Below are 72,089 nucleotides of genomic sequence, written 5' to 3' on the forward strand. Positions count from 1 at the left end.
ACCCTTTTTACTCAGTGATACACCCCTAAAACAAGGACTGTACACTAGAGATATCTGATGAAGCCCCCCACAAAACGTAAGTCTTTTTTGGACCACTTAAAAAAAGATTTTTGTTGAATATGTAGCAAGAATAATAAAATGAGAACTCTTAAGTAAAACAAAAAGATTTTAAAAATATGTAATACATTTTTAGTCTAAAAGTTCTAAACACATATAGCGCATTCCTATTATAACTAAAGGGCCCCCGATGGCCGTGTATTTTATAACTTAGATGAAATGGACAGTTGTTTGTTTAGGGAAAATACATGTGGTTCTTCTTTGAACTTCAACAATGGGTTTGAAAACTGTAGTGGGTCTCTGCCCTTATAACACAGCATTTCCCCTTTTTTTTGCCTGGCTTTTTATTATTTTTTGAACCTCAAACCCATTATCAATGGACATTTTCGCAGTCCCAGGGGTACAGGTCTGTGAACCTTGCCCAGGGTTTACACACATTCACCATTGTCACCCTCATCATATTGGCACCCTACACGCATCTACAACAGACTTTGAGTATAGTAGCAGTGACCTATAAATTGTATTTTCTCGCTCTCTCATGACTTTTAATAATTAATCTTTCCTGTTCTCTAGCTTACACATTTATTGTAAGAATACGGTTATATAATATATATGCGCTTTTTTCGTACAATATCTCTTGTTGGCCTCTTTGCTTGGATCCTGTGAAGTTGATTTCTGGTCTAACCACGATCATGCGATCGAAGTTTTTGAGGAATGCTAGCAGAGGTTTTTCTTCATAGAGATAAGATTTGTCTCAACCCTGCTGCTAGGGTCCAATGCCCTCATACGCTGTCTGTAGTTGTTCAAGCGGGTCTCACTGTATACTAGTTAATTAAAATAATATTGAACGGAAAAAAAATGGCTTGAGTACGCTACTATAGTACTTAACTGTAATGCTAACATTATAGTTTATACTATAACCAATATTGAATCAATTTCATAAATGCTATCTTTTTTGCCATTTTCTTTTTTTTTAAAAGAGTGTGTATATTTATTTGACAGAGCAGAACATCCACATAGGAAGACAGAGAGGCATGGCAAGAGGATAGAGAGGGAAGCACATGCTCCCCGTTTCCTGGAGCAGAGACCGAGCCGACTGTGATGGACTCGATCCCAGGACCCTGAGAATCATGACCTGATCCACCAGGCATGGCTTAACGCAAACGAGCCACACCCAGGTGCCACGCCATAAATTGTACTTTTTTGAATGAAAAAAATTGATATAGTATTACAGGTAAACATTCCAAAATGTCAGTAATAACAATCATTATTCTTTTATTTACATTTCTTTGCTTTGTCAAGAATACAAAAGAGAGAGAGAAAGAGAGAGAGAGGAAATAACGGGCCAACTCTATTTATGAGGTCAGTAAAACTTCTCTAACAAAATTGAACCAGTGGAAGAAAAGAAAGATTTTCTAAATGATTGCATCCATTTGTGGAAATAGATAAAAAAAAGTTAAAACAAATGTTTAACAAATCTATGTGCAGAAATCAAATATATTATGAGATATTGGAGTTTAACCTGGGAATATTGGAGTAGCTTACAAAAAAAAGATATTTTATCATTTTCACAGATTGAAGCAGAAAAGCATAATAGAGCATGCTCAATAAGTGTAGGAAAAGCATTGAACAACATTTTCAGCATTTTTTTGAGATCAACTCAATAAAAGTTCTGAACCTGATACTTTGTATCTACTTAAATAAGGCACAGTAGTTATAATTCTCGATTGTGAAATTTTAAGAAAGATAATAAAGAAAAAACAAACCTGTTAAAAATATCATGGAAGATATTATTATCTGCACTGAGAATCCTAGTTATAGACATATGATTAAAACAACTGATAAATATAGCAAAATATCTGCTTTAAAATCAATATAAAATAATTTCTTCCAATAACAGAAAAACATGCAGAAAATATAATATTTAGTTATTGCATTAAATAGACCTCAATAAATAATAGTTAAATCATGTCACAGTAAATATAATTTTCTTCACTCATTTTTTCTCATTGATTTTTTAGACATACATGCAATTTAGATACAATATTTCGTTTAAAATCCCCGCAAGATTTTGGTTACATTTAACCCTGTGTCAGGCTCTGTGCTTAGCATGGAGTGTAGTTGAATGATCTACCCCTCTCCCCACATATCCTGTCTCTCTCTCCTTCAAATAAAAAATAAATAAATCGTACAAAAAAAAAAAAAAAGGACACCAGGGGGTTAGTAGGGGAGAAGATAAGAGGGAGGAAGAATCATTAAATCATTAGACCAGAGCTTTTAAAGGGGTTTCTGTGGGGAAAGACAAGGCAGGGGCAGAATATACAGTTTCAAACTGGCTATTTTAAATAATTTTGTTTGGATCTTGAGACATAGGGACTGTACCTAGTTGTCCTGGCCCTGGGATACTAAGGAAGTATGAGATATTGCCTGTTGGAGTGTACAGGCCCCATAGAGGAGGGAGGGCTCTCTGAATCCTTTCATTTCCATTTGCATATCAAATGTATGCTCCCATCCAAAGAAGTGGCCAGTTTTGGAGAGCAACAGTCTCCCAGATATTTTTTGTCAGAATGTCAAAACAGGATCATATACCAAAAATTTAAGATATAAATAATATAGTATGGTTAAGAAATCTTTATGATAGTAATAGGAATTATTACTAAATGTGGTTAATCAATAAAATATAACATCATTTGCATTGGGTTATTAAAATCACAACAATTTCATTTATCAAAAAACCTGTTTCAAGGTTAGGAAAATAAGTTGGAAAAAACAGTTTGCTACTGGCCTTGATCAATCCTTGCATATACTTGCTGAGTGTGGGCAGAATGAAAGCTCCAATGCTGAGTGGTTTCTGTAACTGATCACATAGGCATATATGTAGGTTCAAGGAAATCAGTGTGACTACTGTGGAACTCGCTTCCCCGGGTGTGGGACGGGGGCATGAAGCAAGATGAAGAGCACAGGCATGTTTCTGTTTGGTAGTATTTGCTCTTTGGTTAGCATGTGCTAGGCCCCCCGTAGCGCTGGGTACCTCAGATATGAATCCTGTTTACCTTCCAAGTAATAGTACTACTTCGTGAAAGGTGAAGCTGAATCTTAAATAAAGTGGTAAGTACAGATTTTAATCGTTATATATTATCGAAATACAGAAAAGAGCCCCAAGTGAACTAAAACTTAAATTTAATTTTGTAAAGAGGTGACTCAGAATGAAAATAAATAAATAAAGGGGACAGGAAGGCATAGAACAGTTGAGCTTTTGGGCACGGGGGAACTTGTAAATTTAGGCTGTAACTCATGCTGTTTGCTGTGCTTTGAGTATAGTCTCTTTTCACTTATTCAGGAGTTTTTTTTTTTTATCTTTTTATCAGCACCCATGGCACTGTGGCAAGCTGACATTTGAACTTGCAAGTAGGGTACAGTCTCACACGCTTCACTGTTTTTGACAACCATCATTTTAAAGAACTATTTGTTATACCTAAAAACTAACATTTAATTCCAATATGCATATAAAGAATTCCTGTGAATAAATAAGAAAAGGGAAACCAACAAGTTAAAAACAGGTATAAGATAGCAACTGGTCATTTGAAATAGGAGGAAAATAGTAAATAAACATGAAAATATCTTCTTAAACTTCATTTGTAATCTGCGAAATGGTAAAATGAGATCCCAATAACATAGAATTTTACACTCACTAGTTTTGGCAACAAATAAAGATATGTGACAATTTACCCCTTTTTGGGTAGATTTGGAATGATGATAAATCTTATGATTGTCATTGGGAATGTATATTGGTAAAAACCACTTTGGGATAGAATAGCATTCAGTACTCTATAATTCTTCGGTATTATTATCTTGCAAGTAAAGACGTTAGCAGAATATACCACCCCCAAAATATGGCCTTTTGGTATATTGACTATTTTGAGCTGTGAGACATTTGAAAAACAGATAGTGAGAAGAGAAGCTTTATATGAACTCTTCTCTGCCTTAAGAAAGTCCTCCAAAAGGAATTCAGATGCCACACATCTCCTCCCTGGGTGTTTCCTCAACAAAGAAGATTGATTCTTATCATAAGGAAAGGATGGTAGAACTCAACAGTATCACAGCCAGACAAACTTTGTAACAAACTGTCCTATCTCCTATCTCTTCTTCTAAAAGCCCATTCCTAAAAATAATTTTCTCCCCTAAAAATAATTTACTTTCCTAAAAATAATCTACTCTACTCTAAATTCCTGCATTTTAATCTCCCCATTTTTTCTATGATGATAGTATTTAACCCTGAATTCCAGGCTAACTCAGGGACTTCCTCATTTTTCCCTGAGTATTCCCCATGCATACAGGAGGTATACAGGTGAATAAACTTCTCTTTGATTTTCCCTTTTTAATCTGTCCTTTTTTATGGGGAGCTCACCTAGAACTCAGAGGAGTAGAGGGAAAACTAGATTTCCTCTCCTACAAGTAAGAGACATTTATGAGATTATTCATTGCAATGCTGTTCTTTAAACAGTAGAATGAATGCAATTCAAATATCCATTGGCAGGACAGAGTATGTATAATGAATTAAAGAAATATTCTAGGAATGTGACATTGAACAAACTAAAGTCACACTCAGCAACATGCATGAACCTACGGAATATTAATGTGACCCCCCCCCAAAAGCAAGTTTTAGTGTATTATATTTCTTCTATAAGATCCAAAACCAGCCAAAATCTTAGAATAAATATATATGATAAATAATTGAATGTATACCATTAAGCCAAAATTCAATATAGTTGTTCAGCAATGGTAGGAGGACAGAATTTGAAGTACACATATATATTTTATGTTATGGGTGACATTTAATTTAAATATGGAAATGTGGTCATGGTTGTTTATTTTTATTATGTTTATATATAATATATATTATATTTTATTTTTATAAATTAAATATTATATAATAATTTAAATAGCATATGATAAAACAAAAACTTTTACTATACATAGAAATAATAAATTCAGAATTTGAATGTAAAAAACAATTTCTGTAACATCTAAGCAGATAATGGTACAAATAATTTCAATCAGCTCTTGAATTTCATAACAATTTTTATTTTCCAAATTGTAGAGTACTTTTTTAAAAAGAAGATTTATTTATTTGTTTGTTTATTTATTTATTTGAGAGAGGAGCAGAAAAGAACACATGTGTGGGAGGAGGAGCAGAGGAAGAAAAAGAAACAGACCCCCTCCTAATAAGGAAGCTGGATGTGGGACTCCATGCCAGAGTTCTGTGTGATCATGACCTCAGCCCCTGATGGCTGAAGGCAGACACTTAATCAGCTGAGCTACCCAGGCACCCCTTTAGAATACCTTTTGTTCCATTTGCATAGTAATTTACACAGCTTTTGTTCTCTCTCTTAACCTGAAAGGCCATGGAAAAATTTTCCTGTTTCAAAAATTATTTAGGTACTATTGTGACCAGTGAGCTCTATTTAGTTTATTTTACTAAATATGCCCTGAAGTCCATGCTTTAAAACAACTTTTTTTGAAGTATCAGCTGATTATATACAAGAGTTACTTACAAGATTTTCAATCAATATAATATCTACTCTTTTGAGACCCCATGTTTCTTTTTAATGTGTTACAATAAATCAGCTATAAGTCAAACATAGCAAGTCATTAATCCTTATTATTTTTCTTTCAGGTGTAGGTAAAATAGAATTTCCCAACTTTAGGAATTTGGCTTAATGTTAAAAATGATAAACAAAAACATGAAAAAAAATCTTTCTCTTACTTACCAAGAAAAAATGCCTTTCTCATAAAATTTTATGAAATGAAAAATCTTCACAGAAAAGTTTTTGTAAGCATTTTTTTCTTTTTTACCAATATATTCTCTTTTGATTTTCTTTTTTCTTTTTTTTTTAATTTTTTTTATAAACATATATTTTTATTCCCCAGGGGTACAGGTCTGTGAATCACCAGGTTTTACACACTTCACAGCACTCACCAAAGCACATACCCTCCCCACTGTCCATAATCCCACCCCCTTCGCCCCAAACCCCCTCCCCCCCAGCAACCCTCAGTTTGTTTTGTGAGATTAAGAGTCACTTATGGTTTGTCTCCCTCCCAATCCCATCTTGTTTCATTGATTCTTCTCCTACCCACTTAAGCCCCCATGTTGCAATCACCACCACTTCCTCATATCAGGGAGATCATATGATAGTTGTCTTTCTCTGCTTGACTTATTTCGCTAAGCATGATAACGCTCTAGTTCCATCCATGTTGTCTGCAAATGGCAAGATTTCATTTCTTTTGATGGCTGCATAGTATTCCATTGTGTATATATACCACATCTTCTTGATCCATTCATCTGTTGATAGACATCTAGGTTCTTTCCATAGTTTTGGCTATTGTGGACATTGCTGCTATAAACATTCGGGTGCACGTGCCCCTTTGGATCACTACGTTTGTATCTTTAGGGTAAATGCCCAATAGTGCAATTGCTGGGTCATAGGGCAGTTCTATTTTCAACATTTTGAGGAACCTCCATGCTGTTTTCCAGAGAGGTTGCACCAGCTTGCATTCCCACCAACAGTGTAGGAGGGTTTCCCCTTTTCTCCGCATCCTCGCCAGCATCTGTCATTTCCTGACTTGTTGATTTTAAGCCATTCTGACTGGTGTGAGGTGATATCTCATTCTGGTTTTGATTTGTATTTCCCTGATGCCGAGTGATATGGAGCACTTTTTTCATGTGTCTCTTGGCCATCTGGATTTCTTCTTTGCAGAAATGTCTGTTCATTTCCTCTGCCCATTTCTTGATTGGATTATTTGTTCTTTGGGTGTTGAGTTTGCTAAGTTCTTTATAGATTCTGGACACTAGTCCTTTATCTGATATGTCGTTTGCAAATATCTTCTCCCATTCTGTCAGTTGTCTTTTGATGTTTGTTAACTGTTTTCCTTTGCTGTGCAAAAAGCTTTTGATCTTGATGAAATCCCAATAGTTCACTTTTGCCCTTGCTTCCCTTGCCTTTGGCGTTGTTTCCTAGGAAGATGTTGCTGCGGCTGAGGTCGAAGAGGTTGCTGCCTGTGTTTCTCCTCAAGGATTTTGATGGATTTTCTTTCGCACATTGAGGTCTTTCATCCATTTTGAGTCTATTTTTGTGTGTGGTGTAAGGAAATGGTCCAATTTTCATTTTTCTGCATGTGGCTGTAGTTTTTTCCCAGCATGATTTATTGAAGAGGCTGTCTTTTTTCCATTGGACAGTCTTTCCTGCTTTTGTCGAAGATTAGTTGACTGTAGAGTTGAGGGTCTATTTCTAGGCTCTCTATTCTGTTCCATTGGAAGAAATGGATGCATTCCTAGAAACATATAAACTACCACAACTGAACCAGGAAGAAATAGAAAGCCTGAACAGACCCATAACCAGTAAGGAGATTGAAACAGTCATTAAAAATCTCCAAACAAACAAAAGCCCAGGGCCAGACGGCTTCCCAGGGGAATTCTACCAAACATTTAAAGAAGAACTAATTCCTATTCTCCTGAACTGTTCCAAAAATAGAAATAAGGAAAACTTCCAAACTCATTTTATGGGGCCAGCATCACCTTGATCCCAAAACCAGACAAGGATCCCATCAAAAAAGAGAGCTATAGACCAATATCCTTGATAACACAGATGCGAAAATACTCAACAAAATACTAGCCAGTAGGATTCAACAGTACATTAAAAGGATTATTCACCACGACCAAGTGGGATTTATTCCAGGGCTGCAAGGTTGGTTCAACATCTGCAAATCAGTCAATGTGATACAACACATCAATAAAAGAAAGAACAAGAACCATATGATACTCTCAATAGATGCTGAAAAAGCATTTGACAAAGTACAGCATCCCTTCCTGATCAAAACTCTTCAAAGTGTAGGGATAGAGGGCACATACCTCAATATCATCAAAGCCATCTATAAAAAACCCACTGCAAATATCATTCTCAATGGAGAAAAAACTGAAAGCTTTTCCGCTAACGTCAGGACGAACACGGCAGAGATGTCCATTATCACCACTGCTCTTCAACATAGTACTAGAGTTCCTAGCCTCAGCAATCAGACAACAAAAGGAAATTAAAAGACATCCAAATCTGCAAAGAAGAAGTCAAATTATCACTCTCCGCAGATGATATGATACTATATGTGGAAAAACCCAAAAGACTCCACTCCAAAACTGCTAGAACCTGTACAGGAATTCAGTAAAGTGTCAGGATATAAAATCAATGCACAGAAATCAGTTGCATTTCTCTCTTTTGATTTTCTTATAATATGTTTATCATATTTATACTGTGTGGATGAGCACAGTAACCACTTCATGATATTAAAATAAAAATCTTAATTCAGCCTGCTATGGAAAATATATTTCAATTTTATGTTTCCTTGTCTCTTTACTTAGCTCCATATTTCTTTGTTTGCCAAGTGTAGTGGAAGTGTTGGTCCTTTAAGCACTGATTGATGGGGAAGATAAATGTTCTTTGAAAAACAATGAACTTAATAAGTTTCTTTTTACCTAGTTGCTAGCATAGGTCTATTCATTCGTGGAGAGACTAACAATACATAGCTAACAGAGATTGTATAATGCAGTTCTAAAAAAGGTGATTTTTATGATAATGAAAATACCTCATATGGGATGAAAAAAGGAGTATCCTTTCTATTCTCAATTTATTCCTCTTCCCTCTGAGAATCTACATCTGCCTAGAATTATCATCAACAGAGAGAATAAATAAGAATGTGCCTGTGGCAATTCAGGTTGTAGGACACCTTCTGTTGGGCTTCTCTTGATCATTTGTGCATTTTAATTTAATACTTAATGCTAGGTTATTGCTTATCTGTATAACTGCTTTCTGACACTACAAAATGGCACAAGTGTGCCTCTTAATCTTCATGGTGGTACAAAAATTTAGATTCACATCCTAACAATAGGTCCCTCCTCTTAATTGTTATATGGGATTTAAAAAACACTTATTGGAAGATATTGTTTATTTTTAGTACTATTTATAATAGAAAATCATAGTTTTGTTAGCAGTGAGTTCCTCCCAGGCCTGGGTTCTTGAGTTCAAACCCAAGAAAGATTCAGAGCCAAACTCTTAAGCAAGCAAGTGTCCAGTAGCTGATTAAGTAAAAGTACCCTTTGATGATTGTGAGAGAGAGGTAGGCCTAGCAGTGGCAGCTGCACCTGGAGAAGTCTTTTCTTTTTATGTTTACGTTATGGGTCATACCTAGGGTGGGCTCTGACTGAGGTTGCCTCCAGTTATCAAAAGGGACTCCTCCTACTGGCTGGGAGGGGGAGATTTTGGTCCTATATGGTTCTTGTCAGAACTATCATGGCAGCCTTACCCCACCCTGTTGAAAACCACAGTGTGAGTGTATTATAATGAAGCTATACCTCACTGAAGGGCAGTATCATGGGGAAGAGGACATGCATATCCCCTGGGATCTATCCCAGCTGTATGGAATCTGGTTTCTGATCTTTATCAGTCAGAAAATGCTTGTTCCCTGCTTCTATATCTAACTGCAGGCTCTATCAGGTTTTGTTGTTGTTATTGTTGTTGTTGTTTATTTTTTTGTTTTTCCCATGAGTTTGGCTCTTGAGCTTTTGTTTGTGTAAAAGAGGGAAATTAGAATAAACCTTTCATCTTCAGAGTTCACTATTTTACCACCGATTTTCCAACCTTTGTTATGAAAGTAATTATATATAAAACTGTTTTTTATCTACAAATAAATTGATGAAGGTACCTTTAAACTTCATTAAATAGTTCTGAATAAAAAATATGATTTACAAAGCATAGAGGGTTTTTTTTTTTTAACTAATGGCTAAACTCTCTTATGATTCATGAAGGAAAAATAAACATTAAAACTCCTTTTATTTTATTTTTATTTATTTTTTTTAAGATTTTATTTATTTATTTGACAGAGAGAGATCATAAGTAGGCAGAGAGGCAGGCAGAGAGAGAGAGAGGGAAGCAGGCTCCCTGCTGAGCAGAGAGCCCGATGCGGGACTCGATCCCAGGACCCTGAGATCATGACCTGAGCCGAAGGCAGCGGCTTAACCCACTGAGCGCCACCCAGGGCGCCCAGAAACTCCTTTTATAATAAAAATAATGCTAGATAAGATTATGACCCTAATAGCATCTATGTTAGATAAGCACCATAAAATACCCATCCAGAAAGTAAATAAAAAAAACAACTCAGAGTCACAGATTTGCTGTGAAAAATGTCATTATAAGACTCTTTTTCTTAGCATTTGGAAATAATCCCTTGAGATATAAGAATTATTTTTAATTAAGTTATATTGGGAACCCATTGCAAGCCAGAGATACTTCTCTCTCAACTATAAGGGTTGGGATGACTGAAGCAATCAGTTTGAATTCTGAGTTTCCGCCTAACACTAATTCAGTGGGTTATTTTGTGATGACACAGTAGTGAAAGCTACAGTGGAGTATAGAGAATGGAATGATGTGTGTGTGTGTGTGTGTGTGTGTGTGTGTGTGTGTGTGTATGTGTGTGTTTAACACCAAACAATTCCAAACAAAATACAAGAAATAACAAATTTCAAAACACTGGACATCAGTTACTAAAGAATAGTGATTCCTGAGAGACAGGGCAAAAACACGATGAGGCCTGTAATTTCTCTGCAAGTTGCATTTAGAGAATTCCCAGCCACTAGTGCAGGAAGAGGAAACTGAGAGGAAAACTAGTAGTTTCCTTACATCGAGAAGGTGGAGCTGAGAGTCCAGGGCAATCAAGGCAACCTGGTCTCATAAGACTGTATATCAAAGAAGAGAGAATTACACAGAAACAGAACCCCAGAGATCTGTAGAAACTCCTTGAATATTTAGCAGAGTGCTGATGAGCATACACATGTAATGAAACTACTGCAAGATAGGAAAGAACTAATCAAAAGGGTTAGAATAATTAGTGGTTGGCCCTCACACAGGGCCCAGAATAGTAAATTGTTCTCAGCCAGATTGAAAGAAATCATTAATTTACAGGATATTGAGTAGACTACTTTGGCAGGTTTATTCTCAGTAGTGAGAAATAATTAGTCCTACACTGAGCACTTTTTCAGACCCACCTAAGAAGTATAAAAACAATCCCTGAAAAGATTAAACTGTCTACAAACTGCATCTCAAAAAAGAGCTTAAGAAGATTTATAGGAATACAAAAGTATCTAGAACTGCCAAGTGAAATTGACAAGGTCTGGCATCCAATCAAAAAAATTACCACCATGGGGCGCCTGGGTGGCTCAGTGGGTTAAAGGCTCTGCCTTCAGCTTAGGTCATGATCCTAGGGTCCTGGGATCAAGCCCCACATCAGTCTCTCTGCTCCACAGGGAGCCTGCTTCCTCCTCCTCTCTCTCTCTCTGCCTGCCTCTCTCTATTTTTGATCTCTGTCAAATAAATAAATAAAATATATTTTTAAAAAAAATTACCAAACATGAAAGAGGGAAGTCTAAAACAATCCCATGATGAGAATAGTCAATCTATCAAAAACCAATGAATTGACAGATATTGGAATTAACAGCAAAGAAATTTAAGATAGTTATTTTAACTGAATTTTAAAAATTAGGAACTTAGAATAATAAAAGAGAACTGAAGTTACAGAGAAAAAAAAACTACAATGTCTGGGATGCAGTGTGTCCCAGATAGGATTAATAGCAGATTCGATTTTGCAAAAGAAAATATTAGAGAAAATGAAGGCAATGACAATAGAAACTATCAAAAATGTCACAGAAGGGAAAATAAAATTTTCAATAATGAAAAGATTACGAGGGACGATTTTGTGCAGCCTAATTTATAAGTTACTAGGTCTCTCTCAAAAAAAAGGCAAGAAGAGGAATAAAAGTAGAGGAAGTCATGGCTGAGATTTTTCAAACCTGATGAGATCCTGTAGGAACAAGAAGTTTATTGAAATCCACTTGCAGGAAAAAATGAGTAAACATCTTTAAAACAAAATTAAAAAACACAATTAACCTTATTTTATAATGGGCAGAAAATTCTCAAAAATGGTGAAGTAAAGAAAAATATTTTCAGACATGCAAAATTTGCAAGACTTTTTCACCAACATTCTCACACAACAAGAAATGTTGATGGAAGTCCCAAAGAAAGATAATGGTACCAGATAAATATCTGATCTACCCAAAGATATAAAGAATATTGGAAAGGGTTACAATATGGGTAAATGTAAAGGTTTTTTTTTCCTTATTATGCATATCTCTTTGAAAGGTAAGTGGCTGTTTTCCTGAAGTAATAGCCATGTATTGTAAGATTGATAAAATATATAAGGTAAAAGGCATGTGTACACTATAGTAAAATAACATGTTGTTGGCTTGAAGATAAACAAGAACATAGTAGAAAGTTCAGAAATAAACCACACTTATAAAGACAACTTTTTTTTTTTTAACACAGATGGTGCAAGAGAGAAATTATATAGGCTTTTCAATAAATTGTGCTAGGATAACTGGGAATCTATATGCAAAAAAAAAAAAGTGTTATACTTTGTACAGTGTACAAAAATCAACTCAGAATAGATAATAGACCTGAATATAAAAGCCTAAAACTATAAAACTTTTAGGAGAAAAATCCACATGTAACTGGCTTAGAAGAAGGTACTGGAGGGGGGGTGGGCAGGGGCAGATGGGTTAAACAGTTGATGGGTATCAAAGAGGACAGGGCCAGATGAGCACCATGTATTGTATTTAAGTGATGAAATCACCAAATTCTACACCTGAAACTAATATTACACTGTATGTTACGTATGTATGTTAACTAACTAGAATTGAATAAAAACTTGACAAAGAAAAAGGTGTCCTAGATACAACTCCAAAAGCACAGCCTTTAAAAAAACAAAACAAAACAAAAAAACTAATTGATCTCTAAGCTTTTAGGCATTTTAATACCCTACACAATACATAAAATGGGCAGCTAGTTGTTGGGTGGAGTAGTATTACAGATACCTCCAATGCTAACTCCTTCTTTCATCTCAGTCACACATTTTTCAATGAGACCTACCCTGAATATCTTATTTTAAATTGCACACAGTACTCCATCTTCTGGCACTTTAAATTAACTGTACCTATTTTCTTTTTTCCATAAGACCTTTATTCTTTACCCTGTTATCTAATATGCCTATTAACTATTCATATAATTTCTTCACTATTCATATTCTATTCATTATTCACTATTCATATAATTGATACCACTAAACTATATGGCCGACAAGGAGTGTTGAGTGGTAGATGCTTAACAAATATCTATTAAAATAGGGGAGAAAATCAATTACCAAGAAGGAAAATCCAACTGAAATATTATAATTGGTTGGCTTTGGGGAGCAGGAATTGGGGACAGAAAAGGTAAGGTAAGGTACTGTAATAACATGTATAAGTATTTGGAGAATCGCTTTAGTTTAAATTATGCACATTATTATTATGATTTTTTACAACCAAATGATTTAATTGTTTAAAATTAAAACAACATGCATTCCATATACACCATGTTTCCAGGCTTCCCTTGTTGATTTTTAGTCCTCTTGTATAAGTTTTGCCAAAGTAGAACAGTCCTTTCCAAGAAAGGCTTTAACTATGGTGATTACATAAGTTATCATCCAAGCCAGGATCTTTAGAGAGCGCTAAATGCTAAACAGGGACGCCTGGGTGGCTCAGTGGTTAAGCCGCTGCCTTCAGCTCAGGTCATGATCTCAGGGTCCTGGGATCGAGTTCCGCGTGGGGTGCTCTGCCGGCAGGGAGCCTGCTTCCCCCTCTCTCTCTCTCTGCCTGCCTCTCCGTCTACTTGTGATTTCTCTCTGTCAAATAAATAAATAAAATCTTAAAAATAAATAAATAAATAAATGCTAAACAGAATGATACTCACAGATGATAGTCAAACGGTCTCTGCTATGCAAAACCACATGCATGGCCATCCTTTTTGTGACCTCTAGGAAGTTTGGGGTTATTTTGTACTTAGGTTGAGTATGAAATTCAAACAGGTAGAATTTCTAATAAGAAAGATAGGGGGTGCCTGGGTAGGACAGTCGGTTGAGTGTCCAACTCTTGGTTTCAGTTCAGGTTGTGATCCCAAGATCGTGAGATCTAGCCACAAGGCTAGATGTAGAGGCTCCATGTAGAGTATGTTAGAGTTTATCTCTCCCTCTCTCTCTGCCCCTCCCCCTACACACTCCTTCACTCTCTCTCTAAAATAAACAAACAAACAAACAAACAAATAAATAAATAAATATTTTTTGTAAGAGGAAAGAAAAATGTTTATACGGGTCATATTCTTTTTCAACAATTCTGAAGTTAAAAAAAAAAGGAAACAAATTCTAAAAACTAGTATGACATTCAGCCTATATAGTGGCAAAATCTAAAGAAACTGAACTCGGATGTTGCCAAAACCTTTATTTATTTCACTTAGTGTGAATGTTCATAAATTTGCTGCAAAACTATTAATATCCATTAATATTATCCTACCCAGCAAGATATTATGCAGCATATAAGTAATGAATTATCTTTATAAAATCAAAAAAATTCAGAATTCTGATATTCATCTGATCCCAATGTCTCAGTTAAGGAATTACAAACCTATATATCCTTCCCTTAATTATCCTTTGATTTTATCATTTTATTTGCTAATTATACCCTTTTAATTATTGGCTTAAATGGAAGACATACCTTTTATTATTTTATTTTTATTTTATTTCTTTTCAGGGTTCCAGAATTCATTCTTTATGCACCACACCCAGAAGGCATACCTTTTTAGAAAAAGATGATCTCATTTAGAGTGGTTAGGGCACAGAGAGCAGAAACGTTATGATTTGGCACCTGTTCTAAAAGTGGAGGCCATCAGGTCTCCATGAAGATTATGGCAACACTCTATCTTCAAAACTGAAAGCAGAGTTTCTTCAGGAATTTATATTTTATAAATCTTTGTTTTTAATGATATGAATCCTTTTCTAATACAGACATTCCAAACAGTCCCTATGGCATGAACTGGCGTTATATATACAGCACAATAAACAACATATGGGTAACCTATGTGGAGGCATAAATATGTCTTTCTAAATTGGATGGGATGGTCCAGTGGATATATTTTTTTATGTTGGTATTCTCTGAATTTCTAACATTTTCACATTATTTCACTCCTTTCTGGAGCCTCTTACTGTTGGATTTTGGCAGTTGATGCTGTGATTTTACAACAGCAAGCCCTCCATGAGTTCTTAACACCCAAAGCCACCTCTGTAGATTGGCACACTGCCTACAGACACAAGCTGTCAAGTAGCTTCCACGTGAAAGAACATAGCGTGTTATTAAGCCAATTCATTTCTAGGAGGAGGAACACATTGTTAAATATATAATCTTTGATTTTGGGAAACCATATTTAAGAAGTAGAAATAAAACTAAATTCTTACAAAACTTATCCTGTGGTTATCATGCATTTTTTAGTAAGCACTTGTTTTGGAATTTTTTTTTTTTTTTCAGTTTACAGAGGAGTTGCAAAGATAGTGCAGCATGTTTTCTTACATCCTAGGTCCAGTTTCTCATTCCGGTAGTAACTTACTGCTAACTAAACCTTGTACTTTATTTGAATATCACCAGTTTTTACATCAGTGCCCCTTTTTTTGTTCTGGTATTCAATCTGAGTTAACCACATTGTTTTCTGTAATTATCTTTGCTATCTTGTATAATATATCTCTCTATATAAATTACCTAAACCTGAGTTCATACTTTTTACCTTTGACTAGTCTTTTCTAGCCTACCATTTTGCGTACTATAACTTTCCTCCCTGCAGTGAGAAACTGGGCTCTCGCTAGCCACTGCCCATGTACCTGTTCAATGCTACTACATGTAAAGCGGAATTGAAATTATTAAGTGTCCCCCATGAAAAAAAAATTATCAGCATGCAGTATTTATGTGTAGTTCCTTTTGTCTTTACCCTTACAATTTCCTGTCCAAACACTATTTTCCAAAGTGTTAGGCCAACTTTTTTATTCACCTAACTTTTCATTGCAGTCATACCATACATTCATAATACTGTCAGATTCATTTGTCACAGTCTGCATTCCATCTTTAGATCCCTGAAATGTGGTTGATTTTTTGGGTTTGTACATTAAAACACTTTTGAGGTATAGTTCTACTAGTTTTAACAAATGCATAGAGTCATGCATCCACCACCCCTGTTGCTATATAGAACAATTCCATCACTCCAAAATTTCCATAGTGTATCCTCTTTCCAAAAACCTTATGCAACAACTGATCTATTTTCTGTCACTAAAGTTTTGCTTCCCAAACTGTCATACGAATGGAAAGATACAGCATGTCTCCTTTTGGGTTTCCTTTCCTTTTTAAAGAATTTTTTAAGATTTTAAGATATAAACTCATATATGGAACTTAAGAGACAAAACACATGAACAAAGGAAAAACAAAAGAGAGACAAACCAAAAAAAAAAAGGCTCTTGACTAGAGAGAACACATAAATGGTTACCAGGAAGGTGTTGGAGTTGAGGATGGTGGGGAATGGTGAAATAGGCGAAGGAGATTTAGAGTACACTTATACCACGATGAGCACAGAGTAATATATGGAACTATTTAATCACTATATTGTGCACCTGAAACTAATATAGCACTGTTAAGTACACTGGAATTAAAATTAAAAAAAAAGATTTATTCATATTGTGGCATGAATCCATAACACAATTCTCATTTTAGTTCTGAATAGTATTCTTCTGTGTGGCAGTACTACATTTTTTCTTACAGAGAAAGACTCTGTGTGTGTGTGTGTGTGTGTGTGTGTGTGTGTGCGTGTGTAACTGAGGGCAGGGTGGGGGGCACAGAAGAAGAGAGAGAATCTCACAGAGCTTGGTCTCACAACCCTGAGAGCATGACCTGACCTGAAATCAAGAGTCGATCTTTAACTGACTTAGGCACCCAGGTGCCCCTGTACTACAGTCTGTTCATCCATTCTCCTACTGAAAGACATCCTGGTTGCAATTATTCATCATGCATTTTTAAATTTAACAAGGGAAAAAATTAAATAAAATAGATGTTTTTACCAATTTCAAATCAATGTTCCATAAAAGCAATAAGTTAAACATGCATTTAATTCTTAAATGCCTTTTCCATTCCTTTTCATTACTGGCACAAGTAGCAATGTCATTGACACACTGACAGGCCACCAGGCTCTTCCTAGACCATTCCATAGTTAGAAAAAAAAAAATTATACTATGGATGCATTCAAATAACTACTTATTTTACACATCCAGACTAAATAATTAAAAACCATAACTTTGTTTAAGGGAGCATATTGACTCCATAACAAATCACTCATGGCACATTTTCTTTCAAAACTAGTAGGGATATCAGATGGCAGCTACATTAGTGGTGAGGTACTATAAGGTACAGTGTTGTTGACTGACTATGTTGTACACCTGAAAGAAATGTAATACATCCATAAATAGTAGAGATATATCATTAAAGTAAATAGAACTATTTGGCCATTTTTAAAGATTAATATTTTAATATTTTGTTAAATTGTAATTAATAAATATAAATAAGATAGAGTTTTTGGTGATTTTTTTTCACTCCTCTTAAATGTTTCATCCCCAAATATATAACTTTCTATTAACAACAAATAGTTGTCTTGGGCACGCATCATTCATTATGCTTATTTGACTACCAACCACTTCATTTATAAATCTGTATAATTTTGTAATAGAAGGGACTTGAAAATTCAGAATCATTTATGTTTAAGGAAACAATCAGCAAAACTAAAAGACAACCTATGGAATGGGAAAAGATAATTATAAATGACATGTCTGATGAAGGGTTAGTATTCAAAAAATATAAAGAACTTACCAAACTCAACACCCCCCCCCAAAATCTAATTTAACAATGGACAGAAGACACGAACAGACATTTCTCCAAAGAAGACATCCAGTTGGCTAAGAAACACTTGAGTTATCATCAGGGAAATGAAAATCAACACTACAATGAGGTATCACCTCACAGCAGTTAGAATGGCTAAAATCAACAATGCAAGAATAAACAGGTGTTGATGAAGCTGTGGAGAGAGGGGAACCTCTTTCATTGTTAGTGGTAATGCAAACTGGAGCAGCCACTCTGGAAAAGGAAAAGAAGGACCCCTGAAGGTCCTTCAAAGTTAAAAATAGAACCACCTATGATCCAGCAATCACACTACTGGGTATTTGCCCAAAGAATATAAAAACACTAATTTAAAGGGATACATGCATCCCTATGTTTTTGATACATATAGCCAAGGTATGGAAACAACCCACATGTCTATTGTTTCATGAATGAATAAAGAAGAAGTGTTATATATATATATATATAAAATTGTGTGTATGTGCATATATATGTACATGTATGTATATACATGTACATATGTATATATCTACATACATGTGTATATACATGTACATATATATGTACATACACACACAATGGAATATTATTCAGCCACAGGAAGAATGAAATCTTGCCAATTGCAATGACATGGTTGGAGCAAGAGAGTACAATGTTAATCGAAACAAGTCAGTCAGGGAAAGATACCTGGGAAATACCATATGATTTCACTCATAGGTGGAATTTAAGAAATAAAACAAATGAGCATAGGGGAAAAAGGAAGGCAAACTAAGAAACAGACTCTTAACTATAGAGAACAAACTGATGGTTAACAGAGGAGAGGTTGGTTGGGGGGAATGAGTAAAATAAGTGATGTGATTAAGGACTGCACTTGTCCTGATAAGCACTCAATGATTAAAATAAAACTTAATTTTAAAAATCATATATGTTTATATGTAAGAGTTTTAATGATAACAAGGAAATTGTGTGTGTGTACTATGTATTATATACCATATTTACCAGTGCTATTCCTCCACTCCTATTTTTAGTCATAATCATTGAACTAAAACTTTAGGTATACATTTCTAACAGAAAAAAAATGTTTTAAAACATCTTTAATGTTTAAGGAAACAATGTTTAGATTAAAAATAAATGTTTAAATATATATTTGATATTTTAATTTAATATTTAATACATCCTTTTCAAAATTATGATTTTTCAAGTAAAATAAAACAAAGTATTTCTCATTGTTACTCACATCACATTTAGTGTGTTCATATAATGGCTTTAAGAACAAGAAAAAGATGAAAACAAGGTTTCTGAACATGTTTTCTGAAAGTGGCAACAAATATAGTGGTAGACTTTGAAGCCACCTGAAATGGCTTTATCATTTCTTGTATCTGTAACTTTATAATGCTTATGAACTTTATATAGCTCTGCAACCTTATAAACATACAACATATGTGTACATACCACACATAATATGGTGTTTCTCTTGCATACTCTCTCTCCTCTCCCAGCACACATAGACATACACACACAATTAAAAATAGTTAACATTTAATGAAGGTTTAGATTCCATGATGTAGCCTTCTACATGCTTTAAAAAGTGATCTTAATTGGACCTCATACTAATCCTTTTATTTGGGTCTACTATACCTGAGTTTTTTAATGAGAAACTGAGGTCAGACACGTTAAATACTGTGACTGACCAAAGTTACATAGCTAATAAATAAGAGAAGTTTCAGGACTTCAGAATGCAGCACTATATGCCACCATGTGTCTACAAATGCCACTGTAAATGCCAAATTCTAAAATCTGATTTTTAACTTTTAGCCAATTCTAATATTTGAACAAATATATATGTGTGCATATAAAATATTATAGTGTATATATGTATAAGTATATAATTTATTTAGAATATGTTTTCCTTTAAATACAAATATAATATCATTTCTTGTATTTATCTAAATTATGTATGTGAAACATAAGAAGTGCTCTCTGAAGATATCTGTATATCCACTATTTGAAACAAGCTTTTCAACAGTTTATCTGAGTTTATTGCTATGGAAGAAAAAAAAATAGAACTTTTCAAGTAGTATCTTACATTCCTTTAAATTGAACACAGTTCTCTTAAATTGCTTTATGTCAACCTGTAAGCTCTTTCTCAAATAGTTCAAGGTTATTATATAATTGAAGGCTTTTTGTCAAGATCTATACTAGTGAGAGATGTTGAGGAAGACTAAAACTCATGTCCATTGGGGCGCCTGGAGTGGCTCAGTCAATTAAGCATCTGATTTCCACTCAGGTCCTGATCCCAAGTCCTGGGATGGAGCTCAGTGCCTGGCTTCATGCTTACTGGGGAGTCTGCCTCTCCCTCTCCTACTGTCCCACCCCTGTTTATGCTCACTCTCTCTCTTAAATAAATTAAAAAAATATTTTAAAAAAATCACGTCCATGAAACTTACATATTTCTGCAACTTGGCACAGTTTCTTGAAGTAAAGAAAACTATGTCATACATCATGCCCTGAGAGTGTTAATTGTTTCTCATTATTCATCCTTCTTTGAGTGTCCATCAGAGTCTTGTTACATTTTTACATTTTTACATTTTTATTTATTTATTTGTTTATGTGAGACAGAGAGCATGTACCCATAGGTGTGGGGGAAGGGGAGAGGAAAAGAATCTTCAGACTCCCCTCAATTCAGAGCCTGACATGAGCTCGATTTCAACACCCATGAATTCATGACCTGACCCAAACTATGTCAGACTTTTAACCATCTGAGCCACTCAGGTGTCCCTGATTCTTGTTACTTTTAAAGTCATCTCAATGCTTTTCTTATCTCCCTTTAAAAAATCAAACTCCATGTATTCTGCTCTACAATGGGAGACAAAAACAAGAAAAACAAGAAATACACAAGAAAGTATATTTGGGTGTGTGTCTGTGTATATAAATTTGTGTATATGTACAGATACATACGGATGCATGCATGCATGTGTATTACTGTGTGTACACAAACATTCATACATACACACATGTATGCATATATATTTGGGTAAGTAACTAGGCTGATAGTGCACCTAAAAGTATGTGAAGCTTCAAAGGAGAATTCTGTAATCTCTACTAAGTAGGACTCTGTAACTACCTAGTAACATGCACTCTTTGAAGAGAATTAAAATCCTAAATGACATTTGTGAATGGGCAAAATGTCTTCCAAAGATAAAAGCATGGCTTTAGTGAAAGTCAAAAATCAAAAGTATCTAGATGCTGATGACACAGATCAATTCATGTAGCTTGTATCTGACCAGAAGACAGGATGTCCAAAAGCTAGACACTAAGATAACATCTTCAATTTAGATACTTCAGTGTGTGTCTTGCTATGTAACTGTAACTCTCCAGAGACATAAGGGCTGTGGCACTTGGTTGTCTAGGGCCACATCAGGGCCGTGCCATTCACTGGCTGTGGAACTTCAGGCACAGATTGTAGCTCATGTGCCTCACTTTCATCAGGAGGATAACTGTACAGTGGTTGCTGTGAAGTAGAAATTAGTTCATATATGAAACAGGCTTAGAATAGTGCCGGTAACCACTCCACCAAGGATTGCTACTATAAGTTTTTGCTATAATAATTGCTATTTGGTTGAAATAACAAGTATATTTTTGTTAATACATTGATAATCCTAGCTTAAATTAAAGCCTAGAATTAGTAAAACTTATCAAAAGAGGTAAGCACCACATATCATGTATTTATAAGGAATTATATGAAAAGTTTAATTTTCAACTTTAATGTGTATTTCTGCCGTTTGAAAAGAGTCATAAGAATCTCCTTTACTGGTTTTGCTGTGGTTCCTTTTGCCTATGGACTAGACTAAGGGAAATTTCAGTTGAGTTTGAGTTTACGTGATCCCAGTCACTTTGATATATAGTTAGTTTACTCTATCTCTCCCACTGTAAAATTAGTTTCCAGGGACAAATCCATGTTTCACTGCAGCAGCTCAATTGCATCATGACATGAAGCTGCAGGGCCCGAGGATGTTTCATTTTATGAATTTGATTTCTGACATTAAAGTTAACTGAGTAATGAAGGGGACACAAAGTTTGAAATGTATGGAGCCAGGAGCTAGTCTGTTGAAAAATTATCCCAGTTATCAGAATTGTAAAATTTCAGGCAGAGAATTATATTCCCATGGATATCTAATCAAAATGGAAGTACTTACCTCTCAGGAATATGCTGCTTAAGCCATCATGCACATTATAAAATTATCCACAAGCTAAATTTATTTTATATATTTCCATGTGACACTAAGAAAATGTATTATGAAACTGAGAAATAACTTATGACATAAAATTTTGATTATACCAATTTCGGATCATTTCTCATTAAATAAATGTTGATGAGAAGTAATAAGTTCTTGGACTGTTTGATAATACAATTGACACAAAGTATTAAGTCACATGACCACATGAGAAAAAGATGAGTATTTCTTAGTGATGAACCATGAATTACTGGTTGGGATAAAAAACACCCAACACTCATAACATGCCCCTCAAAATACATGTAGAGAACAAATTTGTTAACAAATTCATCAATTCAAAGAGTTTTAAAATTCACTTAAAGCACAAGAAAATTTAACATGCCTTGACATTTTACAGTTCACATGTAAAATAAACTTGATATTTTCCCCCCAAATTTGTCAACCATACTAAAAGTGGACATGACATTATCAATGATGCATGTGGAGCAGGATTTTTTTTTCCATAAACTAAAATTAAGACAAAAGAATTTCAATTAAACATGTTAGGGAAAATACTAAATTATAATTCCATTTCCTCTGGAAAAATACTTTGCAAACTTATTATTATAGATAATAATATATGTTAAAAATAACTAGTATTGTTATTTTCTGATGTTTTACAATTGTGTATTTGTCAGTTTGTAGCTATTTATAATTGGCCATGGTTTCTTGTCTTGTTCTAAATAATATTCACTTTCATAACAGCTTAGGAAATGTAATTTTGTATTCTTTTTCTTAAGGCGTATAAATCCTACCTCCAAATTAACAAGAAGTGGCAGGACCCATAAAACCTGAATGATCTTGGTTCAAATATTTGTATTTTTATAAAGCTCTACAGTTGATTTAGAAGTATAACCAGGGCTAAAAAGCATTAATAAAATTATGGGAATCACAAATATTTGTCAGGGAGATGACCGTAGGTGTCTTTATTGGCTTAGAAGTTAAATATTTCTCTAGTCAAGGGAGAAAATACAGAAAGAAATAGAAGCCTTGAGAGAAGGTTTTACTTTTGAACATGGTTGTTTCTAGAAAATGTTTGCTAGCAATCACACTAACTTTAGCAACCATATCAAATTCTTATAGCAAGCTTACTATAGACAAAATTCTTAAGATTTTTTTTCTTAATGTTCCACTTCTTAGGTTGCTCCTTACATTTTTTTGTACATTGGGAGCTTTAAATTTTAGTACCTAAAGGAGTTTACTTTTGTCTTTGGTAAATGTGTTTCAGCAATATTATGGCCTCATTCTGAGCTTTTTCTCTTTATGCTAGCTTACCAATGCTTTGATATTACTGCATATACCTGTTCTCCCTTATTTTTTTTCTCAGTTGATCTCATAGCCAGGAGTTCAGTTATAGTATCTAAAAAAGCCTTCCTTCTAATGTACCTAATAGAACTTCCAAGTCTGAAGAATACATAGGAGGACATTTGCTTTCTGTTCCTAAGAAGTATATCGACCATGACTGTTGTTACACACACAGACACACACAGATGCACATGTAGGCAAGTTCTGCTATACCCAGCTTATGATGATTTTATTACAAATACTCTTATCTTCACCTTTAACGTTCTCCACTGAAGCCCAGTGGTTTGGAAGGTGATACGAAAGCTGTCATTTGCTATTCCAGAATGGCTTTTCTTGAGTCCTATTCCAGAAATAATTAGGATATATCACTTGCAGTGTTCATTTGGTTTAATTTGAGGGATTTGTTGAACTTAAATTGCATTTTAAATACTAGGAGAGTAAATTTATAGATATGATGAAAAGACATGTCTGATGTATGAGACTTACATAAGATTAAATCCTATTTCTTTCAGAAAAAGTGACAAATCTAAATGACAAACTCAACCAAAGAGAACATGATAAACAAACAAACAAACGAACTGATCACTGAAAGAGTTTATAAAAAGCTTGATGTGAGCTCTAAGATAAATTTGGGGAAAATGTCTAGATATTTCATTCCAGTGTTCATACTCAAATAGAATAGGATCTAGAAAAAAAACAAATAGCATTAAACCTTTATGGTTTAAAGAACAAAAACATTGTGCTACATGAAAACAATTTTAAATGGCAACAATTAGTCATCATTTGCTTTAAACAGACTGATATTACCAGGAACCAGGAATTGAGTAAGCTTAAGATGGATCTTCTCTTAGGGATAATCTAGTAATATTTTACTCAGTAATATTTTGATCAGTGTTTAAATTTCCCTTGCATTACTGGGTGCCTGGGTGGCACAGTCGGTTGAGCCTCCAAGTCTTGATTTTGGCTCAGGTCATAATCTCAGGGTCATGAGATCCTGCCCTCTATCTAGCCCCCAGTTGGGTTCCCCATTCAGCTCAGAGTCTGCCTAAGACTGTCTCTCCCTCTCCTTTTTGCCCCTCCCCCACTTGCTCATGTACACTCCCCCCCATAAGTAAAAGAATCCTTAAAAAATTTTTCCTTACATTACCCATAAAAGTCAGTCAGCCCAGCTAAAAGGCCTAGCTAAAGCCATTTACTATCCATGTGGCTCATTCACTTAACAGGAAGTATTTTACCAGCCACTTAATCTTCTTCTGCCTCAGTGTTCTTATCTAGAAATGAAGTTCATGCTGATATTTACTTCTCAGAGGTTCTGTAAAGATAAATGGGAGTTAGATGTAAAACACTGACAAAACGGCTCATTTGTGGTAAGCCCCCACTGATGCTAGTGTTGTGGTTTCTATTTTTCACGCATTAATCAAGGTTCTGTAAATTTCAGTGTGGGCACCAGATACACTGCCGCTCTCCTCACTCTCTTCATGTTGTTTAATGGCACCTCTTCTTCCTTTCCAGAGGTAGGAACACTTTCAGAACATTGTGCCTTCACTTTCTACTCACGATATGCATTCCTGAAATATTTATGCTCCCAAGAGTGAAAATCAGAATTGCTTACTCTAAAATCATTGTTTTTCGGTATCCAGCTATTATAGCTTCATTGCAAAAGATGGAGGCCAGTAGCTACTGGATCACAAAGAGGACCTGACCTGCTGCTTCTTCAGGGCCCAGGCTCAGTCTAACCCAGACAAACTTTTCAGTTTTGTAAAAAAAATTTCCTCTCATTGTTGCTTATGAGGTCTTTGACTTCTTTTTTTTTTTTTTTAATTTTTTTTTATAAACATATATTTTTATCCCCAGGGGTACAGGTCTGTGAATCACCAGGTTTACACACTTCACAGCACTCACCAAAGCACATACCCTCCCCACTGTCCATAATCCCACCCCCTTCGCCCAAACCCCCTCCCCGCAGCAACCCTCAGTTTGTTTTGTGAGATTAAGAGTCACTTATGGTTTGTCTCCCTCCCAAACCCATCTTGTTTCATTGATTCTTCTCCTACCCACTTAAGCCCCCATGTTGCATCACCACTTCCTCATATCAGGGAGACAATATGATAGTTGTCTTTCTCTGCTTGACTTATTTCGCTAAGCATGATACGCTCTAGTTCCATCCATGTTGTCGCAAATGGCAAGATTTCATTTCTTTTGATGGCTGCATAGTATTCCATTGTGTATATATACCACGTCTTCTTGATCCATTCATCTGTTGATGGACATCTAGGTTCTTTCCATAGTTTGGCTATTGTGGACATTGCTGCTATAAACATTCGGGTGCACGTACCCCTTTGGATCACTACGTTTGTATCTTTAGGGTAAATAACCAATAGTGCAATTGCTGGGTCATAGGGCAGTTCTATTTTCAACATTTTGAGGAACCTCCATGCTGTTTTCCAGAGTGGCTGCACCAGCTTGCATTCCCACCAACAGTGTAGGAGGGTTCCCCTTTCTCCGCATCCTCGCCAGCATCTGTCATTTCCTGACTTGTTGATTTTAGTCACTCTGACTGGTGTGAAGTGATATCTCAGTATGGTTTTGATTTGTATTTCCCTGATGCCGAGTGATATAGAGCACTTTTTCATGTGTCTGTTGGCCATCTGGATGTCTTCTTTGCAGAAATGTCTGTTCATGTCCTCTGCTCATTTCTTGATTGGATTATTTGTTCTTTGGGTGTTGAGTTTGCTAAGTTCTTTATAGATTCTGGACACTAGTCCTTTATCTGATATGTCGTTTGCAAATATCTTCTCCCATTCTGTCAGTTGTCTTTTGATGTTGTTAACTGTCTCCTTTGCTGTGAAAAAGCTTTTGATCTTGATGAAATCCCAATAGTTCATTTTTGCCCTTGCTTCCCTTGCCTTTGGCGTTGTTCCTAGGAAGATGTTGCTGTGGCTGAGGTCGAAGAGGTTGCTGCCTGTGTTCTCCTCAAGGATTTTGATGGATTCCTTTTGCACATTGAGGTCCTTCATCCATTTTGAGTCTATTTTTGTGTGTGGTGTAAGGAAATGATCCAATTTCGTTTTTCTGCATGTGGCTGTCCAATTTTCCCAGCACCATTCATTGAAGAGGCTGTCTTTTTTCCATTGGACATTCTTTCCTGCTTTGTCTAAGATTAGTTGACTGTAGAGTTGAGGGTCTATTTCTGGGCTCTCTATTCTGTTCCATTGATCTATGTGTCTGTTTTTGTGCCAGTACCATGCTGTCTTGATGATGACAGCTTTATAATAGAGCTTGAAGTCCGGAATTGTGATGCCACCAACATTGGCTTTCTTTTTCAATATCCCTTTGGCTATTCGTGGTCTTTTCTGGTTCCATATAAATTTTAGAATTATTTGTTCCATTTCTTTGAAAAAGATGGAAGGTACTTTGATAGGAATTGCATTAAATATGTACATTGCTTTAGGTAGCATAGACATTTTCACAATATTTATTCTTCCAATCCAGGAGCATGGAACATTTTTCCATTTCTTTGTGTCTTCCTTAATTTCTTTCATGAGTACTTTATAGTTTTCTGAGTATAGATTCTGTGCCTCTTTGGTTAGGCTTATTCCTAGGTATCTTATGGTTTTGGGTGCAGTTGTAAATGGGATTGACTCCTTAATTTCTCTTTCTTCTGTCTTGCTGTTGGTGTAGAGAAATGCAACTGATTTCTGTGCATTGATTTTATATCCTGACACTTTACTGAATTCCTGTATAAGTTCTAGCAGTTTTGCAGTGGAGTCTTTAGGGTTTTCCACATATAGTATCATATCATCTGCGAAGAGTGATAATTTGACTTCTTCTTTGCCAATTTGGATGCCTTTAATTTCCTTTTGTTGTCTGATTGCTGAGGCTAGGACCTCTAGTACTATGTTGAAGAGCAGTGGTGATAATGGACATCTCTGCCGTGTTCCTGACCTTAGCGGAAAAGCTTTCAGTTTTTCTCCATTGAGAATGATATTTGCGATGGGTTTTTCATAGATGGCTTTGATGATATTGAGGTCTGTGCCCTCTATCCCTACACTTTGAAGAGTTTTGATCAGGAAGGGATGCTGTACTTTGTCAAATGCTTTTTCAGCATCTATTGAGAGTATCATATGGTTCTTGTTCTTTCTTTTATTGATGTGTTGTATCACATTGACTGATTTGCGGATGTTGAACCAACCTTGCAGCCCTGGAATAAATCCCACTTGGTCATGGTGAATAATCCTTTTAATGTACTGTTGAATCCTATTGGCTAGTATTTTGGTGAGTATTTTCGCATCTGTGTTCATCAAGGAAATTGGTCTATAGCTCTCTTTTTTGATGGGATCCTTGTCTGGTTTTGGGATCAAGGTGATGCTGGCCTCATAAAATGAGTTTGGAAGTTTTCCTTCCATTTCTATATTTTGGAACTGTTTCAGGAGAATAGAAATTAGTTCTTCTTTAAATGTTTGGTAGAATGCCCACGGGAAGCCGTCTGGCCCTGGGCTTTTGTTTGTTTGGAGATTTTTAATGACTGTTTCAATCTCCTTACTGGTTATGGGTCTGTTCAGGCTTTCTATTTCTTCCTGGTTCAGTTGTGGTAGTTTATATGTTTCTAGGAATGCATCCATTTCTTCCAGATTGTCAAATTTATTGGCGTAGAGTTGCTCATAGTATGTTCTTATAATAGTTTGTATTTCTTTGGTGTTAGTTGTGATCTCTCCTCTTTCATTCATGATTTTATTTATGTGGGTCCTTTCTCTTTTCTTTTTGATAAGTTGGGCCAGGGGTTTATCAATTTTATTAATTCTTTCAAAGAACCAGCTCCTAGTTTCGTTGATTTGTTCTATTATTTTTTTGGTTTCTATTTCATTGATTTCTGCTCTGATCTTTATGATTTCTCTTCTCCTGCTGGGCTTAGGGTTTCTTTCTTGTTCTTTCTCCAGCTCCTTTAGGTGTAGGGTTAGGTTGTGTACCTGAGACCTTTCTTGTTTCTTGAGAAAGGCTTGCACCACTATATATTTTCCTCTCAGGACTGCCTTTGTTGTGTCCCACAGATTTTGAACCATTGTATTTTCATTATCATTTGTTTCCATGATTTTTTTCAATTCTTCTTTAATTTCCCAGTTGACCCATTCATTCTTTAGAAGGATGCTGTTTAGTCTCCATGCATTTGGGTTCTTTCCAAACTTCCTTTGGTGGTTGAGGTCTAGCTTTAGAGCATTGTGGTCTGAAAATATGCAGGGAATGATCCCAATCTTTTGATACCGGTTGAGTCCTGATTTAGGACCGAGGATGTGATCTATTCTGGAGAATGTTCCATGTGCACTAGAGAAGAATGTGTATTCTATTGCTTTGGGATGAAATTTTCTGAATATATCTGTGATGTCCACCTGGTCCAGTGTGTCGTTTAAGGCCTTTATTTCCTTGCTGATCTTTTGCTTGGATGATCTGTCCATTTCAGTGAGGGGAGTGTTAAAGTCCCCTACTATTATTGCATTATTGTTTATGTGTTTCTTTGATTTTGTTATTAATTGGTTTATATAGTTGGCTGCTCCCATGTTGGGGGCATAGATATTTAAAATTGTTAGATCTTCTTGTTGGACAGACACTTTGATATAGTGTCCTTCCTCATCTCTTATTATAGTCTTTGGCTTAAAATCTAATTGATCTGATATAAGGATTGCCACTCCTGCTTTCTTCTCATGTTCATTAGCATGGTAAATTCTTTTCCAGCCCCTCACTTTAAATCTGGAGGTGTCTTCGGGCTTAAAATGAGTTTCTTGGAGGCAACATATAAATGGGTTTTGTTTTTTTATCCATACCGATAACCTGTGTCTTTTGACAGGGGCATTTAGCCCATTCACATTCAGGGTAACTATTGAGAGATATGAATTTAGTGCCATTGTATTGCCTGTAAGGTGACTGTTACTGTATATGGTCTCTGTTCCTTTCCGATCTACCACTTGTAGGCTCTCTCTTTGCTTAGAGGACCCCTTTCAAGATTTCCTGTAGAGCTGGTTTGGTGTTTGCAAATTCTTTCAGTTGTTGTTTGTCCTGGAAGCTTTTAATCTCTCCTTCTATTTTCAATGATAGCCTAGCTGGATATAGTATTCTGGGCTGCATGTTTTTCTCATTTAGTGCTCTGAAAATATCATGCCAGTTCTTTCTGGCCTGCCAGGTCTCTGTGGATAAGTCAGCTGCCAATCTAATATTTTTACCATTGTATGTTACAGACTTCTTTTCCCGGGCTGCTTTCAGGATTTTCTCTTTGTCATTGAGACTTGTAAATTTTACTATTAGGTGACGGGGTGTGGGCCTATTCTTATTGATTTTGAGGGGCATTCTCTGAACCTCCTGAATTTTGATGCTCGTTCCCTTTGCCATATTGGGGAAATTCTCCCCAATAATTCTCTCCAGTATAACTTCTGCTCCCCTCTCTCTTTCTTCTTCTTCTGGAATCCCAATTATTCTAATGTTGTTTCGTCTTATGGTGTCACTTATGTCTCGAATTCTCCCCTTGTGGTCCAGTAGCTGCTTGTCCCTCTTTTGTTCAGCTTTTTTATTCTCTGTCATTTGGTCTTCTATATCACTAATTCTTTCTTCTGCCTCATTTATCCTAGCAGTGAGAGCCTCCATTTTTGATTGCACCTCATTAATAGCTTTTTTGATTTCAACTTGGTTATATTTTAGTTCTTTTATTTCTCCAGAAAGGGCTTTTATATCTCTCGAGAGGGTTTCTCTAATATCTTCCATGCCTTTTTTGAGCCCGACTAGAACCTTGAGAATTGTCATTCTGAACTCTAGACCTAACATATTACCAATGTCTGTATTGATTAGGTCCCTAGCCTTCGGTACTGCCTCTTGTTCTTTTTTTTCTGATTAATTTTTCCGTCTTGTCATTTTGTCCAGATAAGAGTATATGAATGAGCAAGTAAAATACTAAAAGGGTGGCAACAACCCCAGGAAAATATGCTTTAACCAAATTAGAAGAGATCCCAAATCGTGAGGGGGATAAAGGGGATAAAAGAGGTTCAAAGCGGAAGAAAGAAGAAAAAAAAAGAAAAAAGAAAAGAAAAGAATTAAAAAAAGAAAACAAATAAGAAAAATATAAACAAGAAAAAATATATATATTAGATAAACTAGTTAAAAAACGTTAAGAAAGAAAAAGATAAAACTTAAAAAAAATTTAACCAGAAGGCGAGAAAAAAAAAAAAAAACAAGAAATGAAAAAGAAAAAAATTTAAATTAACTGCAAGACTAAAAAAAGTTACTGGGAAAAAGCCATCAGTTCCATGCTTTGCCCTCTCCTCCTCTGGAATTCTGCTGCTCTCCTTGGTATTGAAACCGCACTCCTTGGTAGGTGAACTTGGTCTTGGCTGGATTTCTTGTTGATCTTCTGGGGGAGGGGCCTGTTGTAGTGATTCTCAAGTGTCTTTGCCCCAGGAGGAATTGCACTGTCCTTACCAGGGGCCAGGGTGAGTAATCTGCTCGGGTTTGCTTTCAGGAGCTTTTATTCCCTGAGAGCTTTCCGTAGAGTTCCGGAGGACGGGAATACAAATGGCGGCCTCCTGGTCTCCCGCCCAGAGGAGCTAAGAGCCCAGGGCCCCACTCCTCAGTAGGCCCTCAGAGAACAGCGCCCAGTTATTCCCGTCTGCCTGACCTCCAGCCGCGCTCCGAGCTCACCGAGCCTGCGACCGGTTCAAGGTAACACCAAGCTGTGAGCTTACTGTCGGCTCTGTCTCTGTAGCCGGCTTTCCCGTTCCAATACCCGCAAGCTCTGCGACACTCAGACACCCCCGATCCTTCTGTGACCCTGCGGGACCTGAGGCCACGCTGACCCCGCGTGGGCTTCATCCCGGTTTAGCCTCTAGCGATGTCCCTCAGCGGAACAGACTTTTAAAAGTCCTGATTTTGTGCTCCGTTGCTCTGCCGCTTGCCGGGAGCTGCCCCCCACCCCCCCCCCGGGTCTATCTGCCCGTGGCTTGGATTCACTTCTCCGCCGGTCCTACCTTTCAGAAAGTGGTTGTTTTTCTGTTTCCAGAATTGCTATTCTTCTTCTCTTCGATCTGCCGATGGATTTTCAGGTGTTTGCAATGTTTAGATAAGCTATCTAGGTGATCTCCGGCTAGCTGAAATAGTCTCAGCCTGCTACTTCTCCGCCATCTTGACTCCTCCCCCCAGGTCTTTGCCTTCTAAATGCAAAAACATTAACACAGTTTTGATGCCCTTTCACAATTAATAAAGAGTGTTATCTGGGAAAAAAATAAGATATCATCAACTCATTCATATGCATTATGAGTATATATTTAGCTGATGATATAGCAGATTTAGCAAGTGCTAAGCCAATTTTTCTCAAAATGTGATCAGAGTCTTGCCTCAGTTGTTTGTTAAAATACAATTTCTTAAGGCCCAATCCAGATATACTTAATCACAATATATAGGTGTGAGGCACTGTGACTTGTATTTTATTAAGAAATCCAGGTTACTTTTTTCTTATTATAGTTTATGAAGTATTGTCAGTCCTTCCAGGCAATAAAATTTGCATATGTTTGATTTTATATTCACTTACATTGACTGAGATTATTTCATTTGGGATTTTGGAAACAAAGTTTACATCAACAAGAGAAAATAACAATAAGAAGGAAACATGGGGAGCCTGGAAACTTCTTCCCATCCTTTATTATGACAGGGCTTTTTAATTTTATTTATTTATTTTAAGATTTTATTTACTTATTTGACAGCGATCACAAGTAGGCAGAGAGGCAGGCAGAGAGAGAGGAGGAACCAGGCTCCCTGCTGAGCAGAGAGCCGGATGCGCAGCTTGATCCCAGGACCCTGGGATCACGACCTGAGCAGAAGGCAGAAGCTTTTTTTTTTTTTTTTTAAATCCACTGAGCCATCCAGATACTCCGGGGATTTTTTATTTTTTATTTTAAACCTCAGATACACTATGCTATTTTCAAAGGGATAATGCTCCCACTTGACTCCTCTTCCTAGTTGCCACATATTTTCTATCTTTCTAAGATATTGGTTATAGATTTCTTAATGTTTTTATGTTCTCCATGGAGTAGGGTACTAGATTTAGCAAATAAAAATGCAGCATTTTTAGTCAAGTTCTAATTCCAAGTAAAACTTTTTTTTTTTTAATAGAACTCTTATCTCAAGTATTGCTAGTACCAAAATAGTATTAGCTGAAATTCTAACATGACTGGGCCTCATATATTTTATGTGACAACCATATCGTGGATTATTTCTCTCATTTATTTTGCTTGGTTTGGTCTTTGCCTTTTATCAACAATTTTTTTTCCCAAATATCTGATAATAGCTGCCTCTTCTTTTATGTTTAAGAGAGAGAGATTACAATGGATTGAGCATTTATGCACATAGGTGATGCCCGTTGTAGCTGGGTTCCCTGTAGTATGAACAGGTTACTCCATTTTATTAGGAGACCTCATTTACGAGTGTCATAAGATCTTTTCTTTTGGTTTGGTTACAAAAGAATCATTTAATCTCTCTGGAGATTTCAATTCTACCTGCCAGTATTCTCTGGGCTCAATGCAAGAAAAAGTTCTATAGTCTCAGTACAGTATGAAGATTATTTTAAAATGCTTCCTTTTGTGTGTGTTTGTATGTGTGCTAAGAAATTTCCACCTTTTGCTATGTCTGGATTCCCTGAGCCAGGAAATGGAAATGACAGGAATTTGGACTTGCAGGCATTCACCAGCAGTACCTTCAAAGCAATTAAGGTAGCAGAAGAGAAGTATAATGTCATGCTATACAAAGGCCTTCACAGGCATCACTGGTGACCAAAAGTGTTTTAAATACTAAGTGCTTTAAATATTAAGATTGGAAAAAAAGGGGACAAGTAAATGGCCTGTAATTCAAAGCCAAGAGTCTTTATATTTAAAACCTTTATCTAGATAAGTTTAGCTATATACTAGATAAGTATAGCTATACAACAATGATGAGGAACAAAAATTACCAAAATTTAATAGATTTTCAGAGAATTATGAAAACTACAAGTTCAAGTTTGGTCTGTGAATACCTGAAATTTTCCTATGCCTAAAGCAGCTTCAGGCTTCCTAAATTGTGCCTATAGAAAGTAGGCCAAAAATGCTACAATACTGTCTCTAGGTAATATCTTCCTCAGGTGAGCACTTGAAGGGTTGAGACAAACACTAGATGCATAGAGTTCTTCCCCAAGAGCAGAATTAGGGACAGTCATAATTAGTAACTGAAAAATTTATTGCCAGAGGGAAAAACTTACATAGTCTATATACAAGAGGGGAAAAAGAAAAATTCTGTGGATTTAAGAGTGCTGTGTATTTTCCATTTTCACAATTCTTAAGGGTTCATCCTGTACATACTCCACCTTTGTGTGTTGAGTGTCTTTTTTTTTTAATTTTTAATTTTTTATCACCATATAATGTATTATTAGCCCCAGGGGTACAGGTCTGTGAATCGCCAGGTTTACACACTTCACAACACTCTGTGTTGAGAGTCTTGTAGGCTGATGACATTTATAGGTTCCTGGAGTTTGCAGAGCTGTGCATAAGCCAGACTTCCTGGGCTGTTTGTTGAATGAAGCAACTGGACATCACTCTCGGTCATGTCTCTTGCAAAATGTGAAACTGTTCAGTGGATGGAAAAACCCATGATGTCCGATAGTAAGTAAGTAAAAGGAATGGATTACCACTGTCCCTATTTCTGCCTTTACTTGCTTCCAGTCTGTTCTCACTGGAACAGTTCGAGTATTAATATGAAGGGGTCAGTCTTTTAATATCACTCCTTGAAGTTCTCCAGTAGCTTTTAACCTCCTTCAGAGTAAAAACCATGTTTCCCACCTGCCTATACATTATCTGGATTCAAGTGATTCTCCTTTTGTATCTGCATTGGTCTTTTGTTATTACAGAACATGCAAAGTCTTCTCCTGACTCAGAGCATTTGCATTTATGTTTTTTTTTCCCTTTCCTTCCAAGATAATCTCAATAGTTTTCTTTTCCTTTTTCATTTTCTGCACATTTTACATAAATGTCACTTTCTAAATGAGGTCTAACCTGATGGCTTTACTGTACATTGGAAACTTATGTGAACTTAGGGAGCATTTATGATCATGACAAGTATGAATAAATTTTATTTACATATTTTGCATCTTGTTTGCCTTCCTCCATTGAAAATGCAAGGTCAAGGAAGGCAGCCCTTTTTGTCTGATCTTGTTTCTCTTTTGTCTCTGTTTTACTGCTGAATATTTAGTTCTTAAATCTATGCCTGCACATTGTATGCATTTCATACACACATAGTGCTTGAAAGAACAAAAGTTAATTCCGTTGATGTGAGTGTGGGAGATAGCTGTTGAGAGAGGAGCAAGTATTTCCTAGTTTTCCAAAAATATATGTGTGGGAAAGCTTTGTAACAGTTTCACAAAGATAATGGGCATAGGTTATTTGCTGTTCTCCTTCCCTTCTTTTTGTGTCATTGTGACAAGAATGTGGAAGCAATGTCTGGAGATCATCCACACCTTTGGACTCCAGAATAAGAACTTGATCCTATAGATGAACTCTGATAAGGTGGAAGGAGCATATTCACTGAAGATTTCATGGAACAGAGTTGCCTTACTAGTTGTAATGGTTGATTTTATATGTCACATTGCTGGGACACAGGGTGTTCAGATATTTGGTCAAAGAGTATTTGGGGTATTTCTATAAGGGTATTTGGGGATGAGTTTAACATTTAATACTGTAAACTTAGAAAAGCAGATTGCCTTTCCTGATGTTGGTGGGCCTTGTCTAATCAGTTAAAGACCTCAATAGAACAACAACAAAAACACTTGAGGTTAGGAGGAACAGAAAATGATGCCTGTGGGCAGTCAGTGAATTCCTCTGTCTCTGTAGAGAAGACTAATACATCAGTGCAGACAGCAGTGAAGGATGTATGTGGGATAAATTAATTTCTGTTATGTTTAAGCCACTGCTACTTTGTGGGGTTTTTTTTCCCCCACTATAACTGAACTAAATCTACTGAATACAGGGAAATGGATCTTTTTTCATTATAATTTTAGGAATGAAAAATTCAATATTCCCTACTTAAAACATAAATAATGAAGTTAAATAACATCAAAATATAGAATTATTTAATATACTAAATAGGCAGTAAAATATTGTATGTCTTTTCACTCTGATTCTTCATTTTATATGCAGGAGTCCTGTGGTAATGTAGAAGGTGAGGATCATTGTTTTAATTCGGGTCTGACTTTAGACGCTGGCCCATTATGGGCTGTTCAGCCAGTGAACATTTCTAGATGTAGCTAATTTCTTGTAGCAAGGACTCATTCACTGCATACAATAATCATTGCCATTCCCCCTAAACTTTTTTACTTCAGTTGTTTTATACTGACCAAGGTTCAATTCGGTATTTTACAACCATTTGTTAGCTTAGCAATGATAATCGTATCAGTATCTATGAGATAAGTCATTCATGGATCAAATACTAAAAAATTAAGTGATTTCAATATCATTTCCTTGTTTTAAATTAACATTTAAGTCTGAAGTCATTTTGAATTTCTTCATCAGGCTCAAGTATAAGAACTTTGCTGTTTTTTTTTCTTTAAAGCAGGAGTCAACTAAGTTTTACTACAAACAGTAGGATAGGAAATATTTTAGGCTTTCCAAGGGAGTTGGGCTCTGTCCCAACTCTACACATGGATACCTTGAAGATGTTGTGGGTTTAATTCCAGACCACTGCAATAAAACAAATATCACAATAGAGTCAAATGAAATTTTCGGTTTCCAAGTGGATATTAATGTTATATTTACATTGTAATTTATACTGTACTCTATTAGTGTGCAATATCATTATGTCTAAAAAGTGCACATACCTTAATTATAAAACACTTTGTCATACATGAGTTCCATTACTCACAGACTTCTAATGCCATATATCGAATTCATATATTGAAACAGTCTCTGGCCCTGCAGCTCTGTGTTGTGATGCAATTGAATTGCTATAGTGAAACATGGAATTGTTCCTGGAAACTAATCTTACAGTGGGATAAATAGAGTAAACTCATTACACATGAAAGTGACTAGGATCACATAAATATTTCCAACTAAAGCCAAAATCGACTAAAATTTCCCTTGGTCCAATCCATAGGCAAAAGGAACCACAACAAAAGCAATAAAGGAGATTCTTGCGACTCTTTTCAAACAGCAGAAATATACATTAAAATTGAAAATTAAACTTTCCAGGTGATTCCTTATAAATACCTGATATGTGGTGCTCACCTCTTTTGATAAGTTTTACTAATTCTAGGCTTTAATTTAAGACTAACTAGGAGTATCAATGTATTACAAAAAATATATTTGTTATTTCAACCAAATAGTAATTATTATAGCAAAAACTTATAGTAGCAATCCTTGGTGGAGTGGTTACTGGAACTATTCTAAGCCTGTTTTATATATGAACTAATTTCTACTTCACAGCAACCACTGTACAGTTATCCTCCTGATGAAAGTGAAGCACATGGGCTACAATCTGTGCTGAAGTTCCACAGCCACTGAATGGCACGGTCCTGATGTGGCTCCAGACAACTGAGTGCCACAGCCCTTATGTCTCTGGAGAGTTACAGTTGCATAGCAAGACACACACTGAAATATCTAAGTTGAAGATGTTATCTTAGTGTCTAGCTTGTGGACATCCTGTCTTCTGGTCAGATGCAAGCTACATGAATTGATCTGTGTCATCAACATCTAGATATTTTTGATTTTTTAAAAGATTTTATTTATTTGACACAGAAAGAGAGATCACAAGTAGGCAGAGAGGCAGGCAGGGTGTTGGGGTGGGGGAAGCAGGCTCCCTGCTGAGCAGAGAGCCCAATGCAGGTCTCGATTCCAGGACCCCGAGATCACAACGCGAGCCGAAAGCAGAAGTTTAACCTGAGCCATCCAGGTGCCCTGATACTTTTCATTTTTGATTCTTGCTAAAGCCATGATTTTTTATCTTTGGAAGACATTTTGCCCATTCACATATATCATTTAGGATTTTAATTCTCTTCAAAAGTGCATGTTACTAGGTAGTTACAGAGTCCTAGTTAGTAGAGATTACAGAATTCTCCTTTGAAGCTTTACACACTTTTAGGTGTACTATCAGCCTGGTCACTTACCCAAATATATATACCTACATGTGTGATGTATTAATTTTTGTATACACACAGAACTACACATGAATGCATGCATCTGTAGGTAGCTGTATATGTATCTGTGTATATATAAACTTATATATACAGACACACACCCACATAAACTTTCTTGTGTATTTTTTTGTTTTTGTCTCCCATTGTAGAGCAGAATACATGGAGTTTGATTTTTTTAAAGGGAGATAACAAAGCATTGAGGTAACTTTACAAAGAACAAGAATCTGATAGACACCCAAAAAGGTTTGATAATGATAAACAGTGAGGGCTCTCAGGACATGATGTATGACTTGTAGCTTTTTTTTTTTCCAAGAAATTGTGGCAAGTTGCAGAAATATGTAAGTTTCTTAAACATGATTTAAACCCTGCCACTGCTTTATCAGCTAAATTTACATAATATTCTGACAGTTTTGTTGTCATTTCAACAATCTTCACAACTCCTTCACTAGGAGTACATTCCACCTCAAGAAAGCACTTCTTTGCACATCCATAAGAAGCAACTTCTCATCCATTAAAATGTTCTCATGAGCATTTCAGTCCTACCTTCAAGGTCTACTTCTAATTCTAGTTCTCTTGCTATTTCCACCAAATCTTCACTAATTCTTCCACTGAAGTCTTGAATCCCTGAAAGTCATTCATGAGAATTGGAGTCAACTTTTTGGAAACTCCTATTCATGTTGATATCTTGACTTCATGAATGTAGAATAATGAATGTTCTTTTTTTTTCTTTTTATTTATTTATTTATTTTTAAATTACATTTATTTATTTTCAGCATAACAGTATTCATTATTTTTGCACCACACCCAGTGCTGCATGCAATCTGTGCCCTCTATAATACCCACCACCTGGTACCCCCACCACTTCATTCCCCTCAGATTGTTTTTCAGAGTCCATAGTCTCTCATGGTTCACCTCCCCTTCCAATTTCCCCCAACTCCCTTCTCCTCTCCAACTCCCCATGTCCTCCATGATATTTGTTATGCTCCACAAGTAAGTGAAACCATATGATAATTGACTCTCTCTGCTTGACTTATTTCACTAAACATAATCTTTTCCAGTCTCATCCATGTTGCTACAAAAGTTGGATATTCATCCTTTCTGATGGAGGCATAATACTCCATAGTGTATATGCACCACATCTTCCTTATCCATTCATCTGTTGAAGGGCAGAAAGATTCCCTTCTTTTTATTTTTTTTTAATATAAACATATATTTTTATCCCCAGGGGTACAGGTCTGTGAATCACCAGGTTTACACACTTCACAACACTCACCAAAGCACATACCCTCCCCAATGTCCATAATCGCACCCTCTTCTCCCAAATCCCCTCCCCCCAGCAACCCTCAGTTTGTTTTGTGAGATTAAGAGTCACTTATGGTTTGTCTCCCTCCCATCCCATCTTGTTTCATTTATTCATCTCCCTGATATGAGGAAGTGGTGATACAACATGGGTGCTTAAGTGGGTAGGAGAAGAATAATGAATGTTCTTAATGGTGTCTACAATGAAGAGTCCTTTACAGAAGATTTTCAATTTGTTTTGCCTAGATTCAATAGAGAAGTTACTATCTATGACAGCTGTAGCTTTACCAAATGTATTTCCTAAATAATAAGACTTGAGAATCAAAATGATTCCTTGATCCGTGGGCTACAGGATGGATATTACATTAGCAGGCATGAAATCAACATTAATCTCATTGTCCATCTCCACTAGAGCTCTTGGATGACCAGGCACATTGTCAAAGAGCAGTCACATCAAATCCTTTTTTTTCTGAGCAGTAGGTCTCAACAGTGGGCTTAAAATACTCAGTAAATGTTGTGAACAGATGACTTGTCACTGAGGCCTTGTTATTCCATTTATAGAGCACAGACGAAATAGATGTCTCATCCTTCTTATGGGACCTAGGATTTGCAGAACGATAAATGAGCATTGGCTTCAACTTAAAAGTCACCAGCTGCATAACAACAGCCCCTAACAACAGAATCAGCCTCTCCTCTGAAGCTTTAAAGCCAGGCATTGATTTTTCTCCAGCTAGGAAAGTCCTAGATGGCATCTTTTTCCAATAGAAGGTTGTTTCATCTGCATTGAAAACCTGTTGTTTAGTGTAGCCACCTTCATGACTTATGTGAACTGGATCTTCTGGAAAGCTCGCTGTAGCTCCTACAGCAGCACTTGTGGCTTTACCTTGCACTTTTCTATTATGGAGATGGCTTCTTTCCTCAAACCTCATGGACCAACTTCTGCCAGCTTTCAGCTTTTCCTCTGTGGCTTCCTCACCTCTCCCAGCTTTCCTAGAATTGAAGAAAGTGGGGCCTTAGTCTGGATCAGACTTTAGCTTAAGTGAAAATTGTGGCTGGTTTGATCTTCCATTCAGACCATTCAGACATTCTCCACATCAGCCTTAATGTTTATTCATGTGTTCACTGGGGCATCACATTTTAATTTCCCTCAAGAACTTTTTCTTTACATTCATAAACTGTTTAGTGTAAGAGGCCTAGATTTCAGCCTGTCTTAGCTTTCAGCATGACTTTCTCACTAAGGTTAATCATTTCTAGCTTTTGGTTTAAAATGAGAGATGTGCAACGCTTACTTTCACTTAAACACTTAGAGACCATTGTAGGGTTATTAGTTGGCCTAATTTTATATTGTTTTGTCTCTGGAAATAGGGAGGCATAAGGAGAGGAAGAGAGATGGGAACAGCCAGTTGGTAGAACAGTCAGAACACAAGTAATATTTATCAGTTAAGTTCCCCATCTTAAGAGGGGCATGTTTCATGGAACCCTAAAGTATTTACAATGATCCCATTAAAGATCATTTATCACAGATCACCTTAGCAAAATAATAATGAAAAGTTTTGAAATATTGTGAGATTGATTAAAACATGACACAGAGGCATGAAGTAAGGAAAATGTAGTTGGGAAAATGGTGCCCATTTCAGTTGCCACAAACCTTCAGTTTGTAAAAAAAAATGCAGCATCTGTGAAGAGCAATGAAACCAAGTGCAGTTAAAAGGAGATAGGCTAGTATGTAGATTGGTCCTTGTTTACCTTGACAAATATCTCCCATATTTTTGAAGCACTCTATACTGCCGCTTAAAAATTAAACATTGTAACTTTACACTGATTTGTGTGATCATTTGATTAGTGTCTACTTGTACCATTAGGAAACAGTTTCCTATTGTTTGTGACTGCATCTCCAAAGTGTAATATGTTGTCCAGTTTCTAGTAACTCCTTAATAAATATTTGTTGAATGAATGAAAGAGAATATAGAATAGTTACATTCAGTCATATTCAGTCATTTTTTACATATTTAACAATTTTTAAAAATATTTTATTTGTTTATTTGATAGAGAGACAGAGACAGCAAGAGAGGGAAAGACAGGCAGGGGGAGTTGGAAAAGTAGAAACAATTTCCCTACTGAGCAGGGAGCCTGATGTGGGACTTGATCCCAGGACCCCAGGGTCATGACCTGAGCTGAAGACAGACACTTAACAACTGAGCCACCCAGATACTCCTATACTTAACAAATTTATGAAGCATTCAAGATGTGTTAGGCACTCTATTTGGCTTTAGATACTCAATAGTGAACAAAACAATGATTCCTTAGCCCAGTGCAATTTAGAATCACTGTGGTGGGACACACAGTAACTAATACATATAACAAATGAATAAATTGTTTTATAAGAATAGATGATAAAAGCTGTGGAAAAAATTAGAACAGGTAAGAAAGTATGATATCCAAGTGGACATGCCTACAAATGAAAGCTATAATATAGTTTGGGGGGGCGGGGTCCACATAGTCTGGACAAATAAGTTTGAGAATCATCAACATAAAGACAAAATTTTAAGCCATGAAAATAAAAGACAACAGCAAAAGGTGAACTGAGGACCAAAGACTAAGCCCTGGTACATTCCAATGGTAAAAGGACAAAAAGATTAAAAAACAAGTAAAGAAAATGAGGAAGGACTGACTAGTTAAAAAGAAGTAAGAGCAAGAGTGTAAGCATCCCAGCAGCTAAATTCAGACTATAATTAACATGAAGTATTAAGCAATCGGGCTACAAACTAGGGTTAGGTCAAGCTGAAGATTAAAAACTATGTTTCGGGACACCTGGGTAGCTCAGTCAGTTAAGCATCTGCCTTCAGCTCAGGTCATGATCTCAGCATCCTGGGATGGAGTCCTGCATCAGGCTCCCTGCTCAGAGGGGCCCCTGCATCTCCCTCTGCCTGCTGTTCCCCCTGCTTGCGCTCTCTCGCTCACTCTTGCTCTATCTTAAATAAATATAAATCTTCAAAAAATAAAAACTATGATTCAGTGAGTCACTATTTTTAGAAGTGAGTCACTATTTTTAGAAGTATGGCTAATTGACTGTAGAATTATATTCAGTAAAGCTATTGTGGTTTACTTCTACATGGGCGTATGTAATGATGAGAAGTAGGGATTGTAGCCCTTTACATAATTTTATTAAATAATTATTTAAATGCTTTTCAAAAAATGATGTATTTGGTTTTCATTTAATGTGCATATCCAGAAGATTTCATAGTAACACATATATCATTGTAGTATAATTAAAATGTCTCCTTGAATTTCATGAAGTACATGATCAAATGTTCAGAAATACTCAGAAGCAAATAATATAATTCAACTTTCAGCTGCAATGGGAAAATATGCATTATAAAAATTGAATTCTAAATAATTATCACTATGATATTTGTTATAAGATGGTAAGCTAAATAATTATTGAGATTAATTTGAATGGTAGCCAGAATTCTACTTAAATAACAGTTTATTATTTGCTATTACAGAGGTATTTATTGGAATTTTAGGCTCTGTGATAGGCTCTCTATCTAGAGTTTGTTCCTACCATCTCTTCTTTGGCCGTATTAATCTACAGTTTGTATTGCAATGTTATATTACATGTTGGTCATTTTTCATGACACATGTTGGTAACTTTTTTTTGCCCATCTTTACAGTACAGAATATTATGCATAGTCATATTATGCATAGTCATTTGAGTTCACATTGCTTCCAATTATTCCTATAGATTAAAATCTGCATGTGATTTTAAGTGAAATCTTCAAAAATACATATTTTAATGGATTGTGTGCAGAAATCTTTAAAATCTGTGAGTCTGATTTGCTTTTAATGCATTGAAAACATAATCCAAGAATATGAACTCTGAGTTGTTTTATTTAGAGTGAACACAAGACACAATTAATAAATATATAAATTAATAAATTAATAAATGTATAACCTATTGACTAAATAGGAATCATTAGAAAGCTGAGGGGTTTGGGTTTTTTTTGAGCTTTTGCTTCAAAAACATATGTTTTTATGTGATTTTTGAGGCTGTTAGCTGAAGATGCTAAAGGTAATAGCATTATTTTCTGAAAGGATGTGTGGTATTCGAAAGTGCTATTACATGACTCTGTGGTGTTTTGCCTTAGCCATTCCTGGGGGGAATCCCATTATCTGCAGCTCTGTGTCCTTATGGATAACACCTTGCTTCTCTTTGCACAGAATCTGTCTCTAATTGTTTGCACACTGTGATGTTTTGTAGGTTTCTTCTGCCTCTGACTACATCTCATTGCCCCCAAAGGGGGCTTGTAAGCTCTTGAAACATTTCTTAAGCCCACCTTCTGTTCTGCTCTTCCTCACTCAGCTTTTTGGAAAGCATTTACCTTGATACCCTGGTGTTCTGTTCTGTTGATTCTCATCATGTGGCTTCTGAGGCAAAGCTAATTTGTAGTGATGGTTTTTGAAACTTTGGGTTTGTATGTACTGACTTAAAATAAGAATTATGTCTCAACTAAAAGTTGAGTGGAAACTAAATGTTTCTCTGATAAATTTTATGTCATAGAAAAATAAAAAATGAAGGGAAGGAATAACTGTTTATTCTTTTTATACATCATAAGTTAAAATAAGCTTGGGAGAGGTTTTATTTATTTAAATTGTTTTTCCTGAGAGTATCATGTTTTTTAAAATGATTAAAATTACAACCGATACTGTACAGATGCATTTTATTTGACAGAAAGTAATCATACACAGGTCAGTTATGTTTCATTGATGTTTAAATTGACTATCAAATTCCTAAGTGTGAGCGAGGAATAAAAAGGTTGTGAACAAAAAAATAAAATTTGAGATAAAGATAATTTTGTTTCAAATATGTATTATAAAGAACTAGAGTAATATAAAAATAAATGATGTCAATAAAGTACTGCAGATAATCGTAACAATATGATAAATTCTACTTATTAAGCATTTAATAGAAGGTCATAATTATCTTTATTTTATCATTTTTTAAAGATTTCATTTATTTATAAAAGAGAGAGAGCATGAGCAGAGGAGGGGGAGGGACAGAGAAAGAGGGAGAAGCAGACTCCGCACTGACAAAATTGACCAACAGAATATGCATTATGATGAAAGGCATCATGGGAGACTTTATGATTCTATTGCTATTCCCCTCCTTTGCAAGAGAGAAAACTCTTCTTTACTACATGGATATCAGTGTCGCATTTCTTAGTTTGGTGCACTTTATGAAGAAGATAATTTCATAAAATATTCTAACATTGAGGAATTTACTCTAGACTTCATTATTCTTACTTTTCTTTACTTCCAAACCTTTCTTCAGGAATTTCACCATCCCTTACAAATCAATACATTTTAGTAATTTCCACCATTATTTTATATATTCCATACATTACGCAACTGTTTCACTTTTCGGTTATTTCATTAATATGTGTTCACAAAATTATTCTACATAATATTTTTAAGCTCTTAAAGTTAGCAAATTAGATTACATTTTAAATTCATCAACATTGATACATTTATCTCACTCTAGATCATAAGAAATTTGTGTTGAAAAAAAAAAAAAAAAGAAAACTATTATCTCTCAATGTAATCTGCGAATGGACTCATGTTGAAATTAGAGTTGATGTTCATGACTGTGTAAGTTACATAATGAGAGCACACTCTACTTAAGTTAATGCAATACAATCAATTTACATTTGTTCTACCTGATTTTAAAAAGTAGTAGTCACTAACCATATATTAACTATAATATAATAATTACCTTTGTCTTTACATCAAACTCAACATTATTCTCTGTAATTTAGTCATTTTCCTTCAATTATTGCCAGATCTTTCTCATTAATCTATCAAATCATGCAGATTTAAGACATATTCTAAAAATAGGCAATAATTACAATTGCATTTATTCAAATACCTGTTTTAATTTCTTCCATTAATTAAGGAAGTTTATAACATAACCATCCAACTCTGACTTGTCTCTTACGCCATTTTTGTTTTGCAGGTGGACTCTTCCATTTGTTCAGTGAATACCAGGTATTTAGAATGTATAGAGCCCTTACCGGACATTATGTAACATGCTACAAAGTATGATTTGAATATTATCTAGACCCTCTTCACTTCAGAATATGGATTTATCTCAAATTACTCAGATTCAAGATATACCACTCACTTTTTAATTTTTTTTCTGAAGTTGAAACTGTTGGTAATTTGTACTGAATCAGGTTTCTGTGATATGTAGCAGCTGGTTTTCACTTTTGTTTTTTTTTAGCCAAGCTTAGCTAAAATACCATGTGATCAAAATCCCTAGTCCAAAATATTTTCATTTGATTAAATTTAATGTTATTTAATCTCATTCTGATTTCATGTATAATTTGGGTCATATGCTCTGTCTTTTGTGTTTTGGATATTTATTTAAAACATAACTACTCACAAATCCTTTTTGAAATGGGCTATCTATATATTCAAGGTGAATAAATAATATGCTGGTATTAGACCTTGCCATTTATTTACTTATTTATTTTGTGCTACAGAAGACTACAGAATATTTGTTAAAATGACAGGTTTTGGATTAGAAAACCATAGATTTAAATATTATTCCAAACATACTATGACCTACTCTCCATTAAACCCCATTATTAACTTCTCTGAGTCCTAATTACCCTTAATGTCTTAGCTCAGAGGCTGAATGGTTGAAGAATGTACGCAGAAGTCCTTGGGTCTTAACTAAGGCACTAAGATTCAGAGGGTACAGAAGAAACACAGGCACAGATAAAGCTTTCTTTTCTGGAGAAGGCTGAAACGTTCAGCACAGATTTCTAATCGTTTTTTTTCCTCCCTCACTGGAATTCATTTTGGATTAACACACTGCTTTACCAGTCTTTCTCCTGCTTTGGTATGAGGAGGAAGTCATTACAACTCTGCTATTTATCCTTCCTTCCCCTACATAACAAAAGCAAACTAATTAAGATGTTCTTCTAGGTTTTTTTTTGTTGTTGTGTTCCTGTTTTTTATAAACCTGTATCTCTGTTGCTATTATACTTAGACTTTTCAGAACAATAGTTTTTAAGTATTGCAAAATTATACTTAAAATTCATTCTTCAACCCCCTACAATATAGCTTTTGTTCCCACCCTTTTTCTCAAATTGCTTTTGCTATAGCTACCACTGAGCTCTAGCTTCAGAAATACAGTAAATCTCATGTATGACTCTTTCTTTGCCCCGGAATCATTAAAGATGTTAACTTTTGCCTTTCCATAAAATTATATTTCTCTTACTTCTCTGATATCACATTCTTATATCTTTCTACACCTTGGATTTTTCCTTTTCAGTCTCATTTACTCTTTCTTCCTTGTTAACCAAAATCTAATTTTTAACAGTATGTCAGGTCTTTATTCCTTATTTTAACTTCTCTATGTAAATGACCTCATTCTTTGTAGGGTTTCAGTTCCTGTGTGGAACATTCCCAAATTCTATGTTTGACTCCCACTTCTCCTAGACTTTCAGGTTTATATGTGCAGTATATGTCTAAGACTGAAAGTCATTATAATTGTATGAACCAGAACTATGAAGCTTAGCCTTGATATTTAATTTTTTATGTTTTTATTTAAATTTTAGTTAGTTAGCATGTAATGTAATACTGGTTTCAGGAGTAGAATTTTGTGATTCATCACTTATATGCAATACCCAGTGTTCATCACAAGTGTCCTCCTTAATACCCATCACCCGTTTAGTCCATCCCCTCCCCACCTCCCTCCATCAACCCTGTTTGTTCTCTATAGTTAAGAGTCTCTTATGCTTTGCATCCATCTCTTCCCCCTTCCCTTATGTTCATCTATTTTGTTTCTTAAATTACATATGCAACTGAAATCATATGGTGTTTGCTTCTCTGACTGACATATTTTGCTTAGCATAATAAACTCTAGCTCCATCTACATTGTTCCAAATGGCAAGATTTCATTCTTTCTGATGGTTTAGTAATATTCCGTCGTGTGTGTGTGTGTGTGTGTGTGTGTGTACCACTTCTTTATCCACTTATCAGTTGTGGATATCTGAGATTTTTCCATAACTTGGGTATTGTTGGTAATGCTGCTATATCAGGGTGCATGTTCCCCTTTGAATCAGTAGTGCAATTCCTGGGTCATAGATAGTTCTATTTTTAACTTTTTGAGGGACCTCCAAACTGTTTTCCTCAGTGGCTACACCAGTTGTCATTCCCACCAACAGTGTGAGAGAGTTCCCCTTTCTCTGCATCCTCGTTAACATCCTAATTTACTAATTTTAGCCATTCTGACAAGTGGGAGGAGGAATCTCATGGTGGTTTTGATCTTTATTTCCCCGATGATGAGTGATGTCGAGCATCTTTTCATGTGTCTGTTAGCCATGTCTTCTTCGGAAACATATCTAGTCATGTCTTCTGTTCACTTCTTAACTGGATTATTTGTCTTTTGGATGTTTAATTATCAATTACCTGCACACAAGCAATCATATGTTGACCTTGCCTCAAAATCTGCTCATTTATCTCTTACCAACTTCCTTTAATAAACCCGATTTCATCTTCAAGGATTACTACCAAAGTCTCCACCTATAGGGGAATGATTAAATTTAACACATCATGGATGAGAACTACAATGTTTATAATAAAATCTGTAAATAAAATTCTGTAAATTGTGTCATTATTTACTTGTCACTCAACTCCTCATCTTTACCCTCATATTCAGAGCACTCTGGCCACTTGTTCTTTTACTTCCCCCAAATTAACAGGCTCTTTTCTGTTTGCTTTGCCTGTTATTGCTTATTCTTCTTTCAAATGCTATTTTCCTACAGAAACTTTTCCTGACTTTATAATCTTAATTTGGTCCTTTCTGTTACTCCAAACCTCAATATTTTGACTTGCCCTCCATAAAGTTTATCACACTTTGCATTTATGCGTGCATTTTGGGCCCATTTATGTAATATCAACCTCCCTGTGAAACTGTGCTGGCCTTAGGATGTCAGTGCACAGGTTTTCTGTTCTCCAAAACCTGGTGCATGTATAAGTTTCTGACATCAGAAGTAGAAATAATAATACTTGATCCACTGGGCCACTGGGTAGCTATAAAATTAGATAAGATAATATATTTAAATATTTAGCAAAGTTATTACATCATAAGACTTTATGAAATTTTGATAACAATGAGAAATGGTTTTGTGCCAAGACACCCACTTTTTAAGAATAAAGGCAGTTATTTCAGAAGGGTAAAAGGATGGATGCAAGCCAGTCCACCAGCATTCAAAGCTCAGCTTTGCTAATTTTAGCTGTGCATTTGTGGGCAAGTTACCATTCACCTCTTCTTTGTTTCCTCACTTTTAAAATAGAGATGGCAATTTCTGATAGGCTGTATTAAGGATACAGTGAATTAACATATGTTTAACCTAGAGTTAATAACACATCTATACACTGAGTATTCAATGAACATTAACTCATTTTGATTATGAATTATTTTTGCCTACTTTAGCAAATATTTAGAAGTTTTTCTTCTGAAAATACTGTTAGTTTTAAACTCTTAGGAAAACTTTTCATTTGCTATCTATGCTTTTACAATGCTTACTCTTCTTTTATTCTATATTAAAAAGTTTTGCCGGTCATGAAAATGATTTAAGTTTTCTTTTTTTCCCTACATAGCCCTCTCAAGTTTTTTTGCTAACACTTTTTGCAGTAAGATTGCAAAAGTGAATTATGGCTTTATTTTATTCTCTCTCAGAATGTCATTGTTTGGCTCAGCAAAATGTCTCTGGTCTTTCTTTCAGCACTTTGAAATCTCTACTACTTAAATCTTTTTACTGTTCCAGGCCCTTAATCATGTCAACTCATTTTAAAATCTCCCTTTTAGTCTGAAAATACCTTACAAAATTATAACCCAGGGTTCTAAACTTGTATTAATCCGCTGGCTTTGAACTGCCTGCATAGCTGGGCCAACTTCATCCCACGCACAGACCTTGAATGCCATCAGGTGTCCATCCTGACAAGTAGTTTTGTCTTTCTCTCCCACTCCCTACACTTCCAGGCTTCACCCTCTGCTGGAAATGGCATCTTAATCAGTATCTGTTAATGCACTCTTTCAAGTCATCTTCTTACACCCACCTTTTCTTGTTAAGTCTAGAATACTGAAATTTAACACCTCCCCAAAATTCTTGGCCCTCTTTAGTTTTTAGAGTTAACTTTCAAATTATACCCATATAATAGGAATGTATTCAAACTGGAATGTTATTTTTAATTGATGCAAAATATCTTTCATACATACTTATAAACCAAATTTTGAAAATATATCAAACATTTACCTAGGAACAGAATATTACTACTAGAGTAGGTAATGCAGAGGGCATAAGGGGTATTTTTATTACCCACAATATCTCTAGACTGTAAGTAACATATTTATTTTCAAGACCTTCCAACATTTATTAAGAAAGAGAAGATTATTACTAGAGTAGTTCATGCAAAGGGCATAAGGAATATCTGTATTAATCACAATATCTCTAGACTATAATGCATTTATTTTTCAAGGCAATTAGGGGTTGGTTTTCTTTTTTATGCATTTGTTAAGTTGTGATATTGTCTTTTTCTTAATGTTATCTGAAGACAAAGGCACTAACTAATTACACAAATGAAAATACTACTACTGCTACCACTTATAGCACCTACAGTTCTTTGAATACTTACTTAAGTATTGAACATTGAGTGCCTGGCAACTTTCTAGTTATTTTATACATATACTTCTATTTATTTTTGACAATACCAAAAATGTGATAAAGTTAGTATTGTTGTATTATAAATTAAGAAACTAAGTATCAAAGTAGTTAATGTATCTGATTTTAAGAAAATGAATAAGTGAAAAATCTTGATTTGAAAACATTTCTGGGGTGTCTGGGTGGCTCAGTGGGTTAAGCCTCTGCTTTCGGCTTGGGTCATGATCTCAAGATCCTGGGATCAAGCCCCACATTGCATCAGGCTCTCTGCTCAGCAGCGAGCCTGCTTCCCCTTCCACCTCTACCTGCCTCTCTGCCTACTTGTGATCTCTCTTTCTGTCCATCAAATAAATAAATAAAATCTTTAAAAAAAAAAAAAAACACTTCTGATGACCAAACTCGTGGTAAGCAAAAAATAACTCACAGAGAAGTCTGTACACTAATCTCTGGGGCCTGTGAATTTCTTACATTACATTGCAGATGGAATTAAATTTGCTTATCAGCTAACCTTATGTTAGAGAGGTTATCTTGGATTATTCAAGTGAGTCCATAGAGGTTCTTAAACATAGAAGAGGGAAGCAAGGAAAGCAATTCAGTGGATGTATAAAACACACTACCTACATTGCTGGTTTTGAAGGCAGAAAGGGGCCACAAGCCAGGAATTCAGGCAGCCCTCTGGAAGCTGAAAAAGGCAAGGGAATGTTTCTCCCATGGAGCCTCCAGAAGAAACACATTCCACCCCAGATAACTTCATTTTAGGACTTTTAACCTTCTGACCTATAAGGTAATATATTTGTACGGCTTAAGCCACCAAGTTTGTGCTGATTTGTTACAGCAATGAGAAAATGACATAGACTTCAGTTATTTGTAGCCTTTGATTATCAAGACAAATTTTACAACTGTAAGGAATTGAAAGATGATCATGTTTGGTGCCTCATTTATCAGATGAAAAAATAAAGAATAGAGACACTAAAATTAATTGCTATCAGATTTTTCTGAATGTTCCTATTGGCTTTTCAACTGAAATGTAAGCCAAACTTCAGAAGTTGAGTGCCTTTGTTCTCTCTCTCCATGTTTTCTCAGGATGCAAGAGTTATTAGAATAGATTATTTCTTTTGATGTATGGCTTTTTGCCCTTTGATCTATAGTATCTCTCTTGTGTTCACACAGTACATCAGAGGGACTTATTATATTTAGAAAGTAATAGATGCTGTTAGAAATGTATTTTCTCCACCTAGGTATACTCTATATTAGTAAATTAAATATAATACATTTAAGTAGAGAAAATATTATTTCTTCAGGATTTCAATTGCTTATTTTTCTAAAGTCACTTTTTCTTAGGGGTGGGAGGGCAGTGAGAATCTTAAACAGGTTCCATACCCAGCATGGAGCTTGATGGGGAGCTCCATCTCACAACCCTGAGATCATGACCTGAACCAAAATCTAGAGGTGGTTATCAAGGGGCACATACACCCCAATGTTCATAGCAGCAATGTCCACATAGTCAAACTGTGGAAGGAGCCAAAATGTGCTTCAACAGATGAATGGATAAAGAAGATATGATACATATATACAAGGGAATATTATTCAACCATCAAAAAGGATGACTACCCATCATTTGCATCAACATAGATGGAACTGTAAGGGACTATGCCAAGTGAAGTAAGTCAGGCAGAGAAAAACGATTATCATATGGTTTCAGTCATATGTAGAACATAAGCAATAGCACGGAGGACCATAGGGGAAGGGATGGAAATAGGAAGGGAGAGAAATCAGAGAGGGAGATGAGCCATGAGAGACTATGGACCATGGGAAACAAACTAAGGGTTTCAGAGGGAAGGGTGTGTGGGGGGGTAACAAAGTGATGGGTATTAAGGAGGGCACATGTTGTGATGTGCACTGGGTGTTATATGTAACCAATGAATCACTGAACACTACATCAAAAACTAATGACTATACAGTGACCAGCTGAACATAATAAAAAATAAATAAATATAATATCATAAAATATTATTTGGAAAACTAAAAATAATAAATAAAAGTCAGTTACTTAATGGCCTGAGTGACCCAGTTGCCTCAAAAAGTCATTTTCTTAATGCTCTGGTGACAAGGTTTTTGGTTTTGGGGGACAGTTTAAGAAAATTGTTGGAAACATTAAAAATGGAGAAACAGGGTGATTTTTAAAGTAAACATTCAAAGTATGATAAAAATAACAATAGATTAATATTTGTTGAGCATTATCTATGGATTGGGTACTGGTCTCAAACACCTGTTTTATGTGTATTATTCAGTCTTAGTTTCCCAATGTTCCCATGATGTATGCTCTGTATCTTTATTTCCTCCTGATGAGGAAATAAAGATACAGAATGTTTAGATAACTTGTCAAATGTCACATCCTTGGAAACAGCATTATCAGAATTTAAATACAGACTATCTCCATCCAAAGCCTGTGTGTGTGTCGGGGGGGGGGGGGTGTTTGTGTGTTGATTAGTTGGTTGGCTTAATGAATTTGATTAGTTTTTAGGTGCCATAAAACCGACCAAGTATATTTTTTAAAAATCACATTTTCTAGTTTTTATTATTTGTAGTTATTACATTCCAAGTTAATTCACAACTTTACTGCTTTTAAATCTATTCATTCAAATTGTCACCAATACACAGGTTATTTTTAACAAATTGAAGAAAACTAATCATCATAAGCTCTAACAGTTAAAATTTCTCTTGATAAAACTTCTCCCACTACCCTCTTCAAATTTTTCCTTTTGTGCAATTTAACATCAACTGGTCATTCCCCTCTCCCTCATTCATTCATCATTCAGAAAGTACATTGGAACTTTTATGTGTCACACTCTGCCTTAATACTGGCAACATGATGGTGAAGTAGAACTGAATATTCTCATAAGTCATGTGATTCATTAACTTACAATGTGTCAACGAATCCAGGCATCAGATATTTTTCTATGAAACAGAAGAAATTTTACTGTAATAATAGAGAAAGAATAAAATAAATAGCCTATTCAATGAAAGAAGGAACAAAGAAATGTTACAAAATTGTACTCAACTCCAAAAAGAAGACACTGGGAAAGGGTGGAGCTAAAAATATTGATTTTCATCATCACACAAAGAATAGGAGTTAAGATGGTGGAGTAGTAGGACACTATGCTTGCCTGGTCCCTTGACACAGCTAAATAGATATCAAATCATTTTGAACACCCAGATAATCAATTTAAGGACTGAGAAAACAAATTGCACAACTAGAGGAAGAAAAGAGTCTACATCATGGAAAGTAGGAGATATGGATATGTGATTTGGGGAGAAAAGAAGCACCAGTGGTGTGGAATAGAGGAACCCTGACCATGGAAAGAGGAGAGAATGAGAGAGAGAGAACAGAACACAGAGCATTGCATGATAAAAACACTTCCCCCAAAATCACTAATGGGATAATAAGAGGACTGATTATTTCAAGTTTTTACAAGTAGCAGAACTCAAAGTCTGTAGTTTTAGAAGTTCATGCCATTGCTAGCTGGAGCTTGGTAGACATAGAGGTGTTCCTGTGAAGGAGGGTGGAGGCCTTGGAGCAGAAGCATGGTTTGAGGATTCCTTGGGTCACACTGGGAGACACAGTTCCCCTTTCTGGAGTGCATTTAAGAGTGCCTCTTTGGAAACAAAAGAGCCAAGGGGAGCTGCCCCATTCATTAGTTTATAAGCAGTGACACCTGCTGACGGCAGCTAACCTGGACTTTTCTTTTTGCTGATTTACCATAAACTACAAGCCCCTGCATATTCTTGCAAAGGGCCTCCTGGGACAAACTGGCACTAGCCACAGCACAGCAAGAGCCTCCCCCAGAGGAACAGTTTATATCTGTCCTCTACCTGGTCACTAAAATTTGGAATTTTGAAACCCAGCCAGTGCACTTGAGATAAAACACAGGAGCACTGCAGGCAGACACCTTGGACACAGGAACACCTAGCAGGCAGAGACACCTTGGACACAGACAGGGTAAAGGCAGGGATCTGAAGGGAACCTGGGATACCTGAGGGAAGATAGTTTACTCTTCTCCGAGGGCTTCCTAAACAGCAGTGGTGCAAACTCGCCTCTTCAGGGAGGAAAGAGCTAGATGATGCCCTTTTTATTCATGCCCATCAACACAGATGGACATCATTGAGTAGCACAGTGCCCACAGTGAAAGCTTGAGCCACTTACACCAACCCTCACCACCTGTGTTCTGCAGGTACTTCTGTAGTAGGGCAAGCATGCCTGAGATTCAGAGCAGCAGTGGGCCTCTCTCCCAGAAGGCCAGCACAAACCCCCCACCCGCACCACGTCTACTGACCAGTAAGGCTGCAAAGCTCCAGCTCTAACAGAAATGCCATCTAGTCTTTTTTAACAAGCAGAACAAAGAACAGTTAATTAAAACCTGCCACAAGGTGTACAAGGTCCAAACACTGCAGGCAAGGAGAAATTCAGCAGAGGACTGACCAGAAGGAAAGAGCAGCCAAAACACAACAGCAGACTACACACCATATATAGCAGAAACACTTCCTGAAACACCAGGCCCTAGACAGTGTGTAACTTCTTTTTAATAAGGTCATTACTCTAAGGAGCAGGAAACATAACAGACTTTCCTAACACACAGGAAGCAGAGACCTAGACAGAAAGCCAAGATGGAGGAATTCATCCCATAAGAAAGAACAAGAAGAAGTCACAGCCAGGGATCTAATCAAAACATATAAGTAATATGCCTGAACCAGAATTTAAAGCAACAATCATAAGGATACTAGCAGGGCTTGAGAAAAACCTAGAAGACACATGGGAGTCCCTTGCTACAGGGGAAAAAGACCTAAAAACTAGTCTGTTCCAAAACAAAACAGAAAAAAAAAAAAAGTGATAACCAAGATGGAAAACTGACTGCATATAATGACTACAAGGATGGAAGAAGCAGAGGAATGAATAAGTGACATAGAAGATATAATTATGGAAAATATGTGGAAAATAATGAAGTTGAAAGAAGAGGAAAAGAAAGATATTGGATCATGAGTGTAGACATAGGAAACTCAATGACTGAATAAAGCATAATAACATTTTTATCAAGGAGTCCCAAAAAAAGAAGAGAGGGGAAAAAGAAGCAGAAGATTAAATTGAACAAACTATAGCTAAAAACTTCCTTCATGTGGTGAAGAAAACAGACTTTCAAATCCAGGAGGCACATAGAACTCCCGTCAAAATCAACAAAAGCAGACCAACACCAAGACATGTCATAGTAAAATTTGCAAAATACAAATATAAGGAAAGAATCCTGAAAGCAGCAAGGGAAAAGAAATCCATAAATTATAAGGAAAACAAATAAGGTAAACAGCAGACCTATCCAGAGAAACTTGGCAGACCAGAAGAGAGAAGCATGATATTTTCAATATGCTGAATGGAAAATATGTAGCCAAGAATACTTTATCCAGCAAGGCTGTCATTTAGATAGAAAGAGAGATAGAGTTTCCCAGACAAACAAAAACTAAAGGAGTTCATGATCACTAAACCAGCCCTGCAAGAAATATTAAAGGGGACTCTTTGAATGGGAAAGAAAGGCCAAAAAAGACTGGAAAGGAGCAATGAAAATCTCCAGAAAGACTGACTTTATAGTTAATACAAGTGCACCAAATTCATATCTATGAATAATCACCCTGAATGTAAATGGACTAATTGCTTCAATCAAAAGACATAGCGGAAAAAAAAAAAAAAGACATAGTGTATCAGAATAGATTAAAAAACAAACAAACGAACAAACAAAAAACACAAGACCCATCTATATGTTGCCTACAGAAGATTTGATTTAAACCTAAAGACACCTCCCAATTGAAAGTACAGACATGGAGAACCATCAGTCATGTTAAAAGATGTCAAAAGAAAGCTGGTGTACCCATACTTATATCAGACAAACTATATTTTGAACCAAAAGCTGTAATAAGAGATGAGGAAGGGCACATCTCATCAAAAAGGGGTCTTCCAAAAAAGATGATCTAATAACTATAAATACTTATACCCCCAACTTGGGAGCATCCAAATATATAAATGAATTAATAACAAGCATAAAGAAACTCATTGATAACAATACACTAATAATAGGGGACTTTAGCACCCCTCTTAGAGCAATGGACAGATCACATAAGCAGAAAATCAGCAAGTAAACAATGGGTTTGAATGGCACCTTAAACCAGATAGACTTAACAGATACATTCAGAACATTTCATCCTAAAGCAGTGGAATACACATTCTTTTCAAGTGCACATGAAACATTTGCCAGAATAGATCACATACTGTGTCACAAATCAGGCCACAAAAAATACAAAACACTGAGATGATACCATGCATGTAATTAGACCACAAGGCTATGAAACTGGAAGTCTATCACAACAAAATATTTGGAAGGACCACAAATACATGGAAGTTAAATAACATCCTACTGCAGAATGAATGGGTTAACCAAGAAATTAAAGAAGAAATTAAAAAAAAATACATGGAAGCAAATGAAAATGAAAACATGACAGTCCAAAACTTCTGGGATGCAGCAAAAGCAATGTTAGGAAGGAAGTACATAGCAATACAGGCCCACCTCAAATGCAGTAAAAGTATCAAATACAAAACCCTCCACATAAGAAGCTAGAAAAGGAACAGCAAATTAGGCCTAAAACCAGCAGAAAAAGGAAGTAATAAAGATTAGAGCAGAAATAAATGATATAGAAACAAACAAAAAACAGAGCGGCTCAATGAAACTAGGAGATGGTTGTTTGAAAGAATTAATAAAATTGATAAATCTTTAGCCAGACTTACCAAAAAGAAAGGAGAAAGGACCCAAATAAATAAAATCATGAATGAAAGAGGAGAGCTCACAACCAACACCACAGAAATAAAAACAATTATGAGAATATTGTGAAAAATTATGCACCGACAAACTGAGCAATCCAGAAGAAATGACCAAATTCCTAGAAACATAAACTACCAAAACTGAAATGGAAGAAAAAGAAAATTTGGCTAGACTCATAATCAGCAAAATAACTGAATCAGTAATCAAAAATCTCCCAACAAACAAAAGTTCGGGACAAGATGGCTACCAAATATTTTAAAGAAGAATTAATACCTATTCTTCTTAAACTATTCCAAAAAAAAAAAAAGAAGGAAAATCTCCAAACTCATTCTATGAGGCCAGCATTACCTTGATTCCAAAACCAGACAAAGACCTCACTAAAAAGAGAATTACAGGCCAATATCTCTGATGAGTTTAGATACAAATATTCACAACAAGATACTAGCAAATCAAATCCAATGTATATTAACAGATTTATTCACCACTTTTAAGTGAGATTTATTCCTTGGGTGCAAGGGTGGTTCAACATTTGCAAATCAATCAACGTCATACACCGTATTAAGAAAAGAAAGAATAGGAACCATATATGATCCTCTTAATAGATGCAGAAAAAGTTTATGATAAAATGCACCACCCACTCTTAATAAAAACCCTCAACAAAGTAGGGATAGAGGGAACATACTTCACATCCATAAAGGTCATCTATGAAAGATCCACAGCTAATACCCTCAATAGGGAGAAACTAAGAGATTTTCTTTTATAGTCAATAACAAGGCAGGAATGTTGTCTCTCACCATTGTTATTTAGCACAGCACTGGAAGTCCTACCCTTATTAATCAGGACAACAAAAAGAAATAAGAGTCATCCACATCATCAAAGAAGAAGTTCAACTTTTACTCCTTGCAGATGACATGATACTCTATGTCAAAAACCCAGAAGACTCCACCAGAAATAGCTAGAACTTATACATGAATTCAACAAAGTCGTAGTATACAAAATCAATGTACAGAAATCTGTTGCATTTCTATACATCAATAATGAGGAAACAGAAGGAGAAATCAAGGAATAGATCCCACTTAGAACTGCACCAAAAACCATAGGATACCTCAGAATAAACCTAACCAAAGAGGTAAAAGATCTGTACTCTGAAAACTATAGAACACATATGAAAAAATTGAAGAGGGTGAATGGGTGGCTAAGTTGATTATGTATCTGACTCTTGAGTTAGGCTCAGGTTGTGATGTTGGAGTCATGGGATCATGCCCTCCTCCCATGGAGCTCTGTGCTGAGCATGTAGTCTATTTGGGGTTCTGTCTCTCACTCTCCCTCTGCTTCTCCCCTCTAAAAAAATAAGAAAAAAGAAAAATAAATAAATTCAAATGACACAAAGAAATGGAAAAATATTCCATGCTCATGGATGAGAGAAACAAATATTGTTAAAATGTCTATACTACACAAAACAAGCTATTTGTTTAATGCAATCCCTATCAAAATACCACCAGCATTTTTCAGAATTAGAACAAAAATTCCTAAAATTTGTGTGGAACCACAAAACCCCCAAATAACCAAAAAAATCTTGAAAAAGAAGAGAAAAGATGGAAGCATCACAATTCCAGACTTCAAGCTGTAACACAAAGCTTTAGTGATCAAGACAATGTGGTACTGGAACAAAAACAGACACACAGAGGAATGAAACAGAATGAAGAACCTGGAAATGGGCCCACAATTATATGGTCAACTAATCTTTAACAAAGCAGGAGAGAATATCCAATGAAAAGAAGAAAATCTCTTCTACAAATGATGTGGGAAAACTGGGCAGTAACACAGAAAAAAGAAACTGGATCACTTTCTTATACTATACACAAAAATAAATTCAAAACAGATGAAAGTCCTAAATGTAACACAGGAAACCATCAAAATCCTAGAGGAGAATACAGGCAGCAACCTCTTTGACACTGTCAATAGCAGTTTCTTACTAGGCATATTGCTGGGGGCAAGGAAAACAAAAGCAAAAATGAACTGTTGGGACTTCATCAATATAAAAAGATTCTGCACAGCAAAGGAAACAATTGACAAACCTAATAGGCAACCTATGGAATGGGAGAAGATATTTGCAAATGACATAGCTGATAAAGAGTTGTAATCCAAAGTCCATGAAGAGTTTACCAAACTCAACACCTAAAAAACAAATAATAATCCAGCTTAAAAAATGGGGAAAAGATTGATAGAAAATATGACTAGATATTTTCCAAAGGAGACTTCCAGATGGTTAACAGACAGATAAAGAGATGTTCAACATCCCTCAACATGAAAGAAATACAGATCAAAACCATGATGAGATATTACCTCACACCTGTCAGAATGGCTAAAATGAACAACACAGGAAACCACAGATATTGGCAAAAATGTGGAAAATGGAAAACTCTCTTACACTGTCGGTGGAAATGCAAACTGATGTAGCCACTCTGGAAAACAGTGTGCAGGTTACTCAAAAAGCTAAAAATAGAACTACCCTAGAATCCAGCAATTGCACTACTAGGTATTTACCCAAAGGATACAAAAATACTGATTCCAGGGGGCACATACACCCTAATGTTTATAACACCATTATCAACAATAACCAAATTATGGGAAAAGCCTGAATGTCCATTAATTGATGACTGGATAAAGAAGTGGTATACATATACAATGAAATATTACTCAGCCATCAAAATCGATGAAATATTGCTATTTGCAATAGTATGGATGAAGCTAGAGTGTATTGTGTTAAGCAAAATAAGTCATCAGAAAAAGACAAATACCATATGATTTCACTTATATGTGGAATTTAAGAAAAAAAAATGATGAACATAGAAGGAGGGGAAATAAAAAGGACAGGAAAGCAAGCTGTAAGAAAGTTTTATATTATTATTATGTTCAGTTAGCCAGCATATAGAACATCATTAGCTTTTTATGTGGTTCCAATGATTCATTAGTTGCCTCTAACACCCTGTGCTCATCACAACATTTATAAGAACCTCTTAACTATAGTTAAGAACAAACTAAGGGTTGATGGAGTGAAGTGAGTGGGAGATGGGCTAAATGAGTGATGAGTATTAAGTAAGGTACTTGTGATGAGCACTGGATATTATATGTAAGTGATGAATTACTAAATTCTACTCCTGAAACCTGTTTTACACTACATGTTAACTAATTAGAATTTAAATAAAATAAAAAATAAAAATAAATTGAATTTAAAAAATCATCATCACACAAAACTGAGTCAAAATGCATAAACTGGGTACATGATGGTAATGTATTAACTCTGTCTTATTTTACATTTAAAATATGTACATAAAAGTTTTCCCATTGAATGTAAAAAATTTAATAAATTAGGTACTTTGAGCTTATATAAGCCCATATGGTATGTGTTGAATTTTTTAAAGGTTTAACTCATATGTTCTTGTGACTCAACTATTGATAATGGTCTTAACATGAACCCAGGAAGAAAAGATCAAAGAATTTTTAAAATATATCTCTTTTTGAAGTAAATACAAATGAATTAATTGCAATGCATATGATTTGATCTTCACATCATGCTATGTTAAATACTAACAATTTTATTTATATTTTGCTTGCTTTATTTTAAAATAATATATGAATTCCTTTTTTTGAGATTTTATTTTATTTTTATTTATTTATTTATTTATTTTTGAGAGAGAGAGAGAAAGATGGAGGTAGTGACAGAGACCACAAGCAGGGAAAAGAGGGAGAAGCAGACACCCCGCTGATCAGAAAGGCCAGCCTGGGGCTCAATCCCAGGACACTGCGATCACAACCTAAACCAAATCATTCAGTCATAAAGAGCTAAAATGATCATGTTCACTACTGTTAAAGCTTTAAAGAGAAAAATGACATGGAGCACCTGGGTGGATCATTTGTTAAGCATCTGCCTTGGACTCAGATCATGATCCTGGGGTTCTGGGGTAGAGTTCCACATAAGGCTCCCAGCTCAGTGAGGAACTTGCTTCTCCCTCTCCCACTCCCCCTACTTATGTTCACTCTCTCACTGTGTGTCTCTCTTTTTCAAATAAATAAAAAAGAGAGAGAGAGAATAATGACACAAATCAGATGAGCAATAAAAAAAATAAGCTAAAAATAGTATAAATCCAATCTGAAACAGGTTATAATACACTGAGAGTGAGCAAGAAATTGAGGGTGCCACTGTTCAGCTCTCTACACTGTAGATCTCCCAATTAGCATACCACATGCGATCTGTGACTGAAATTCAGAACAATTTTCATTCTCATTCCAAAGACTGTCTTGCACAATTTTGGGGGGTGCATGTACTCCACTTTGGATACCACTGATCAATGATATGATGGAATTACTTCATGAATTAGAACATATTTTCAAAGACATATACGTTATGGATGAAAAGATAAAATATGTATAACACTTGCACAAATTATCCATTTGAATAATAAATGTTCAAGGAGAGAAGAAAGAAATTAGGAAAAAAAGATTTAAAGAAAAGAACTGTATGAGATTAACTAAAACTTTATTTTCAAGGAAAACTAAACATTAGACAAAGAGAAGATAAAAAAAATCAAGATTAGACAGAATTACTGAAAAAATATAGATAGACCTAAACATAGCTTTGCAAAATTTTGAGCTGTTTTCATAAAAAGATACCACACAGGTATTATGATAGCAAAAATAAGTTACTTTACAAAAGGAAATGTAATTATATTAGTATCTTAAAAAAAAAAAAAAGCTGGTCACAGGATATATTAGATAGGGGAATAAAATATGTAGGCCTTGGGGCACCTGGGTGACTCAGTTGGCTGAGCATCTGCCTTTGGCTAAAGTCATGACCTCAGGTTCCTGGGATCGAGCCACTCATCTGGCTTCCTGCTCAGGGGAGAGTCAGCTTCTCCCTTCCCTCTGACCCTCCTCCCTGCTTGTGCTTTCTTTTTCTCTCTCTGTCTCAAATAAATAAATAAAATATTAAAAAAATACATGTAGGCTTTGAAATAAAATAAAAAGACGATCCAATAACAGTGGAAAACATTAAAAGACATATTGGAACATGAATAATATTAAACAATATGCCATCCATGAACCTTCTCTGTGGAAGTCATTTAAAGAAAATACATAGCCAAGGGGAAAAAAGGTAAAAAAAATAAATAAATAAAAGAAAGAAAGAAACCATAAAAATAGCCCTGAAACTAAATTCTATAAATTTCCCAAAATGTAGCATTTGGGAACAGTAGTAAGACAGGTAGGGAAGATAAATAAAAGTGAACTAAATTTTTCTAAACTCTCAATGGTAAAAAGCATGTCTTGAGCAAAAAATGTGAATGTAAAATATGAAGGTAATATGAAGGTAATTATTAATAAGTAGGGATGTGTAACAGAACATCTAAGTTATCAGATGTGAAACCATACAGATAAAAATAAAAAAATAAAATAATTAAGCTAAGGAACTATCAAAAATGATAAAAATCATTAAAAAAGTAATAAATAAATATGACCTAGAAAAGAAGTCATAACCCAAACATTTTAGGTATTATATTTAATAAGAATTGGTAGAATTCTTGATTAAATATGTGCTCTCATATTAGGTTTTAGTTATATTCTGATAAAAAAAGAACACATATAAGATTAATAAAAAAAAAAAGAAAAAACAGAAGGAAGAAAGAATATAGCATCTAAATAAAAGGGAAAATTAAAGCATTTTTGAAAATATTAACTAACATCTAAGCAATATCAAAGTACAAGAGATTAAGACTCATATTTCTGAAGATAAAGGTTATTTTCAAAGAAGCTATGTTCACTTCCTGATCCCTGGAACTTGGAAATATATCTAAGATAGCAAAAGGGATTTTGTAGACATGATTAAATGAAAGATCCTGGGTGGGGGGAGAGTATCCTAGATTATCCAGGTGTACCAATGTAAGCATAAGTATCCTGACAAGAGGAAGGCAGAGAAGGATATATGATGATAGAAGCGGGAGTGGTGGTATAAGACAGTATGTTGTGTTGTTTCAAATCTTTAAGTTTGTGGTAATTGGTTACAGAACACCAATACAAATACAAAACATATAGAATGAATAAAATGAACACACCCATATTTGTATAAGTTAATAGTATACATATCTCAAAAATCAATAAATATACATAAAATATTAAGGTTTTAGAGGATTTGAATAAGAAAAGTGAAACTGTCTTAATTACATGTAAATAAGTGCAATATTCAACAGTATATACATAAACATTTCATAGTTTTGTGAAATTCTCATTAAGAAGTGAAACACCTGTACCCCTGGGGATAAAAATATATGTTTATAAAAAATAAAAAATTAAAAAAAAAAAGAAGTGAAACATGAATTAGGACACAAATATATCATAATTCATTAAGTAAAAATAAGAAAAATAATGAATACAGGACATACTACCTGGGAAGAATTTATTAGAGGCAAAAATTAGAAAAAAATTAGAAGAAAAAAATGAGATAAAATAGTGCTTTCAAATTAAACACAAAGTTTTCTAACTGATTCCCATGTTAAAAACGAAAATTTTAAAAAGTTACAGACCACTTAGCAATAAGAAAAATAAAAGCTCAGCGTATAAATGTGCTATGCAACCCGAAAATTATTCAGAATGAAATCTATGGACTTAAATACATGTATTAGGAAAAAAAGAAAGAAATTAATTTAATAACATCCAACTAAAGTGAAAAGGAAAAAACAGCTAAAGTAATTAGGAAGAAACCATAAAGACATAAGCAGCAGCACATATTTCAGTAATTATTAAAACCAAAGTTTTATCAGGCAACAACCATAAACTGTCTTTGAGAACTCCAACACATTGACATGAGAATTGTTTGTTTCCTACAATAATGCTGCAGTACTGATGATCTCACATCCTCAGTGAAATATACATTACACAGTACTCTTTCCTCCCAAATTCACAGGTCAGATATACTATGGCCTGTTTTACACTGGAGGTGGGTTGGGATAGGTCTGTTCCACATGTCTTTTACACTTTGGAGACCGCAGATTAGCTAGGCCAGGGCAAGACAGCAATGGCAGAGTTTAAGAACAAACATATAAGTAAGTTTAAGAGCACATTTTAAACTCTTGCTTGTGGCCCATGAACTAATATGCTTGTCAGTCAAAGTAAGTCAAATAGCTAAGGCTAAGGTCAAGGTGAAGTGATATGTATCCTCTACCTTCAGCAGGATGGACTGCAAAGTTATGAACTAAGGATATGAATAATGGAGGGATGAAGAAGTTGGGTCAGTAATTTAATTTATGACATCATGTATAAACATGATAAGCTCATGTATAAGCTCAAGCACATGTATTTCTGTCTGTAAGTGTGATATAGTTGAGGACAAAGATAAAAGTTTTTTTTTTCTCATTGAAAATCATGTTTATTTATTTATTCTTTATTAACATATAATGTATTTTTTGCTTCAAGAGGTACAGGTCTATGAATGATCAGTCTTACACAATTCACAGCATTCACCATAGCACATACCCTCCATGTCGTCCATAACCCAGCCACCCTCTCCCTTCCCTACAGCCCTCAGCACCCCTCAGTTTGTTTCCTGAGATTAAAAGTCTCGTATGGTTTTTCTCCCTCCCCAGTCTGGGGGTATTATGGTAAGTGAAATAAGTCAACCAGAGAAAAATGAAACAAGACGAGAAGATGTAAGTATTTTTTAAATAAAGGAATAATAACATAAAATAATATTTACTATGTAATTCTGCTATAATACCTCAATCCATATTATGTTCTTCTCAGTATATTGCTTTCAGATGGTTAAAAATGCAGATTTAGAAAGAAAAAAAAATGGGAGGAAAAAAAGAAAAAAAAAATGGGAGGATATGTTAACTATCCTCAACTGATAAAGCATTTCTTTATCTGGGAGCTGATAACACATGTGTATTTACTTTGTAAATCTATACATAAAGCTATACACATTATGGGCATTTTTTTTCTCTCTGGGTACAGTACTTTTTTTTTTTTTGAAATAACGGATTCCAGGAAGATGACAATGACAACGATAGTATTTTTTTTCCATCTCTCCAAAACAAACAAACAAACAAAACAAAACAAAACAAAAAACAAAAACAAAAACCTGATGGGGCAAATAGCAAAACAAAATACCTATAGACAACATTTACAACCAAACTAAGTGAAAAGGCTTCCCCACCAATCCTAAAATTCAAACAGTTGGTTACAGTCTTGTATATGGGGAAGAAGATGGAGCCCTGGGAGCAGTGTCTGATGAAAGATTAACAGACCTCAAAAGAGCCAACACAGGTTCAGTAAAAACCACAGATGACTGATTGGAGAAGAGCTGCTGAAAGTGGAGGTTTGCCCTCTCCAGTTCCTAGTCAGTGCAAGTACTGGAAGTAAGAGGCTTAAAGGACGTGGAGTACATGAATGCTAGTCACTCTCAAAACTGACCTGCAAAGGCTTCCTTGTGGGACAAAACCTCACTCTGCAGAGTAATGTTGCCAGTGAAATCAAAATTGAACAAGACAGAGATGAACAAAAGAGAAGGTCTAGGTCAAAATTGGGGAGGGAAAGAGAACCAGGATTTCACAGAAAAGCAAGTCACTGTATTTCTGAACACTATACAAAAACATCAGAAGCAGAACCTCTAGGAAGACAGTAAAGCTTTCCTGAACTCGCCTGTATTATAAAGTTCAGGAATACTAATTTCACCTAAAGATGAAAACAAGAAAGGCAAAATAATTATAAGAATAAAGTACAGAATAATATCCCTACAGACAAGGAAAGCATGCCAGCAAGACATGCCCACAAAATAGATCAAAAGTAATGTGCTATATTAGAACAAACTAAAAGACATTAATAAAATAACATAAACATGAGAGAACAACATAAATTAGAACTAAACTATGAGCTGAGATCACAGAACTCGAGAAAGAATTAGAAATAATAGAGAAATATTTCAGAAATGAATACTAAAGTTGAAAGAACACAAAAACAAAGCAATAACAAAGTAATGCCTTCAGACAAATAAAAAGTAAAAAAAAAAAAAAAAAAAAAAAGAAGGAAAATTTAAAATACCCATAAAAATTGAAGGGAAACAAAGAAGGATTTGAGAGAAAAATGGCCAGATATTGAAAATAGACACAAGAAATTAAAATACAGATAAGAAAAATCAAAGAAGAAAATCAAACTAAGAATATGCACTAAAAACTATAACATAAAAAATCCGGAAGATAAATAATTAAAAAGTATTTTACACTACATGTTGAGAAAAATATGTGTGTGTGCCTGGGAATATTGACTTTGAGTGATCAGCATGAAACCATAGTCTAATAAAATTGCTAAACCTAAAAAAAAATAATAAAAGAGGAAGGAATATGTTTTAGGAATGCCTAGAAAAGGAGAGAATATGATTTATAAGGGAAGAATAGATTATCATCAGAATTCTTCACAGCAACATTGAGGTTAATTTGACCTGTTAATAGAAGTTATACCATCCAGGGGTACCTGGATGACTCAGTCAAGCATTCAATTCTTGATTTCAGCTCGGGTCGTGATCTCAGAGTCATGAGATTGAACCTCGTGTCAGGCTCTTGGTGGGCTGCAGCCTACTTAAGATTCTCTTCCTCTCTCTTCCTCTGCCCGCCCCACCACTATCTCCCTAAAAATACCCCCAAAATAAAAAAGTTATATTGTCCATGAATTCAGAGGAAAATACAGTTGATGATTTGAGGACAAAGATACTATCAAGTGGATATGAAATTGATTATCATTATGAAAATTTGACAAATCTGTTCAGAGTCTGTAACTTTTAGTTTATAGAAAGAAATAAATTTTTAATTAGGTATTATAAGTTATCCTTGAAATGAGTTATCTTGATATATAAACTCCTTCAAAGGAAAGAAAATGAATGGTCAGACATTTCCAAAGTGGAGCACTTTGCTGGATCACTGCTGTTCCCTTGCCTGATAATCCAACACTTACTAAAACCACTCCAATATGCCCAAGGTAACATATACTTTGATATGCTTTATATAATACATAAAGATCAGAGAGCTCCATATGTACCAAATAATATAGTATATATTATTATCAACACTACAAATAATAATTCTCCCAGATACCTCAAAGCATTTCATAAATAATAAATTTTTAAGAGCTCTGAGATTAACATATACTGTCAATACAGGTTTTAATGAAAAAAGGGAAGTTCATAGAGGTAACATAAGCTCTAAAACACATTCAACAAGTTAGAGTGAAGGCTGAAGATAGGACTCAGGACTCCCAGCTCTCTGTATAGAGCACAAAAGAGCAAGATTCTTTGCTTACTATTTTAGTGCTATGAAGCAGAGATAATCCTAATAAACATATTTTAGGAGTATAGGAAATAGTAATCAAATGAGAAATTGTTGGATCCAGCAAATATTTTCTCTGCCATCTATCAAAGTGTTCAATTTACATGAGAGAATAACCATGCCCCCCAAACTCTTGTGTAATACAAATCTCTGGCCATCACAAGAGTAGAAAAATGTAATACAATAATAGAACAAGGTGTGATCTGGAATATAGGTGCTAGCATCAGGATAATTTCTGATCATCTAAATGTTCTCCTATTGTTTTTGTTTTTGTTTTTTTAATTTTTATTTTTTATTGACATATCATGTATTATTAGTCCCAGAGGCACAGGTCTGTGAATCTCCAGGTTTACACACTTCACAGCACCCACCATGGTACACACCTTCCACAATGTCCATAACCCAATCACCCTCTCCCTACCACCCTGCCCCCCCATCAACCCTCAGTTTGTTTTGTGAGATTAAGAGTCTCTTATGATTATCTCCCTCCCAATCCCATCTTCTCTCATTTTTAACTTCCCTATCCCACAAACCTCCCACTTTGCCTGTTAGCTTCCTCATACCAGGGAGATCATATGATAATTGTCTTTCTCTGATTGACTTATTCCTCTAAGCCTAATACCCTCTAGCTCCTTCCATGTCATCACAAATGGCAAGATTTCATTTCTTTTGATGGCTGCATAGTATTCCACTATATATATATAATGGAATATATATTCCACTATATATATAGTGGAACAGCAATATATATATATTGCAATATATATATATACTGTTTATGGATATCTAGGTTCTTTCCATAGTTTGGCTATTGTGGACATTGCTGCTATAAACATTCAGGTGCACATGCCCCTTCAGATCACTACATTTGTATCTTTAGGGTAAATAACCAGTAGTGCAATTGCTGGGTCATAGGGTAGCTCTAATTTCAACTTTTTGAAGAAACTCCATGCTGTTTTCCAGAGTAGCTTCACCAGCTTGCATTCCCACCAACAGTGTAAGAAGTTCCCCTTTCTCCAGCATCTTTAACCAGCATCTTTCAGCATCCCCTTTCACCAGCATTTGTTGTTTCCTGACTTGTTAATTTTAGCCATTCTGACTGGCACGAGGTGGTATCTCATTGTGGTTTTGATTTATATTTCCCTGATGCTGAGTAATATGGAGCACTTTTTCATGTATCTGTTGGCCATCTGGATGTCTTCTTTGAAAAAAAAAAATGTCTGTTCATGTCCTCTGCCCATTTCTTGATTGGATTATTTGTTCTTTGGGTGTTGAGCTTAATAAGTTCTTTTGGGTGTTGAGTTTAATAAGGTCTTAATAAGTTCTTTAATAAGTTTTAATAAGTTTAATAATTTAATAAGTTCTTTGGGTGTTGAGTTTAATAAGATTTTGGGTACTAGTCCTTTATATGATATGTCATTTGCAAATATCTTCTCCCATTCTGTGAGTTGTCTTTTGGTTTTGTTGACTGTTTGGTTTGCTGTTCAAACACTTTTGATCTTGATGAAGTACCTATAGTTCATTTTGCCCTTGGTTCCCTTGCTTTGGCGATGTTTCTGGGTAGTTGCTGCGGCTGAGGTTGCTGCGAAGAGGTTGCTGCCTGGTTCTCAAGGTTTTTGATGGATTCTTTTCTCACATTGAGGTCTTTCATCCATTTTTTTTTAACTCCTTTTTTTTTTAAATTAATTTCTTTTCAGTGTAACAGAATTCATTGTTTATGCATCACACCCAGGACTCCATGCCATATGTACCCTCCATAATACCCACCAGCAGGCTCACCCAACCTCCCACCCCTCACCCCTTCAAAACCCTCAGATTGTTTTTCAGAGTCCACAGTCTCTCATGGTTCACTTCCCCTTCCAATTTCCCTCAACTCCCTTCTCCTCTCCATCTCCCTATGTCCTCCACGTTATTTGTTATGCTTCACAAATAAGTGAAGCCATATGATAACTGACTCTCTCTGCTTGACTTATTTCATTCAGCATAATCTCTTCCAGTCCCGTCCATGTTGATACAAAAGTTGAGTATTCATCCTTTCTGATGGAGGCATAATACTCCATAGTGTATATGGACCACATCTTCTTTATCCATTTGTCTATTGAAGGGCATTTTGGTTCTTTCCACTGTTTGGTGACCGTGGCCATTGCTGCTATGAACATTGAGGTACAGATGGGCGCTTTGGAGAGTTTTGATCAAGAAAGGATGCTGTACTTTGTCAAATGCTTTTTCAGCATCTATTAAGAGAATCATATGGTTCTTGTTCTTTCTTTTATTAATGTATTGTATCACATTGATTGATTTGCAGATGTTGAACCAACCTTTCATCCCTGAATTAAATCCCACTTGTTAATGGTGAATAATCCTTTTAATATACTGTTGGATCCTATTGAGGGGTACTTTGGTGAGAATTTTTGCATCTGTGTTCATCAAGGATATTGGTCTGTAATTCTCTTTTTTGATGGTTTTGGGATCAAAGTAATGCTGGACTCATAGAATGAGTTTGGAAGTTTTCCTTCCATTTCTATTTTTTGGAACAGTTTCAGGAGAATAGGAATTAATTATTCTTTCAATTCTTGGTAGAATTCCCCTGAGAAGCCATCTGGCCCTGGCCCTGGCCTCTTGTTTGTTGGGTCATTTTTGATGACTGCTTCAATCTTTTTACTGGTTATGGGTCTGTTCAGGTTTTCTCTTTCTTCCTGGCTCAGTTTGATTAGTTTATATGTCTGTAGGAATGCATCCATTCCTTCCAGATTATCAAATTTGCTGGCATATAGTTGTTCATAATATGTTCTTATAATTGTTTGTATTTCTTTGGTGTTGGTTGGGATCTCTCCTCTTTCATTCATGATTTTATTAATTTGGGTCCTTTCTCTTTTCTTTTTGATAAGTCTGGCCAGAGGTTTATCAATCTTAATAATTCTTTCAAAGAACAAACTCCTGGTTTTGTTAATTTGTTCTATTATTTTTTTGGTTTTTATTTCATTGATTTCTGCTCTGATCTTTATGATTTCTCTTCTCCTGCTGGGTTTAGGCTTTCTTTGTTGTTCTTTCTGAAGCTCCTTTAGGTGTAGGATTAGGCTGTGTATTTGAGACCTTTCTTGTTTTTGAGAAAGGCTTGTATTGCTATATATTTTCCTCTCAGGACTGCCTTTGTTGTGTGCCACAGATTTTGAACAGTTGTGTTTTCACTATCATTTTTTTCTCCTATTGTTGAACAATACAGAACAAAATCTCATTTATATATCAAACTTCAAACTTCATCAGGTAACCTAACAGTTTATCTAAGATAATATAAACAACAGCAGAGCAGTTAGAGTTACCACAGAATTGTCAGCCTACTGAATGCACTCTTCATCAGCAATGGAACCATACACATTACTTTATATCTCTAAACATTTTTACAATTTATAGAACATTTTTCAATATATTATTTGATGAACTCAGAAGGCTAGGGCTCTATAACTCTGGGGGACAAAAGGAGTAGAATCAGATCACCAGCAGTCAGTTCTTGTAATGAAGTAAAACAATTATCCTGAATACAATACTCAGTACAAGCAATGTATTCTACCAATAAGAATTGCTTATAATTCATTTTAAAAAACACTTCTTAAAAAATTTTGTCAGTATGTTGTTCACCTGAAACTAATGTAATATTTTGTGTCAACTACATTTTAATTAAAAAATTGCTGAATATAAAGAAGAGAAGAAAGGAAGAGTAGACTTAAAGATGTACTAGGCAATAAAAACAACACACTTGCATAATAGTCTATATGTGGACAATCTCCCATGGTTGGTACTTAATATTAATTACCTGAGAACTTCTCCAGGATATTTTTTTTTAATTTTTTTAAATTTTTATACAATTTTAACCAATCCAATCAAAAAAAAAAAAAAAGCCTCTGATGCCTATCCAACACTTGATACCTATGAGAATACATGTACAGAAAGGAATTTTACACATTGCTAAGTACTTCTACCTCAATAATTACATATGACATCTATACTATCATTCAAAATAAATCCACTTGTATAATCACATAATTCATAAAGACATGAAATCTCTGATACAACTTGCCTACTAAGTACAAAGAACCAACTCCTAGTTTTGTTAATTTGTTCTATTATTTTTTTGGTTTTCTTTTTCTTCAAATGATAGGGAAGACCTAAATAACCATACTAAACTACTTATTTTATTTATAACACATATATGAAGATAAAAGTGTTCATCTAAATATAATCTGTAGATGAATCTTACAAAATTCCAATATGTTTGAGAATATAAATTTTTAAATGCTGTAGTAAAAAATATTGAAAATACATACCCACCATTTCCCTCCACTTAAAATTTTCACGTATACATGATATTATCACTGAAATAAAGATGTCAAGTCAATCGCAGGTTTATAAACAGCATTATAAACAGCAGTCAGTCGCAGGTTTTCTATAATCCCTTTATTCCTGCACTGTTTCTGGAATCCTAATTTATGATTTCTTCAATTCTGTTAGTTTCTGCAAATGTATTGGCAGTCCTTACTTCATAGTGTAAACAGATAGATGATAGAAAATAGAGCTACAGTTAAAATGCCTATTGAGAGAGAGCCCCTATCCTCATTGAAGCAGTTTTAATTGCACTGGGGCTCCCTCTGATGAAAGCTCTTGATAGAGGACAAGCCTGCTATTAATTTTCCAGGGTCTTTTCTGAAAGGCTCTTCAGCCTCTCTTAACAGAATGCATCTAACAGCTGCAATCTGAAACCTTGCTTTCCCAATGATCATACTGAAAAACAAAAACATGATCTTGAGGCAAATGTGCATACCAAGGATAATGACTTTTGAAGCAGTGACATGTTTGATAATGCCCTTGAGTGGCTCATCTCCAATCTGTGTCAGAATAATTTTGTCTGTAAAGCAGAGTAGAAATCATTTCTTTTTCTTTTTAAAGAAATAGATTTAGATTAAGCATAGCTCTAAAATGGTAAAAATTGGGAGAAAATGTGAAAACTACTCAGTTTCTTAAGGGATACACTAGTGTTTGAAATTTTAACAGTCTCTAACTCACTCATCTCTTGTGAAAAAAAAAAAAAATAATAATCCCAAACCACACAGGTAAACTGTCAGGGCTGTCAAAT

Source organism: Mustela putorius, unplaced genomic scaffold, assembly GCF_011764305.1.
Source record: "Mustela putorius furo isolate JIRA1106 unplaced genomic scaffold, ASM1176430v1.1 tig00000682_pilon_pilon_pilon, whole genome shotgun sequence".
In the NCBI taxonomy this organism is placed as follows: Eukaryota; Metazoa; Chordata; class Mammalia; order Carnivora; family Mustelidae; genus Mustela; species Mustela putorius.